The 66,087-nt window shown below is 37.7% G+C and overlaps 2 non-coding genes across 2 annotated transcripts; both read left to right on the forward strand.

The window, feature by feature from the left end:
* The first annotated feature begins 48,196 nt into the window (after positions 1–48,196).
* Positions 48,197–48,303, forward strand: LOC148570808 (small nucleolar RNA R71). The gene has a single exon (XR_015908870.1). It is a non-coding gene; the product is annotated as a small nucleolar RNA R71 (small nucleolar RNA).
* Positions 48,304–60,432: 12,129 nt separating this feature from the next.
* Positions 60,433–60,539, forward strand: LOC148570809 (small nucleolar RNA R71). The gene has a single exon (XR_015908441.1). It is a non-coding gene; the product is annotated as a small nucleolar RNA R71 (small nucleolar RNA).
* Positions 60,540–66,087: the final 5,548 nt, after the last annotated feature.

Below are 66,087 nucleotides of genomic sequence, written 5' to 3' on the forward strand. Positions count from 1 at the left end.
ACTCAAAGGACTCAAGAACATAAAAAAGAACACCAAACTTAAAATTTTAAAAAACCAAAAATAAATTTTCGAAAATTAAATAAGAACTAACAAGAAAATACCAAACGTAAAACTTGACACAAGATTTAATCAAAGAAAAATTATTTTTGAAAAAGTTTTAAAAGGAAGATACCGAATCACCAAGAACATAAGTACAACGCTCTAGCCAATTGAGCTATAAATTGAAAGTGTTTTAATAAATGTATTTAATATATAAAATATTTTTTAAAAAAATTTTTTTGGATACTAATAATTCGAAAATGCACAAGAAAAATAAAAAAAATCACAAAACAAAGAAAACTAAAGATCAAAACAAGAACAACTTGAAGATTAAGAAAGAACAATGAACACAAATTCGAAAATTTAAAAGAAATAAAAAAAACATGCAATTGACACCAAACTTAAAATATGAAACTAAACTCAAATAGAAAAACTCAATTATCAGTTTATAAAATTTTCGAAAAAAATTTAAAAAGAGAAAATAAGGATTTTTAAAAAAAAAATTTCAACCAAAAACAATAATAGAAGACTCTAAACTAAAAAAGAAAAATTTTTCCTAATCTAAGCAACAAAATAAACCGTCAGTTGTCCAAACTCGAACAATCCCCGGCAACGGCGCCAATAACATGGTGCACGAAATGTGAATCACACTTTTCACAACTCATACCACTAACTAGCAAGTGCACTGGGTCGTCCAAGTAATACCTTACGTGAGTAAGGGTCGAATCCCACGGAGATTGTTGGCTTGAAGCAATCTATGGTTATCTTGTAATTCTTAGTCAGTATATCAATTATAATTATCAGTTTGGATTGCGAAAAATAAAAGAGAATGAATTAAATACTTGTTATGCAGTAATGGAGAATAGGTTGGAGTTTTGGAGATGCTTTGTCTTCTGAATCTCTGCTTTCCTCCTGTCTTCTTCTTCACGCACACAAGGTTCCTCCTATGGCAAGCTGTGTGTTGGTGGATCACCGTTGTCAATGGCTACCATCCATCCTCTCAGTGAAAATGGTCCAGGTGCGCTGTCACCGCACGGCTAATCATCTGTCGGTTCTCACTCATGCTGGAATAGGATCCAGTGATCCTTTTGCGTCTGTCACTATGCCCAACCCTTGTGAGTTTGAAGCTCGTCACAGTCATTCAATCCCAGAATCCTACTTGGAATACCACAGACAAGGTTTAGACTTTCCGGATTCTCAAGAATGCTGCCAATGGATTCTAGCTTATACCACGAAGATTCTGATTAAGGAATCCAAGAGATACTCATTCAATCAAAGGTAGAACGGAGGTGGTTATCATGCATGCGTTCATAGGTTGAGAATGGTGATGAGTGTCACGGATCATCACATCCATCATATTGAAGTGCGAATGAACATCTTAGATAGAAACAAGCGTGTTTGAATAGAAAACAGAAATAATTGCATTAATTCATCGAGACACAGTAGAGCTCCGCACCCCCAACAATGGAGTTTACAGACTCATGCCGTCAAAGAGTACAAAGTTCATATCTAAAATGTCATGAGGTACAAAATAAATCTCTAAAAGTTGTTTAAATACTAAACTAGTAACCTAGGTTTACAGAAAATGAGTAAACTAAGATAGATAGTGCAGAAATCCACTTCTGGAGCCCACTTGGTGTGTGCTGGGGCTGAGACTTGAGCTTTACACGTGCCTAGGCTATTTCCAGAATTAAACGCCAGGTTGTAACCTGTTTCTGGCGTTTAACTCCAACTTGTAACATGTTTCTGGCGTTTAACGCCAGAATGCAACATGGAACTGGCGTTGAACGCCAGTTTATATCATTTATCCTTGAGCAAAGTATGGATTATTATATATTGATGGAAAGCTCTGGATGTCTACTTTCCAACGCAATTAGAGAGCACCATTTGAACTCTTGTAGCTCCAGAAAATCCATTTCGAGTGCAGGGAGGTCAGAATCCAACAGCATCTGCAGTCCTTTTTCAGCCTGAATAAGATTTTTGCTCAGCTCCCTCAATTTCAGCCAGAAAATACCTGAAATCACAGAAAAACACACAAACTCATAGTAAAGTCCAGAAATATGAATTTTGCCTAGAAAGTAATAAAAATATACTAAAAACTAACCAAAACATGCTAAAAACTACCTAAAAACAATGCCAAAAAGCGTATAAATTATCCGCTCATCAGCTATATTAAGGGGGATTGAAGCCATATGAAGGCATTAGAGTAGAAGGCCACATTTTAAATTTTTAGATAGTTAATTAGAAGTAGGAGTAGTGTAGAGTAGAGAATTCTCTCTTAGGGTTTTTACTTAGTGTTCCTTGTAGCATTTTATAGCAAGCTTTGATCTTTGATTTTGCTCATTTTTATTGTAAGTACTTTTAATCTTCTCTTTAATTTCACTACTTTTGCCTTTGTTTCCTTATGGTTCAAGTACTTGGTTTATATATACAATTTTGAGTTCTTGAAGTTTTGAATAATGAATTTCATGTCTTATGCTTCCTTTATGTTTAATTGAATGTTAATTGTTGAGATTGTTGATAGTTGGTTGTAGTTTTCCATTTTCCCTTATAATTTTCCATGTTTTACTTTTATGCACACAATGTGTTTGTGTAAATGTCAACTGTAGATTTTGAGTTAATTTTCACACCTTAGCTTGGGATTTGAGTTCCTAAGATACTAGAGTCATAATGTCCGACATTTAGTGGTAATTCTTGGGTAGTTAGTTGACTCTTGTTTCCATTGACGCTAGCTTTTTATCAGCTAGTTTGGTAAGTTAGCTAGGACATATGGATTAAGGTCAATTATGGTTGCTTGACTTACTCCTCGATGTTTGGGGTTAACTAGGCGAGATTGACTCATCATAATTACCATAGTTGTGGTTATGGCAATGATAGGATTCCTTAGATTCTCATTCCCAAGTCAAAGGCTCTTTATTGCATTTATAGCATTTTCACTAGTTTTTATCTCATCTTCTCTTTAATTGCATTAATTACAATTTTGATCATCTATTAGTTCTTTAATTGCTAAGTTTTTTTAATCTTTGGTTCTTTGATTGCAAAACCCCTTTTGTCTTCTTAACAACTAAAAACGTATCATTCAATTGCATTCCTAGAGAGAACGACCCAAGGTTGAAGTACTTGATAAACCACTTTTTTATGGTTTATCTTGTACTCAATTGAGTGGATTTTATCAATCTTTCATACACTTATCCATACAAAATGCATGGTTTTACAATTTCCTTCTTGATTTTGTGCTCTGATTGAAAACATGCTTTGTGCTCTTAAATTTTGCTATGTTTAAATCCTCTCTTATTACCATTCGATGCCTTGATATGTGTGTTAAATGTTTTCAGAGATTACAGGGTAGGAATGGCTCAGAGGATGGAAAAGAAGCATGCAAAAGTGGAAGGAATACAAGAAACTGAAGGAACTGCTAATGCTGTCCAGTCTGACCTCTTGGTACTAAATCGACCATAACTTGAGCTACAGAGGTCCAAATGACGCGGTTCTAGTTGCATTGGAAAGCTAACATTCGGGGCTTTACAATGATATATAATTTGCCATAGCTTCCTTGAAGCGAGGTGACGCGAACGCATGGATCACGCGGACGCGTGACCTGGCAAAAACCCAATCCACGCTAATGCGTGGATGACGCTTCCGCGTGACTTTGCAGTGACCTGTACGTACCAGAAATTGACCTCAGTGATTTTTGGGCTGTTTTTGATCCAGTTTTTAGCCCATAAAACACAGATTAGAGGCTATAAAGTGGGGAATCAATCCATTTATAAAAAAAAAACAATAGAAGATTAACTCATAATTCATAATTTTAGGTTTAGATGTAGCTTTTAGAGAGAGAGGCTCTCTCCTCTCTCTTAGGATATTAGGATTTAGGATTTCTATTATGATTAGGCTACTTCTCTTCAATCACAGGTTCAATGTTCCTTTAAGTTATTTTCTACTTTTAGTTATTCTTTTACTTTAATTGTTATTTATCTTTTTAATTTGGCTTATGAACTTAATGTTAGAGTTGATTTCTTTATTTAATATAATTTGAGGTATTTCAGATTTAAGACTTCTTTCTTTTATTTATATTACTGCTCCTTCCAATCTGAAGTCATTTTTATTCGAGTAGATCTTTTCCTTTTGGTTTTGGTTAAGTAATTGGTAACACTTGAGTTATCAGACTCAGCAGTTGATTCAAAATATGGATTGCTGATTGATTTGGATCGCTCTAAAGCTAGTCTTTCCACAGGAGTTGACTAGGACTTGATGATCAAGTTAATTAGTCCACTTGACTTTCCTTTATTTAGTAAGGGTTAACTAAGTGGGAGCAATAACAATTCTCATCACACCTGATAAGGATAACTAGGATAGGATTTCCAGTTCTCATACCTTGCCAAGAGATTTTCTAATTATTAATTTATTTTTCTTATCATTTAAAGTTACTTGTTCCTTATTTCAAAAACCAAAAAATATACAATTTCATAACCAATAATAAATCATACTTCCCTGTAATTCCTTGAGAAGACGACCCGAGGTTTAAATTCTTCGGTTATAAATTTTATTGGGTTTTGTTACTTGTGACAACCAAATTTTTGTACGAAAAGATTCTCTGTTGGTTTAGAAGCTATATTTACAACGCGAATATATTTTTATAAAAATTCTTTACTGATAGAATATCCGATCGTCAAAATGGCGCTGTTGGCGGGGATCGAACCCGGGTCGTCCGCGTGACAGGCAGAATTCTTAGTTCTATTTTATTTTATTTTTTTTAGTGTTCATTCATAGTGCCTGCATCAGCATTTGCATTCTACATTCTGCATACTGGATTAAAAAAAAAATTTGCACGCGACGCGCAAGCGTCGCTGACGCGTCCTCGTCATAGGTGCATTCGGAAGAAAAGAGAATTGAACAGAAAGTCACGCGAAAGCGTGGCTGGAGGCGTGCCTTAGGCACAAACATGCCCACGCGACCGTGTCATTCTGAAAAAGAGCCTCCCACGCATCCGCGTCACCCACGCGAACGCGTGGCCCTCCAAAATCGACGTAAAGAGGTGTATAGCAGAGAGTTATGATGGAGTAGGGCTGGAATGGTGCTGGAAGAACAAGCCCTACCACGCGAACGCGTGCTTCACGCGTCCGCGTCATTTTTCAAAATATGGCCATTCACGCGACCGCGTCACCTACGCGTTCGCGTCATCCAAATTTTTGGCAAAATGAGTATCAAACAGAGAGTTGTACGTACGCGAGGCTGCACTCGCGCCAATAGCACAATTCAGGCCACGTGATCGCGTGCTCCACGCGTCCGCGTCGCCTACGCCGCACAGCTTATCCTGATCAACGCCAGAATTTCTATCTTTTTTTCTCCAATCCTACTTATCTTTCTATTATCATTCTTTCTTTTTTCTTCTATCTTTTCTTATTCTTTCTTCTTTCTTTCTTACTTCTTCTTCTTCTTCTCTTTAACTTCTCATCCTTCTTCACTTTCATTCTATTTTACTTAATTTATTTGCATACTTTCATTCATTGCATTTTAATTTTGTGCATATATTTATTTTCTTTTCTAAATTTATTATTTTTCCATTGGTGTTAAAATTTCTTTTTCAACTGTTGTATCTTTTCTGGTATTATTTTGGTGCTTAGTGACTTATTTTACATTGTTGGATGATATTATTTATCTGTCACTGCCAATCTTTTATGTTACCTGTATCCCTTTTGCATTGACATGAATTTATATTGTCTTCCATTATCTACACTCTCTTCCCCTTTGTTGCAAAATTTGCACCACTGGTATGCCATGTGCTTCTATTGTTTTTTCATTTGCATGTTGTAGCTACCATGTAATTGAGACCCTCATTATTTAGCATTAACCCACCCATACTTTTTTAATTTTCTTCTCTTTATTCCTAGGTTACTTTTCTTCTTTCCCTCTTCTTTCAGGATGGCCACCGGAAAAGGAAAGGAAAAGAACTTCTATATGGGGCAACAGACAAGTCCATCTGCACAATCTCTTGAGAAAAGCATCAGTTGGAGCAGCCCGTCCACTTGCATATCTTAGCATGCACCGAGGACGGTGCAATCTTTAAGTGTGGGGAGGTCGATACCGACTTCCAGGTGTTAGTTACCTTCTTTTCAACACCAATGTCTTATTTTCTTTGTTTGTTCATTGTTGCATTTGCATGTTTTATTGCATATTTGTTTGATTTTGTGCATATTTTACCACTTGGTTAAAGTAATATTTTCTTTTTCAAGAAACTTTTTATAACATTTCACTAATTTGAATTAAAATTTTTGATAAACTTGTTTGAAGAAATTTTAATTTGGAACATAGTTTAGAGCTCGAACACACAAAATCTGTGAGATTTTGAGCCTATTTGAATTGGTTGCATTTTATCAACCAATATTTTATTTTTGGTGTGTGTTTTTCTCTCTAAAATTGTGATCTTTGTCTTGCTTAATTCTATATTTCCATGGTTTGATGTATGCATGCACTTATATGATTGAGGCATTTGTTTCACTGAGCTTACATACCCATATAGCCTTAACCTTTCATTATCCTTTGCAAAGCAACTTGAGCCTATTTACCCCTTTTATTCTTTACTTTAGCACATCATTAACTCTAAGCGGAAAATAATAATGTCCTTAATTTGAATCCTTGGTTAGCTTAGACTAGTGAGAGTGCTCATGAATTAAGTGTGGGGATAGTGGGTTTGGAAACGTTTGGTTTTGGAAATTAAGTATGTTATATATCTTTATGAAAATGTGAAAGAAATGTTTAGGACATGTTCATGCATTCAATAATTTAATCATATGCATTGAGAAAAAAATGAAAAAAAAAAGAAAAAAGAAAAGTAAAAGAGAAAAAGAAAAGAAAAAGAGCAAATAAGTAAAAGGGGACAAAATGCCCCAAAGTAAATGGTGAAAGTAATGCATATGTACTGTACTAGAATCAGGATGCATGAATATATGGAAAACATGGTTAATGAAAAGTTAGGTTTTGTATTTTGATTAAATGGATTGTCTTAAGTTAGGTGGGAAAAGTTTAAGTTAATTAAGGATTCAGATTTTAGTCCACTTGACCAAATACAATCCTACCTTGACCCTAACCCCATTACAACCCTTAAAAGACCTCTTGATATGTGTATTTGTGCATCAAATTTGTGATGATTGGTAGAAGAAGAGCAAGCCTTAGAAAGCAAGATTAGTAGAGAATTGAGAGAGTCGAACCTTAAACACTTGAGCGATTAGAGTGTATACACTTCCGGTGAGGGTTCGATGCTCGATTCTTTGTTCCCGGCTTTCATGAGCTATTTTCTTCTTGCAAGTCTATTTGTACTTCATTTTTATGATTTGAATTAGTGAAATCCAGTTTATATTTGTTCTTGAAAGATTTATTTACTTTTAACCAAGTAGGTAGAAACATTCTGCATGTAGTTGCATTCATATAGATAGATTGCATTTCATACTTATCTACCATTCCTCTTCCCCTTTATAGCTTCTCTTGAGCTTAGCATGAGGACACGCTAATGTTTAAGTGTGGTGAGGTTGATAAACCACTATTTTATGGTTTATCTTGTGCTCAATTGAGTGGATTTTATCAATCTTTCATACACTTATCCATATCAAATGCATGGTTTTACAATTTCCTTCTTGATTTTGTGCTATGATTGAAAACATGCTTCGTGCTCTTAAATTTTGCTATGTTTAAATCCTCTCTTATTACCATTCAATGTCTTGATATGTGTGTTAAGTTTTTTCAGAGATTACAGGGCAGGAATGGCTCAGAGGATGGAAAGAAAGCATGCAAAAGTGGAAGGAATACAAGAAACTGAAGGAACTGCTAAAGCTGTCCAACCTGACCTCTTGGTACTAAATCGACCATAACTTGAGCTACTTAGATTCAAATGACATGGTTCTAGTTGCGTTGGAAAGCTAACGTCCGGGACTTCGCAACGATATATAATTTGCCATAGCTGCCTTGAAGCCAAGTGACGTGAACGCGTGGATCACGTGGACGCGTGACATGGAAAAAACCCAATCCACGCTAACGCGTGGACGACGCTTCTGCGTGACTTTGCAGCGACCTGTACGTACTAGAAATCACTGGGGGCGATTTCTGGGCTATTTTTGACCCAGAAAACACAGATTAGAGGCTATAAAATGGGGCAATCAATCCATTCATCCAAAAAAAAAAAACAACAGAAGATTAACTCATAATTCATAATTTTGGGTTTAGATGTAGCTTTTAGAGAGAGAGAGAGGCTCTCTCCTCTCTCTTAGGATATTAGGATTTAGGATTTCTATTATGATTAGGCTACTTCTCTTCAATCACAGGTTCAATGTTCCTTTAATTTATTTTCTACTTTTAGTTATTCTATTACTTTAATTGTTATTTATCTTTTCAATTTGGTTTATGAACTTCATGTTAGAGTTGATTTCTTTATTTAATATAATTTGAGGTATTTCAGATTTAAGATTTCTTTCTTTTATTTATGTTACTGCTGCTTCGAATCTGAAGGCATTTTTATTCGAGTAGATTTTCTCCTTTTGGTTTTGGTTAAGTAATTGGTAACACTTGAGTTATCAGACTCAGCAGTTGATTGAAAATTGGGATTACTGATTGATTTGGATTGCTCTAAAGCTAGTCTTTTCACAGGAGTTGACTAGGACTTGAGGATCAAGTTAATTAGTCCACTTGACTTTCCTTTATTTAGTAAGGGTTAACTAAGTGGGAGCAATAACAATTCTCATCACACCTGATAAGGATAACTAGGATAGGATTTCCAGTTCTCATACCTTGCCAAGAAATTTTCTAATTATTAATTTATTTTTCTTGTCATTTAAAATTACTTGTTCCATATTTAAAAAACCAAAAAATATACAATTTCATAACCAATAATAAATCATACTTCCCTGCAATTTCTTGAGAAGACGACCCAAGGTTTAAATACTTCGGTTATAAATTTTATTGGGTTTTGTTACTTGTGACAAACAAATTTTTGTACGAAAGGATTCTCTGTTGGTTTAGAAGCTATATTTACAACGCGAATATATTTTTATAAAAATTCTTTACTGATAGAAAATCCGATCGTCAGTACTCTTGATCTCGGTTTATATTTGATTTGAATTAAACTTTGATGTTTGGGATTTAATTGCTGGTTTGGACTATACTCACAACTGAATCATTTTTTTTATCTAATTTCCGAACCGGTACGAATCTTAATCTATCAAGTTTTTGGCGCCGTTTCCGGGGATGCAATTGAGTACTATCTTTTGGTTGTTGTAAATATGTTGATAGTGTAAATATCTTACTTTTTGGTTGTTTGGTTGTTTTTGTTAATATTTAGGTTCTTGTTTTTCTTGTTCATTAATGCCTTTTATTTTTATTTCCTACTTTCTCTATGAGCTATCAACATTGTTGCTTGGAGCTTGGTTGTGAGTGTTTTATAGGGTATGATGAATTCCAATTAGGATTGCTTCATGGAGTGGGAGAATCAATTTAGGGAGGAACCAATTGCGTATGAGCAACACTCATGGCAAACACCTCCTTTACATTACAATGAGCCAAACTTTCCCCTTTGTGAATATCAACCCCAAAGATATGAGAGATACCCCATACACGATCTTCAACCACCAAACTTTCAACCACCACACCCTACACCTCCATGGAATCAAGTTACTTATACACCTTACCATCAACCATATGAACCACCACACCCGTATACACCACCTCAATACCCTTACCTACATGATACACCTTCCCACTATACAACCTTTCTCCCAACCTTTGAACCTTCTCTTCCATCAAATTGTGAAGTTTCCCAACCCTTTCCCCAAGAACTACAAGACCTTCAAGAATTCTTCCAAGAGCAAGAAGGGTTCCGAAGGAAGCAAGGGGAATTTATGGCTACCATAGCCGAAGCGATAAACTGCTTAGCCTCACTACGCTCGAGCAATCAAGACATTTCCCTTGAGGAATGTGGAGGAGCAACGAAGGAGTGTAGAGAGGAGGATAACATGGAGCCTCAAGGAGAAGAAGAGGAGCCAAGGCTTGAGTCACAAAAGGAGGAAGGTAGAACTAGTAAATCAGAAGAGGTAAATGGAGAGTTGGGGGAGTTTGATCAAGATGTGGATTGCATCATCAATGTTTTTTGTCCACCTTGGTTAACCCCCTGAATAATCTAGAAGACCCCTTCTCTCTTGATTTTGAAAAAGATAAGGGAGAGCTTGAAAAGGGTGGTGAGGAAGTGATGATCACCCAAGAAGTGGAAGCTTCCATGCAAGGGCTTGATATGATAACTCCATCCCAAGGACAAATTGTGTGGGTAACAATATCCTCAATGAGCTTCATAGGCCCGTATCAATTTGCTCTCTTGGAAACGGATTATCAACTAAAGGCTCTTCTTGGAGTGTTACAAGGTGAAAGATTGGGTGTTGGTTGTGAAAGGAATTCAAGGCATAAATGGTGCAAGGTCCAATTTGGAGAAGCCTAACATTCAAGTGGGTGTTTCAAAGGTGCTTGGAGAGGTTGTTCATCCAAGGGTACAAGTGAAAGTCAATAAGAGGATGATAGAGAAACCAAAGTGTGGGATCCGGGCGTACAACTCTACAACCAACAATTTTGGGTCCCAATTACTTGCTTGAGGTTGCTTGGGAGCTTAATGTACTTCGTTTGGGATCCCGGAGGATTTTTGAAGAGCAAGCATGGTTGGCAACTCAAGGATGGATGGAAGCACAAGCCTCCTTGATGTGAGCTTCAACCAAAGTCTAACTTAAGGACTTAAAACCAAAGTGCTAGGTGGGAGACACCCCACCATGGTAATATCCTTTCATCTCTTCTCTTTTTAGTTTTTGTTTATTGAATTTTGTCTCTTTAATTAGCTTAGTTTGATTGCACTCTAGGCTTAAATTAGTTGCCTTTTATGTTTGATCATTTGTTTTTGATGAATGATATGTTTTGGGATTGAAAACTTTTGATTGATATCATGGTTGGTGCCTTAGAGGCTTTAAAACTATTGCAGAAACAGAGTTGTGTGCGTGCGCACAGCATCGTGCGTACGCACACTTCCACTATTTTTTTCCACCTGTGTGCGCGCACACGCACACCCATTGTCGCACGCTCTGATTGCAGCGCTCGCACCCTCTATGCACGCGCACCCCACCACATTTTCATTCTGTGCACGTGCACGCTCGTCTGTGCGCACACACATATGGTCATTTTGCCCTGTTTAAAAAAAAAACTTTTGTGCGTGTGCACGTCCCTGTGTGCACGCACACGTCTTGACATCCTCTCTGCCAGCAGCGCTAGCACGCCCTGTGCATATGAACGCCTGCAGTTTTTGCTTGCATGCGTACGCACACTACCTTGTGCGTACGCATGAGTCGCAGTCTGGGCAATAATGAGAATGGGTGCCCTGTTGTGCCAGCTTCTTTCACTCTCTTTTCTCTTTTCTCCTTCTTTCTTCTTCTTTCTTCTTTCTTCTTTCATCCTTCTTTTTCTTCTTTCTTCCTTCTTCTTTCTTCTTTCTTTCTTCTCTTCTCTGGCGAAGCTCCGCCACCGTGAGCCTCGCAGTGGCTAACACAAATGCCACTGTTACCTATCTTTTTCTTGTCCATCCTTTAACTCTTCAATTTTTTTGTTTTAATCTTCTTTGTTATGTTTAGTTGATTGCTTAATTTTTGGTTTCTTTATTTAACTTTGGTTATTTAGTTTAAGTTAGCTTAATCCTTTGTTTATTTGTTGCATTGCAAGTGTTCAATTTTGATTTGTGGGTTCTCGATGCTTGAATTTTTGCTTGAATTGATGAATATGTGCACTGCACTCCATGTGTTTGACATAATGCCTAGATGAACTTTTTGTTTAGTGCATGTGTTGTCGCGACCATATGTGTTAGACTATATCCTTGTTTGGCATTCTAATCAAGAATTGTGCACTTTTGAATGATTATGAAGATATCTTGGATTGGATTTTCAATAATGTACTTATTTAATGCTTTGAGTTGCTATCACCAAATTGATATGAAAAGTGACATTTGACTTCTTTTTGGTAAAATTTTTAACAAGTACATATTGGATATAGTGAATTGAATTAGATTGCTTGTTCATCATGGTTTTAAGTCAATATAATCATACCACAAGGTATTTGCTCCTTGTTAATGCTTTGCATTTGTTTGAGTTGACTTGACTTGATTCTTATCAAGATTTGTCACTTTTTGTAGCAAACACCTTCCCATGTGATTATTGCCTTATTCTTAAGGATGAATAAATAATTTTCTTTTCATTATTGCATTGGTTATTGTTTGTTGTGCTATTTTATATCAATTTTGCTCTTTCACTTGCACAACTTCAATATCCAATAATTCCCACATTTAATTCACTCTTGTTGTGAGTTGCCTAAGTTTGCTTGTATTTAATTGATGCTCCCTCCTTTACCTTTTTGTGCTATTTGCCCTATGATCCCTGATTATACTTTATTCATTCTTTTTTAGGATGAGATATAATCGCAAGGAGCCGGTAGAGGAGGAGGACACTGAGGATGGAGATGCTGAGAATGCTTTGGACTTGGCAATTCCACAGAACCCAAGCCCCCGCATCCGCCAACCGAAGGTGGAGGAACTTAGAAATATTCTCTCCGAATCGTGTTTGTGCACGGAGGACCGTGCAACGCTTAAGTGTGGGGGAGGATTCGTCATTTTGGGGCGTAGACTTTCTTTTCCAAACACTTCGCACTTTATTTTTATTTCTTTTTATTATGTTTCTTATAGATATTTAGAGTATTTTTTATTGTTGCATTGCATTTTCTTCTAGTATATATATCTTAGCTTATGCATAGTTTATTTCTAGTTATTGCTTGTTGCATTTTTGCATCTTTTTCTTAGTATATATTTTATAGATAGAAGTTGTGATTGGATGATGTGAATAGTATAGCACCTAGTTCAATTTTGTTCTAATTGTTCATGTTAATTTTTGATATTGAAAATTAGGAATAGAACTAGGGAAATTTTTGAAATTGCATCCATCACATCATACATACATATAGGAAATAATTTTGGTGAAAAACAACAAAAATTTCCAAGAATTTTATTTTTAGGGAATTCTATTGAATTGATTTGGAATATTGTTTTTAAAACTTGCTTGAATGATTTTTATGAAACATAGAAGAGAGATAGAATAAAACAACCTTGTGAGTTGTTGAGCCTTAATGAGTGGTTACATATTTTAACCAATAATTTTGTTCATTGTGTGATATATCTCTTCTATGATTGTAGTTTTAGTTTTTCTTGATTCTTTATTTCCAATAGTTGATGTTTGATTGCATTTAGCATGATTGAGTCTATTTTTTAATTGAACTCACTCACCCATATGGACCTACCCTTGCATCTACCTTTGTTAACCCCTTTTGAGCTTTTTAATCCCCTTTGTTCTAATTGTTAGCACATCACAACCCTAAGTGAAAAACCATGAATTTACCTTGGATTGTATCCTTGATTAGCTTAGGTTGAGAAGTGTGTTTCATCTAAGTATGGGGGAAATTTTAGGAAGCATTGGTAGAGAAAAAGTATATTTTGTGTACTTATTGAAAAATTTGGAAAAATGGGTGCACATTCATGTATCAATTTACTTTAACCATATGCATTTGTCATGGAAAAAGAAATAAAAAAATAAAAAAAATGAAATGAAAGAAAAAGAAAATATAGTAATAAGATGGGACAAAGGTTGTCCCAAAGAAAAGAAAAAAAATGAATAACGAATGCATATGTGTTTTGAATAGAAACTAAGGCATGAATGTGTGTGAAAAGAAGTAATGGGTGGTTAGAATGTATTTTTGTGATTTGGTTGATATAGATTGAGTGAGATACTTGAGCTAATCAAAGATCCAATTCTTTAGTCCACTTAGCCGTATCTATCCCACCTTAACACTAACCCCATTCAAACCCTAATAAGTCCTCATGATAATTGCATTCATGCATCACTTGTTTGTTGATTGTTAGATGAAAAGCAAATCCTTGAAAGCATGATTAGGAAGAGATTTGAGTGATTAAACCCTAAACACCGAGTGATTAGAGTGTATACACACCTACTGAAGGTTCAATTACTCAATTCTATGTTTCCATACTTTTTTATCATGCATTCTTGCAAGTTGCTTCATTTTGATGTCTTGAATCAATTCTTTAGATCGTGGTTGCACTGGAAGATTTCTTTTCTTGGCCCTATTTGTCCATATACTTGCTTGGAAATTTGATTGTTTATTTTCACTAATTTCATAGGAAAGTATAGATAGATATATATAGTACATACATATTTGCATGCATTTAGATAGTTACATTTAATAAGTTGATTACACCTTGGGTACTTTCCTTGTTGGTCTAGCATGAGGACATGCTATTATTTAAGTGTGGGGGGAATTGATGAGTCCGTAATTTCCAATATATTTTAGTTTGATTTGAGTGGATTTCATCACATAAACTCACACTTAAGCACCAAAATAGCATACTTTTGTGTTATCTCCCTAACATGAACCTAAATGTGAAAACGTGCATTTTTGTGCCGAAATTGAGCAATTTAATTCTACTTTTATTCTATTTGATGTCATGACATGTTTGTTGAGTGATTTCATGTCAATTAGGCAAGAATGGATAGCCAAAAGTGGAAGAAAGCATGTACATGGGAGCACACATGAAGAAAACAAGGAAAAGCACACACAGACAAGTGTGCATGCGCATAAGCCAGTGTGCATACGCGCAAGAGGAAATTTATATGTGTGCATGCCCACAAGCACCTGTGCGTAGGCACGGGTCAGCTTTTAGCCGAGTGTGCGTACGCACAGGACCCTGCACGTGATTTCATTAATGAAACACATGCTGTGCGATTTCTGAACGCTCTTGGCCCATTTTGGAAGGCTGGAAGGCTGAAAGTGCTATTAAGGAGGATTGAAGCCATATGAAGGCATTAGAGTAGAAGGCCACATTTTACATTTTTAGATAGTTAATTAGGAGTAGGAGTAGTGTAGAGTAGAAAATTCTCTCTTAGGGTTTGTAATTACTTGTAGCATTTTATAGCAAGCTTTGATCTTTGATTTTGCTCATGTTTATTGTAAGTACTCTTAATCTTCTCTTTAATTTCACTACTTTTGCCTTTGTTTCCTTATGGTTCAAGTACTTTGTTTATATATACAATTTTGAGTTCTTGAAGTTTTGATTAATGAATTTCATGTCTTATGCTTCCTTTATGTTTAATTGAATGTTAATTGTTGAGATTTTTGATAGTTGGTTGTAGTTTTCCATTTTCCCTTATAATTTTCGATGTTTTACTTTTATGCACACAAGGTGTTTGTGAAAATGCCAACTGTAGATTTTGAGTAGATTTTCACATGTTAGCTTGGGATTTGAGTTCCTAGGATACTAGAGTCATAATGTCTGACATTTAGTGGTAATTCCTAGGTAGTTAGTTAACTCTTGTTTCCATTGACGCTAGCTTTTTATCAGCTAGTTTGGTAAGTTAGCTAGGACTTATGGATTAAGGTCAATTATGTTTTCTTGACTTACTCCTCGATGTTTGGGGTTAACTAGGCAAGATTGACTCATCATAATTACCATATTGCGGTTATGGCAATGATAGGATTCCTTACATTATCATTCCCAAGTCAAGGCTCTTTATTGCATTTATAGCATTTTCACTAGTTTTGATCTCATCTTCTCTTTAATTGCATTAATTACAATTTTGATCATCTCTTAGTTCTTTTATTGCTAAGTTCTTTTAATCTTTGGTTCTTTAATTGTAAAACCCCTTTTGTCTTCTTAATAACCAAAAGCATAACATTTCAATTGCATTCCTAGGAAAAATGACCCGAGGTTGAAGTACTCTTGATCTCAGTTTATATTTGATTTGAATTAAACTTTGATGTTTGGGATTTAATTGCTGGTTTGGACTATACTCACAACGGGATTATTTTTTTATCTAATTTTCGAACCGGTACGAATCTTAATCTATCAATACATAATATTCTGATACTATTTCAAGTCATGGATTTTCCAGAAGACGATAAATGCACATAGAATTAAAAGTTTTAATATTAAAGACTAGAGTTCTTAGCTTCTTTGAAGACTTTAAGATAATGTTCCTCGTATAACGACCTACATTTTTGAAAATCTAAATAGCAAAAAAAAAAAAAAAGAAAGTTATAATTTATTTTATTGATTTGAGCTCCTTACTTTTAGAAACTAATTTATTAAAAATAATTAAATTAATTTTATGAATATTTTGAATTTTAATTAATTAATATTTTTATAAAATTTTACTGTAATTGGATATTTTACATAATTGAGATTAAAATTTAAGTAATAGAAAAACGATGAAAATTATATAAAATTTAATCGGAGTAATTTGTATTTTTGGTTTAAATTTATATTTTATTAAAGATAATTAATTAGATTATTATAGATTTTAATTTGAAAATAGTTATTTGAATTTATTGGTATATTGATAAATAAAACAGTGTTTCCAAAATAATTTTACGGTATTATATTTCAATCTCTAATTAATATATTATCCCAAGGATTTTATAAAATTCGTATATTACTAGTACGTATTTTACTCTAATCTTAACCTTAAAGTCTGCCACACACATTGAGCCACTTATTTTCCTCACACATGCACACGTTACTCTTTCAATGAGACTCATTCCCTTCACAAAGACACACGTTTCTCCCACCTGTGATTGCCTCAGCAAAACACGCTTTACCTCTCTTTTCCACACACATAACTCACTTTCTGCCTTTCATTTAGACTAGACACACACCCAAAGCAGAGAAAAAAATCAAAAGAAAAAAAAATCAGAGTGCACAAACAGAAAGAGAACGAAGAGAAGAAGAAGAAGGAGAGAAGAGGGGAAGGGTGAGGCATTGCCTGTGGTGATACTACCACCGTCATCACTATAGAAGAGAGTGGAACGTGAGAGATTGAGAGAAAGTCATACACGAGGAAGGAAGAGCGGGAGACTGGGCACGATGGAAAAGGAAGCGATGCGGGGGGGAGGAGGGTGTTGTTGCCGCTGCTGTTGATGGCCATTTAAGCTGCCACCCCCGCTGCTGGGCTTCTCTGGCACTCCTACAGTCGTCGACCAGTCATACACCACTGGTGCGCAAATTTGTGGCTCGAGCAAATTTGTGGTTCGCACAACTGAACCGGCAAGTGCACCGGGTCATCCAAGTAATACCTCAGGTGGGTGAGGGTTGAATCCCAGGAGGATTGCCGGATTGAACAAGCTGTGTTTATCCTGCAGATCTTAGTTAAACAAATAAAAAAATAGTTGTTGTTTATTGTAGGCGCATAAACAAGCAATAACAATAAAGCGTAGAAATAGTGATGAAAGATCAGTTAAGGCTTGGAGATGCTTCTTCTTCTGGATTAACACGTCATACTCACTACTCCAATAATGAATGATTTCTTCAATGGTAAGGCTGTAAGTGATTAAGCCATTGGTCATTGTCATTAATCTCCTCAGGTCCCGACCAAACACCCGAATAGGCTAGATCAATTTGGGAGAGGGTGAAGTGCGCACAATTCAATCTCTTGATGATCCTACTCAAAACGCCACAAACAAGGTTGGATCTGGCGGATCAGAGAGTGACGACGCTCTATGATTCTAGCCCTTAGAGCCACATGAACCTCAATTACCCTTGACTAACGAGGTTTTATGTCACATACCCCAATTAGCCCAGATAACTTGTTGGAACCCGTGATGCAATCTCAAACTGTAGCTCAATATTATCCAGGTCAAGACTCGTAAGGAACTCATGTAGAATCGAGATTCATAAGGATGAAGAATGACAATGCATCATAGAATAGAATCAAACATTGATTGAAGTAGCAAAATAATTGCATTAATCTATAGGAATCAGCAGAGCTTCTAACCTTAACCTAGGAGGTTTAGTTGCTCATATTGTACAGAAAATGATGTGTAATGTTTGAATGTGGTGGAGAAGATCCTAAACAATGGTGATCTTCCCTTATATATACTAATACTAAACCTAAAGGGATATTAAAAACGATTAGAAATTACAAAATTAAAATAAACTAAGCTAAAGGTGCAAAAAGAGTGGGGCCCACTAGGGGGTAGATATGCTGCTTTCTTGCTCCCCTTGTGGCGTTGAACGCCAGGTTTAGGCGTTCAATGCTGGCCTTGGTCCTCTTGGGACGTTGGACGCCCACTAAGGGGTAGTTTGGGCATTCAACGCACATTTTGGGCTGTCTAATCCAAAGCAAAGTATAAACCATTATATATTGTGGGAAAGCTCTAGAAGTTAACTTTCCAACTCTATTGAGAATGCATCATTTGAACTTCTGTAGCTCCAAAAATGCTCGTTTAAATGCACAGAGCTCGGATTCTGACAATATTTGCTATGCTTTCCTTGCCTCTGAATCAGACTTTGCTAAAACTTGCCAAATTCACCCAAAATTCTCCTAAAATCATAAGCTCAAAGTAGTATCCAAAAAGTGAATTTTGCATTAAAACCTACTAAAACAAAATAAAACTTAATAAAATCTACTAAAAACAATAAGAAAATAACATCAAAAGCATATAAAATATCTACTCATTAAAATGTTGCTTGTCCTCAAACAACCAAAAACAAGTAGGACTAAAAAGAAGAGAAAGATATAATAAGTCTTAAAGGTTTTCAATGAAGCTCAGTTCCAATTATTGAATGGGGCTAATAGCTTTTTACTTCTAAACAGTTTTGGCATCTCATTTTCCTTTGGAGCTCAAAAACATTGACATCTCTTGGAACTAGAATCCGGATGATATTATTGATTCTCTTAGTTTATGTTTTCTTGATTCTTGAACACAACTTTTCTTTTGGTGCTTTGCACCTTTTTTAGCCTAGTCGTGACTCTAAGCATTTTGTTTTCCCGTATTACCACCAGATACATAAATGCCACAGGAACTTAACTGGGGGAACCCATTGGATTCAAATTTAGCTTTGCTTAAATTTCCAGTCAGTGGTGCCCAGAGTTCTTAAGCATACTCTTTTGCTTTGGATCACGACTTTAACTGCTCAGTTTCAAGCTTTTCACTTGAAACCTTCACACCAGTTAGGGATAGCAACTCAATTGAGCTTTTTAGGCTGATTTTTAACCCTCTTAACCAATGATGCTCAAAGCCTTGGATCCTTGCTTTTTTTTATTTTTCTTTTATGAGCATATTTTTTTTCTTTTTCTTTTTCTGCTGCTTTTTCTTACATCAAGAATCAGTGTTTTTGATTTTTCAAAGAGTCAATAATACTTCTCTAAATTTTTTGTTCTTTCAAGAGCCAACATTCTCACTGCAATATCAATTATGCACTGTTAACTCATGCATTCAGAAAATATTTGCAAGGACACCACATCAGATTACTTGGAATAACTCATGATATACTTAAAACTTATGCATCTCATTCTTTCTTTTTCAAAGAAGTTTTCTTTTAAGCATGGTGAGGATACAGAGGATATCTTATGACCAAAATAAAATAGAAAATAAAACTAAAAGAAAGACAAAAGACTTGATATGATCATAAACTTAGAAAAGAAAACAGACAAAAAATAAAAGCACATCGAAAATAGAAATAAAGCTGGGAGAGATGTAAAGGGACTCAACAACTTCAGTGGTAGCGACTGCTGCTTCCCTTGGAGAATCCAATGGAGCATTTGATCTCCTCTATATTATGCCCTTGCCTTAGCTGTTCTTCCACCAGCCTTCTCTGATCTTCTCTCATCTCAAGGAGAATTGTGATGTGCTCAGTATGCTCCAGCCTCAGCTGCTCCACGTTTGAGCTCAGCTCCTCTATTGAGGTGTTCAGTTGATCCCAATATTCACGGAGAGGAGAATACATCCCTTGAGGCATCTCAGAGATTTTTGATGGAGGTGGCTACACAGGCTCTTGTTGGGGTCCTTACGCCGGCTCTCTAACATTCTCCATCCTCATCTTTGTGATGGGCTTATCCTTCTCAATGAGGGCGTCACCTGGAATGTTAATCTCAGCTGAGTTGCACACGCAATAGATGAGATGTGGGAAGGCTAGCCTTGCCTTGGTGGAGGCTTTTGTGGCTATGTTGTATATTTCTTGAGGGATTATCTTGTGTACCTCCACTTTATTTCCGAGCATGATGCAATGCACCATTATTGCTCGGTAAATGGTAACTTCAAACCGGTTACTAGTAGGGATGATGGAGCATTGCACAAGCTCTAACCATCCTCTAGCCACCGGCTTGAGGTCAAGCCGACTCAGTTGGTGGGGCTTGCCGTGTGCGTCTTGCCTCCATTGGGCTCCCTCCAAATAGATGTCTGTGAGCACTTGCTCCAACCTCTTATCAAAGTTGACCCTTTTTACATAGGAGTGTGGGTTACCTTGTAATTGAGGCAATTGCAACGCCAACCTCACACTTTCTGGGCTGAAGTCCAAGAGTTGCTCTCGAACCATGGTGCGGAAGTTCTTAGGTTGTGGGTTCACACTAGTGTCATGTCCCTTCGTGACCCAAGCATTGGCGTAGAATTCTTGCACCATTAGTGTGCCAATAGCTGAGATAGGATGGGCTAAAATTTCCCAGTCCCTTCTCTAGATTTCTTCAAGGATTTCCGGATACTCATCCTCCTTGAGCCAAAATAGAACTTCAGGAATCACCATTTTGTGCCTCACCACAGCATAGAAGTGATCTTGGTGGGCTCTAGTAAGGAATCTCCATGATTTCCATGGTTTGAAAGAGGAAGTGGGAGCCTTTTCTTTTCTCTTCCTTGAGGCTTCACTGGTCTTTGGTGCCATACTTAGGAATGGTAGAAGTCAAAAAGCAAAGTTGTTACAACACCAAACATAAGAACTTTGCTCGTACTCGAGCAAATATTAACAAAAAGAAAAGAAGAGAGTAGAAGGAAGAAGAAATATAGAGGGGAAAGGGAGAGAATCCTTCAGCCAAGTGAGGGATGAGGAAGGGGAATAGTGTGTAAAGTGTATAAGGTAAGATGGAGAGAGTGTTTAGGTGTGAGGATAATGGGATGAATGAAGGGGTATTTATAGGGGTGGGAGGGTTAGGGTTCGGTTAAGGGAGGGAAGAATTTGGGGGAGCGGGTGGAGGGGAAATCGTTTGAATTTGAAGTAAGTGGGGTTGGTGGGAATTGAATGATGAAAATTATGATGGGGTTTTAGGAAGAGGAAAATGTGATGTGGATGTGATTGGTTGAGGGTGTATGGGGAAGAGGGAAAGTAGAGTGTGGATTTCAAGGTTTAGAAAGTAGGAGAGAGAAGAAGGTGGGGTAGGTGGAGATTCTGTGGGACCCACTATCGTGAGAGGCTAGGAATTTTGAATTCCCTGCCTCCTACCTGGCGTTCAACGCCAGGAACGGGCGTTGAACGCTCATAGGGGGTAAAAAGTAAGGCCTGGCTGCTCCCTGTAGGGCGTTGAATGCCCAGCATTGCTCTCTAGTTGGCGTTCAACGCCAGCTTTACTCCATTTGGGGCGTTGAACGCCCAGAATGGTCCCTTTCTGGTGTTCAACGCCAGGTCCTCACTGCCTAAGGGGCATTGAACGCCCATCTTCCTCCTTGTCTGGCGTTTAACGCCAGCAAGGGGATCTCCCCAGGGTGTTCTGTTTCCACTTCTAAGTTTCTTTGTCATTGTTTTAAGTGCTGCACATGATCACAAATGTCAAAAAGCAAAGGAAAAACTATAGTATCAAACTTAAAATAAATTAAAAGGAAATGAAAACTCTATGCTAATGGTTGGGTTGCCTCCTAACAAGCGCTTCTTTACTGTCATTAGCTTGACGAACAGCTCCTTTACGAAGGTAGATAGGGGCTCAGATCTTCACCCCTCACAGTGAACTTTCTTCCTGTGCTCTCATGAATGAGCTCCACACGCTCTAGAGATAGGATCCTACTCACTGTGTGTGGAATGACTAGATTCTTGGTGAAGACAACTTTCATGCCAGGTGAGAGGCCTTCAGTGGGGATCTTCTTTTCCTTCTAGCCTTTAGGTACCTTCTTCTTAGCACCTTCCTTTTCTGTGCTTGATGATGGTTGCCTAACACCAAACTTAGAGTTGGTGTCTGGAGGCTCTATAAAGCTCTGCACTGAGAGCGAATGTAACAACTCTAATTTTACACTAACGCGAGTTTTTCTTAATATAATATTTTAAAGCGATTAGCTTTATTTTGTCAAGTCGACTTTGAACCCCGAAGTAAAATAAATGGTAATACAATTTAATTATTCTATTATTTATTTATTTTACTTGCTTTAATTATAATGGAGATTAGATAATAATATTAATATTATTAACAAGTCTGACTTTTGCCGATAAAAGTAATTATCAGTATTTCTTGATGAGCTTAGAATTGCTAATGCTTCATCAAATATCTTTTGATTTCTAAGTTACTAATGCCATTTATATTAGTAACTCATATACATTTAACCTTATATACATTATTATTATTATTATTATTATTATTATTATTATTATTATTATTATTATTATTATTATTATTATTATTATTATTATTATTACAATTACGGTATTATCTATACTATTGTTATTACTATTATCATTACTATTATTATTATTATGCTATTATAATTCTTAGTTCCTTCAGTGGTTTCACTAAGGAAACAAAGAAAAACAAAAAGGCAAAGGCTTATACATACATACATACATACATACATACATACATACATACATACATACATACATACATACATACATATATATATATAACCGAAGATCAAATGGGCGTGACACATAAGCATCTATTTCTTATCAAACTTTAACATTTAGTTTCAATATTCATTGCATGCAAAGAGAAAGTGTGACCGAGAGAGAAAGAGAGAGAACTGTAACCCCCAACGAATTTCTGGCTTCGATTTCTTGCGATCCGTAACCCTAATAAAAAAGCTAATCCGGTAAAAGTATTCATATCATCCTCCTCTATGTGTTGGCATCACTTTGGATCAGTAGAAGTTGATGGTAACATAGCTCCCCTACCCATTGAGTTCGGCCAACTGGAGTTCTAGGAGACACAGATGATTTCGGACGTTTTTCCTTTTGGCAGCTCGGTCAAAAGGCTCCTCTAGAGCTTCGCATATTTTGATTTCATAGGAAGATAGGATTTTGCTAAATTCTCACTGGTTAAATTAATATTGGACAAGTGAATTGATGTCGTGATTACTTGTTGATTGAATTTGATTGAATTTATATTGAATTTTGTGGATATATTGTTAGATATGATTAAGCTTGTGATTTAGTTATGTTTGTGCTGCCTAAACTGTGATAATGAGATTGATTTGAGGCTGTCATTGTGTTAGTTTTGAATAAAATGGGTGACGTTTAATGGCCGAAGAATTAAATTAAAAGCTGTGAAAGAAAAATCGGTAATCGAAAAAGCTCAAAAAATAGATTTAAAATCAAGTATATATTTTGAAAGGTCACACGAAAATATTTTGGTTTTGAAAGAGTTTTTGTCACCAACTTAAATATTATTTTTGAATATGAAAGTGTAGTTTGATAAAAGATTGGGGTTATGTTTAGAAATACGAAATTAAATTAGTAATTTTTATAATGCTGGGTTAAAAGGAGTTGCGTACAGAGGTTATCAATACATACATTGGCCAAAGAGAGCCTCACCTGTAAGACCGAGGTTATTTACAGAGGTTATGTTTGCATACATAGGCTCAAGAGAGTCGCACCTGTAAGACAGAGGTTGCTTACAGAGGTTATGGCACTGGAAACCAAACTCAGGCAAAGGTTGCTGAGTTGCATCGGGAGCGGGTCGAAATCGACAGATGAGCTCATTACCTGCACTAGAGATAGACATGCATCATCATTGTTTGAGAATATCTTCTATGAATTCTATTTTCTGTGATTGTGTATGTGTTGTATTTGTTTTCTCTTTAATTTGTTTGATGCGTGATTCAGATGTTGCTACTGATTGGGTATAGTATTAAAACGAACTTAACTAACCACCCCGACCCTACTAAGAACTCCCCAATTCTTACCCCTACTCTTCCCCTTTCAGATGGAAACAGGAACTCTAGTTAAGAGTTTCCCTATACATACGAGGACCCAGCGAAGGATGTGAAGGTGATAAAGAACTAGTTTTTTGGCTGCAATGATCGTTCAGAGACAGTAAGAGTTGGTAGTGTGTTTTGGGTGGCGCCTACAGTGTAGCTTAGAGATTTTGGCTTAGTCTCTCACTTTTGGATAGATCCACCAAGAGATTAGGAGCTGTAATTATTGGTTAGGCTAGTTTCGGGTGCCAGCTTTGGGGCTTCCTATATGGACCAGGGCCCGGAGCGTTAATTATATATATAGTAGCAAGATATGAAGGATTGTAAGCTAACTTATGATATATATGGTAGCACGTTTATATGTATCCATGATCTATGATATATGTTATGTTTGTATATAATGTTGGCCTTGTGTATGCTTTATTTGATTCCTTACTATGGCTTCTGTATGTTTGATTAGCTGTCCTCACAAATATTTTTATAAAGTAAACATTTTTCAAAAAATTTGATAGTGCGCTAATTCAATTACAGGCTTAATAGTAAATAGTTATAGTTTTAGGTAAGTAATTTGGTGACACTCGGTTTCCAGTATGATCATGACGTACTGGAATTGGGTCGTTACAATTTGGTATCAAAGTAGTTCGTTCCTATTAAAGCTTGGGGAAATGGACTGGATCATGCTTTATTGCATTCCGAGAGTTGTGTCTCATGCATATAGGATATCCTTGTGATATGAATTGCATGACTGTCGCTGTGTCTCATGACTTTTTTGAGAAGAAAAAGTCTAACAAGATAAGATAAGATCAAAAATTTAAAACAAGAGGTTTGATTTTGAAAAAATTTAAAATTTAAAAAGAGAAAGTCAAAAAAGGATTTTTGAAATTCAAAAGTTAGAAAAAGTCAAAAGAAAGAGAAACAAGATAAGATAAGATTTTAAATTTTAAAAATTAAAAAATTCAAATTTTAAAAGAAAGCAAAACTAACAAGATACTAAAACTTAAAATTTTAAATTTAAAATAGGATAAGATAACAAAATTTTTTGAAAATCAAATTTTTGAAAAGATAAGATAAAGATTTTAAAGATAGAAAAGTCAAACAAGAAAACAAGCCTACTAATTAAGACACCAAACTTAAAATTTTAAAATCAATTTTTGAAAAATTTTTGAAAAAAAATGAAAAAGAAAAGAACAATACTAGATGGACACCAAACTTAAAGATTTTGAAATCAATTGACACACTTTTCGAAAATTTGAAAAAGAAGCACTAAAAGACACTAAATTTAAAAATTTTAAGGTCAAACAAAGAAAAATAGCAAGAATAGTTCGAACACGAAAAAAGAAAACAAGAATATTTTCAAAAATTGATAAAAAATGAAAACCAAAGGGACATAAAACTTAAAAATTGACACAAGACTCAAACAAAAGAAAAAGATGACAAAAGATAAAAATATTTTTGAAAGATTTTTGACAAGAAACAAAGAAAGTTTGAAAAATTTAATCAAGAAACACAAACAAAAGAAAAATAAGTAAAAATTACCTGATCTAGGGAGAAAGACAACCGTTGGTTTGTCAATCACAAACAATCCCCAGCAACGGCGCCAAAAATTTAGTGTGCGAATTTGTGACTCGTACAACTGAATCGGCAAGTGCACCGGGTCGTCCAAGTAATACCTCAGGTGGTGAGGGTCGAATCCCATGAAGATTGCCAGATTGAGCAAGCTGTGGTTATCCTGCAGATCAATCTGGGAGACGGTGAAGCGCGCGCAATTCAATCTCTTGATGATCCTACTCTAAACGCCATAGACAAGGTCAGATCTTCTGGATCAGAGACTGACACTCTATGATTCTAGCCCTTAGAGACAGGAACCTCAATTATCCCTGACTAATGAAGTTTTATGTCACATACCCCAATTAGCCCAGATAACTTGTTGGAACCCGTGATACATTCTCAAGCTGTAGCTCAATACTATCCAGGTCAGGACTCGTATGGAACTCATATAAAATCGAGATTCATAAGGATGAAGAATGACAATGCATCATAGAATAGAATCAAACATATATTGAAGTAGAAAAGTAATTGCATTAATCCCTAGGAATCAACAGAGCTCCTAACCTTAACCTTGGAGGTTTAGTTGCTCATACTGTAGAAAAAATAACGTGTGATATATTCTGAGAGGCTGAAGATCCTCAACATGGGTGATCTTCGACTATATATACTAACCTAATAAATAAAAATTACAAAAGTGAAATAAACTAAGTAGAAAGGTGCAAAAATCCACTTCTTGGCCTACTTAGGTGACTGTCTTGGGATGAGCTTGGCATCTAACTTGAAGAATGGGTATTGAACGCCCACTAGAGGGATATCTACACTGCCTTGAGCTCCTTGGTCATGTTGAACACCAAGTTTGGGCGTTCAACGCTGGCCTTGGTCCTCTTGGGGCGTTGAATGCCCACTAGGGGGTAGTTTGGGCGTTCAACACCCATTTTGGGATGTCCTATACAAAAAAACGTATAAATATTTATATATTTATGGAAAGCTCTAGAAGTTATCTTTTCAACGCCGTTGAGAAAGCATCATTTGGACCTCTGTAACTCCAGATATGCTCATTTGAATGCACGGAGGTCAGAATCTGACAGCATCTGCTATCCTTTCGTTGCCTCTGAATCAGACTTTGCCAAAACTTGCCAAATTTACCCAAAATTCACCTAAAAAAATCATTAAAAAAAGACAAAAGCTCAAAGTAACATCCAAAAAGTAATTTTTTTAATAAACCCTACTAAAATATAATAAAACTTAACAAAACATACTGAAAACACTAATAAAGTAACATAAAAAAGTGTATAAAATATCTGCTTATCAATGCATGACTCCCCTTCCTTTCTTCCTCCATCTCCGATAGTCCACAGCCGCTAGAGCTACCACCATTCTACTTCTCTCTATTGCTTTTTGATAAACCACTATTTTATGGTTTATCTTGTGCTCAATTAAGTAGTTTTTATCAAGTCTTTGCACGCTTATTCATACTAATTGCATATTTTACATTTTCCTTCCTGATTTTGTGCTATGATTGAAAACATGCTTCTTTGGTTTTAAATTACCAAATATTAATCCTCTCTTATTACCATTAGATGCCTTGATATGTGTGTTAAGTGTTTTCAGAGATTACAGGGCAGGAATGGCTTGGAGGATGGAAATGAAGCATGCAGAAGTGGTTTCTAATATAAGAAGTTGAAGGAACTGCAAAGCTGTCAACCTGACCCTCTTGCACTAAAATGGTCATAACTTGAGCTACAGAGGTCCAAACGATGCGCTTCCAGTTGCGTTGGAAAACTAACGTCCGGGGCTTCGATTTGATATATAATATGTCATAGTTGCTCTGACGCTAGGCGACGCGAACGCACGATCCACGCGGACATGTCGCAGTGACAAAAATCAGCGTGGCAGATTTCTTCTCCAGCGATTTCTGGGCTGTTTTCGACCCAGTTTGCGGCCCAGAAAACACAGATTAGAGGCTATAAAGTGGGGGAATCTATTCATTCATGGGGAATCATCAATTGATAATACACAATTTTAGGATTTAGATGTAGTGTTTAGAGAGAGAGGTTCTCTCCTCTCTCTTAGGTTTTAGGATTAGGATTCCTCTTAAAGGAATTAGGATTTCTTATTATTTCAACTTATTATTTCAACTTCCTCTCAGGTTCAATATTCTGTTTACTTTATATTTCTCTTTTAGTTTCAGATACTTTAGTGCTTTCATTTAATTACTTATGTTGCCAAATTGGCTTATGAACCATTCATGTTAGGATTTTCTTTAATTGATATAAATTGAGGTATTTCAGATTTATGATTCTTATTTAGCTTTTTATATTCTTGGCTTTAATTGATTAATTGGAGGCTCTTGAGTTATCAAACTTATCGTGATTGTTGATTAATTTCTCTAATTGAATCGAATTCCACTAACTCTAGTCTTTCCTTAGGAGTTGGCTAGGACTTGGGAATCTAACTAATTAGTCCACTTGACTTTTCCTTGCTTTCGTAAAGGTTAACTAAGTGGGATTAAACTCAATTCTCATAAAGATAACTAGGATAGGACTTTCAAATTTTCATACCTTACCCAGAGTTTTATTAGATATTAATTTATTAACTCCTGCAATTTATTTTCCTTGTTCAAACCTTTCAAAACCCAAAAACACTGTTTTCCATAACTAATAATAAGAACACCTCCCTGCAACTCCTTGAGAAGAGGACCCGAGGTTTGAATACTTTGGTTTATAAATTTTATTGGGTTTGTTACTTGTGACAACCAAAACGTTTGTAAGAAAGGATGATTGCTTGGTTTAGAAACTATACTTGCAACGGGAATTTATTCTGAATTCTAAACCGTCAATCTTCCGTTCTTCACTTTTTCAAAGGTTTTACCTTCTTCATTACTTTTACTTTTCTATTTAGTATGCTTTAGTTGATGCATTTAGTTGCGTTGTTTGTTGTTAGTAAGAGTTAGGTAGTTTGCATTTTCTTTTAGCTTCATGTAACTTGCTTATATTTTGTTATGCTTTATGTTCTTGAAGTGGGTGTTGGATTTGATATTCAATTTTTATGGATTAATTGAGTTGTTTTCATGCTCATTAACTTGTTTTGCCTTGTTGTTTGGTGCTCTGGTGTTTAATTTGACTTTGGTTGCACCACATACTTGGTTGTAATAACATGTATGCTACCATGACCATGCGCACCATGTGTTTGTTAAAAAGAATCAATGAGACTTTACTTAAAATTTGGTCATGTTTTTCAAGTCAATGGTTCATCTTATATGACACTTATTTTCTTTGTGCATTGATGTGGACTTACCTTGCCTTTAATGACCAAATCCTTATTGATGTGGCTTCTAAATTTTGTTCAATTATACAAGATTAGTGATTTAGTCCTCCTTAACTCAATATTTTTTGCTTTTTGTGCTTCATCATCTTTGGGTTAGGTTGAGATCGGATTTAGTCCTCTAGGCTTAATGTTTCTTCCTTTTCCTTATGGCCACAAAGAAAGGGAAAGAAAAGGATTTGAAGAAGACGCTTAGTAAAGCAGTGAATTGCAAGACGGTTTATTGCATTGATGAGGTGGAACAGAAGTCCCTCCAAACAATCCAGCAAGATTTTCAAACTACTACTATGAGCGGATGCACTCGAAGTTGCTGGAGAGAACCCACCACTACGAACGACAACTGTTTATTATGGAGAACTTATCGTAATTTGTGGTGGATCACATCAAGCGACGTGGATGGGAATTTTTGAATAGAGATGTGAGCAAGGCCAACTTGTGTTGTGTGGCAAGCAAGTTTCAGTAACAGAAGCCACTATTCAACAAGCGCTTGGACTTCCACCAAGTCCAACAGGGAGGGATGCCTTTCAACAAGTAGCATTTCACCGCATGATATTTGTTTTTGATTGGGATTCCATCATTGATGCCATTGCACAACCCGGAAGTAGTTGGATTTTTGGGGCATGCAAGTACAATCCCAAGTGCATCTCAGTGAATGCGCTAACTATGGAGGCTAGGTGTGGCAACAGATCATGTCTAATTATGTAATGTCGAGAACCTATTAGTCTACCGTCACTGCACACATGGCCATCCTTGTTTGGTGTATTTGGAACGAGAAATCTGTGAATCTTCCAAGACTTTTCAAACTAGCTATGGATCGGGTCCAAACAGTAGGCAACCTCCTATTTCCTATTTTAGTTACACAATTGGCATGTACAGCTGGGGTTATGTATGAGGCTGATGATGAGGAACTGCACTTGCCCAAGGGCAAAGAGTTTGTCCGCGTTGGAATTGGTTCAAGCCTCAGGCTGTAACCAAGGGCATGGGTAAGAAACCGCATTCATATCCCGCAGGCCCAACCAACACCACCATCAACAACTCAGCAGCCTATCCACCAGTTGATGATTGAGCTCATCTAGAAGGTCGATTGGCAAGCCTAGAAGATGAAGCAGAATGAGTGTTACAACAAGCGACGCTATGAATATTTGAAGATGCTCATTAGCTATAGCAACCCACCTATGGAGGAACCAAACACACTGAAGACCTCCTCAGATCACGGCAGAGAAGGCAATCAGGTGGAGAACACAGAGGCGGTCCAATCACACCAGCCTGAGGACATTGGAGGTAGAGATGCAGATACCTCCCTTGCTCATCACTGACAGCACGGAGGACCTTACAAATTTTTAACTGTGGGGAGGTCAGTAACTGAGTTTTTGTGCATGACATTTATTTTCCCAACGTACACCTAAACTTTGATTTCTTTTGTTAGTTATGATATTTTGCACTTTTTAGTTATTTATTAACCTTATTTTGATTCCTAGTCCTCTTTCTAGGATGGTTTGTATATTTTCTTTATTTTTCTTTTTGTCATTATTAGATGGTGTGTATATACTTTATCTCTTTATTTTTAGGCCACTTAGTTAGAGTAATAATTTTTCCAAGAAAATTATTTTAGGGCATTCTGCTAATTTGAGTTAAAAACTTTTTATTGAACTTGTTTGAAGAAAAATAATTTGAAACATAGTACGGACCTAGAACATTTGAACCTAGCAAGGAATGAGTCTTTGAAGTGTGGTTGCATTATTTCAACTACTATTTCATTCTTATGTATTTTATTCTCTCTTAGACTGTAATCTGTGACTTGTTCAATTCTATATGTCTATTATTCTGTGTCTATGTACATTTATATGATTGAGGTCGTTGTTTTATTTAGCTCACTTATCCAAATAATCTACCTTTTATCTATCTTTATTAACCAATTTTGAGCCTGTTTAATCTCCCTTTGTTCTTTATTTTAGCACATCACTAACTATAAGTAAAAAATAATAAATGTTCTTAATTTGTATTTTTTATTAGCTTAGGCTAGTGAGAGTGTGCATTATCTAAGTGTGGAAAAATTTGGGAACGTTGGTCGAAAGGGGGTATTTTGAATTTTTATTGAACATCTTGGGAATTGGGTATACATTTATGCATTAAATGAGAAACCATATGCATTAACCTTTTGTGTAAATACCGTGTTATCGAAAAAAAAAAGAGAAAGCAATAAAAAAGGGACAAATGTCAACTCCAAAGAAAAGTAATAAGAATAATGCATATGGGGTGTGAATTGAAAAGAATGTATGAGTGTGTGAAAAGGTGAATAATGGGTAGTTAGGAAGCATTCAAATCGAATGGATTCTCATAGGTTAGGTGAAAATTTTAAGTTAATCAAAGATTCAAATTCTAGTCCACTTGAGCAAATACAATCTTACCTTGACCCTAGCTCCATTACAACCCTTGAAAAGACCTCATGATATTTGTATGCATACATTGAATGATTGTTGATTGTTAGAAGAAGAACAAGTCTTAGAAAGAAGAATTAGCAGAGAATTGAGAGAATCAACCCTCAAACACTAGAGAGATTAGTGAGTAAACACTTCTAGTGAGGGTTCAATTGCTGAACTCTATGTTCCATGCTTTCATGAGCTTTCATCTTGCAAGTTTGTTCACATTTTATTTTGAAACCCAAATTAGTGGAATTATGTTGATCACTACATTGTCTTGGCCCTATGTGCTTATATATGTTCATGGAGATTGATTTATTTGTAACCAAGTGGATAGAAGCATTTAGCATTAGACATGTTAGTTGCATTCATGTAGATAGGTTGCATTCCTTAAGTCTTACTGGTGCACGAATCCCCACACCTTCGTACAGCTGTACCAGCAAGTGCACTGGGTCGTCCAAGTAATACCTGAGCGAGTCAGGGTTGATCCCACGAAGATTATGGCTTGAAGCAAGCTATGGTTATCTTGCAGGTCTTAGTCAGGCAAAACCAGAAGGTTGTTAATTTGAAGTTGTAAAAGGAATAATGTATAAATTAAAATCAGTAATAGGGATATAGTTGAGGATTGGAGTTGCTTTGTCTTTCTGAATTTACTCTGGTAGTACTATTTCCTTTGCTTGTGAATGATGTCTTTAATGGCAGGCTATAAGTGATTAACGCCTTTATTGAAAGGTCATCAATAATCCTTCGGATCTGAACCCCAGGGTTAGTGTGGCTCCATCTCTGCTTGAGGGTGAGCTTGTACAGTCCATTCTCCTTAATGATCTTACTCAAAATGCCACAGACAAGGTCGGATCTTCTGGATCAGAGAATGCTGCATCTTTGGGTTCTAGCCTCTACCACAGAGACCCTAATCTCCCCAGAAATTGGCTGAATTGGTGTCTCGAGAAGTCCCCAACGAAGTCGTGGATTAGCTGTCTGAGAGATGTATAAACATAGCTGGTGGTGCGTGCTTTCCACTGAAGTATTCACACGAACCCAAGTAGACGCGGGTGTTTATCAAGCACGTTCATCATAGTATGATGAACAGAGCTGATTGTCACTGATCATCCTATTCACCATGTTGAAGAGCGAATATACATCTTAGAATAAATCAAACACAGATCGAAGAAAAACAGTAATACTTTTATTAATTCATAGGACTAAGTAGGGCTCCTCCCATCAACCTAGGAGGTTTAGAAACTCATACTGAAAGGAAATAAAATGTAAAATGTGTAAAGTGTAGATGATGGACGTCTCCCCTTGAGAGATGTAAAAATAAGTCTTAAATACTAAACAGATGACTAATAAGGGTGAAACAGTCTATCTAGTGCTAAAATCCACTTCTGGGGCCCACTTGGTGAGTGTTTGGGCTGAGCTTAAATGAGATCCACGTACTATGAGGTCTATAGGGCATGAAATGCTGGCTAGGGGGTCCTCTCTGGGTGTTTGGACGCTGGCCTTTGCTCTTTGGGCGCTGGACGCCTAGAAAGGGGCAGGAGGCTGGCGTTGGATGCCAGTTTTGGGCCTTCTAATCCGAAGCAAAGTATAGACTATTATACATTGCTGGAAAGCTATGGAATTCAGCTTTTCAGAGCCATTAAAAATGCTCCATTCGGACTTTTGTAGCTCCAGAAAAAGTTCTTCCGAGTGCAAGTAGGTCAGATCCAGACAGCATCTGCAGTGTTTTCTCTGTCTCTAAATCAGACTTTTGCTCCAGCTCCTCAATTTCAGCCAGAAATTACTTGAAATTGTACAAAAAAACAAAAACTCATAGTAGAATCCAAAAATGTGAATTTAACACTAAAACCTATAAAATCTTAATAAAAACTAAACAAAATATACTAAAAACTATATGAAAATAATGCAAAAAAGCGTATAAAATATCCGCTCATCACAACACCAAACTTAAACTGTTGCTTGTTCCCAAGCAACTAAAAACACAGTAGGATAAAAAAGAAAATTAAGATACAATAAATTTCAGAGTTTCCAATGAAGCTCAGATTCAATTAGATGAGCGGGACTTAGTAGCTTTTTGCTTCTGAATAGTTTTGGTATCTCACTATCCATTGAAACTTAGAATGGTTGGCATCTTTAGGAACTTAGAATCCAGATGATATTATTCACTCTCCTAGTTAAGTTCTTTTTTATTCTTGAACACAGCTTTTTAGAGTCTTGGCCATGACCCTAAACATTTTGTTTTCCAGTATTACCACCGGATACATTCATGCCACAGACACTTTAACTGGGTCAACCTTTTCAGATTGTTACTCAGCTTTGCTAGAGTCCCCAGATAGAGGTGTCCAGAGTTCTTAAGCACACTCTTTTTGCTTTGGACCACGAATTTAACCGCTCAGTCTCAAGCTTTTCACTTGACACCTTTACGCCACAAGCACATGGTTAGGGACAGCTTGGTTGAGCCGCTTAGGCCATGATTTTATTCCTTTAGGCCCTCCTATCCATTGATGCTGAAAGCCTTGGATCCTTTTACCCTTGCCTTTTGGTTTAAAGGGATATTGGCTTTTTCAATCCGCCCTCATTTTCTTGCATTTTTGGGCAGTAATAGATTTTTCTGCTTTTTATTTATATATTTTTTTCGCTATTTTTTTTCGCATGCATAAATATATTTTTTTCGATTTCAACATGCTTTTTCTTTTTTTTTCTTTTTGTTGCTTTTTCTATCTTCAAGAATCAATTTTTTGAATTTTTCAGATTATCTGAAATACTTTTCGTTTTTCCTTATTCTTTCAAGAGCCAACATTCTAAAATTCCAAATTTAAATATGCATTGTTCATTCATAAATTAAGAAAACAAAAGCAATGCCACCACATCAACATAATTAAATTATTCTTATTTTAAACTTCAAATTCAATCATCCCTTAATTTTTTTCAAATAAAATTTTCTTTTAAGCAAGGTGAGAGATATAATGAACATTTTACAACTTCAAGACATCAATGCAAATGATCATGCAACTAGAACTAGGTAGTTGCATTAATAATTATCCCTTCATTCATCTCCTTTGGTTGGTTTAACAAAAGGACATGATATTGTTTAAGTGGGGAAGAATTGATGAATCCATATTTTACGATATATTTTGGTTTGATTTGAGTGGATTCCATCACATAAACCCACATTTATTCACCTAAATAGTATGCTTTTGAGATTTCTTCCTAAATTGTGCTTGAAAGTGAAAACATGCTCTTTTGTGCTTAATTTAGTCAATTTTATTCACTTTAATCCCATTTGCGGCCTTGATGTATTTGCTAAGTAATTTTCAAGTTTCCAAGGCAAGTATGGGTTGAAGAAGTGAGGAAAAGAGCATGCAAAAGGGAAGAATTCAAGAAATGAAGGATTTGGAAAGCTGCCAACCCTGACCACTTTATACTAAATTGATCATAACTTGAGCTACAGAGGTCCAAATGAGGCGATTTTAGCGGCATTGGAAAGCTAACGTCTGTGGCTTCAAAATGATATGCAATTTCCTATAGTGGACATAAGTCTAAGTGTGCGTACGCACAAGTCGGGATTCAGCATGTGTGCGGACGCACAAGTTTGTGCGTCCGCACAGGTCCCTGCACGTGACCTCATTAATTACAACTCGCTGGCAGCAATTTCTGGGCCCCCAAAACCCAATCCAACTTATTTTTTGAAGCTATTTAAGGCCAAATTGAAGAAGGATGAAGGTGGGACAATTAGAGTTAGCCTTTATCATATTTTAGTGTAGTTCTCTAGAGAGAGAAGCTCCCCCTTCTCGCTATTACTAGGGTTTCTTAGTTTAATTTCTTACAATTTCTATCTTTAATTCTTGTTTTAATGTAGTTTCATTTATGTTTCTATGCTTTCTTGTCTTTATCTTCTTCATCTCTTTTGTTATTTTCTCTTTTGTGTCAATTTTCATGTTATGAACCCTTTTGTTATTTTAATTCCAATGAATGCAATTTTATGTTTCCATGTCATTTATTGCTTTCTCCAGTTGTTATTGTTACTTTCTTGCTTTGATAGTTTTAGAATTTATTTTATTGCAATTTAATATTATTTTATTCTCTTGCACAGGTCCCTGCACGTGACCTTATTAATTGCAACTCGCTGGCAGCGATTTCTGGGCCCCCAAAACCCAATCCAACTCATTTTTTGAAGCTATTTAAGGCCAAATTGAAGAAGAATGAAGGGGGGGCAATTAGGTTTAGGTTTTCTATGTTTTTGCTTTAGTTTTCTAGAGAGAGAAGCTCCCCCTCTCTCTAGAATTAGGGTTTTATTAGTTTAATTTCCTTAAATTTCAGCATTTAATTCTTGTTTTAGTGTAGTTTTATTTTGGTTTCTATGCTCTCTTGCCTTCATCTTCTTCATCTCTTTTGTTATTTTCTCTTTTATGTCATTTTTCATGTTATGAACACTTTTGTTATTTTAATTCCAATTAATGCAAATTTATGTTTCCATGTCATTTATTGCTTTCTGTAGTTGTTATTGTTACTTTCTTGCTTTGGTAGTTGTAGAATATATTTTATTATAATTTAATATTATTTTATTCTCATGCACACCAAGTATTTGATAAAATGCTTGGCTTAGTTTCTACTTAGTTTTTCTTCACTCTTGGCTTGGAATTGTTGACTTTAGTGTCCCTTGAGTCATTGATGTCCATTCTTATTTTATATATTAGAGTAGTTAGTTAATTTGATTTCCCTTGACTCTATGTGACCCCTAGTGTTGACATAGGACTTAGGGATTGGAATTAACTATGCCTATTTGACTTATCTTCGATGTAAGGTTGACTAAGTAGGATTAACTCTTCATAATCATCATGTGTTTGTGGTCAATGGCTATGATAGGTAAACTTAACTCTCAATTACTTGCCAAGGTGTTTTCTTGCATTTGAAGTTTCCTTTACTTGCATTTTATTGCTTTGACTTTTATTGCTTTGATGTATAAATTATTGCATGTTTAGTTTTCACACTCTTGGTTGAGAAATTGGATGTTTGGGAGGAATTGAGTTGTAGATGTCCATTTCGCATTATGTGAGAATAGTTAATTGGTTTGGTTTCCATTGACGCTAATCTTTCACTAAGTTAATTAGTGAGTTCACTAAGACTTATAGATTGAGATCAATTACACTCTTTTGGCTAATTCTCAAGGAGGATTGATTAATTTGGGTTGATTCTACACAATTGCCATGTTTGTGGTCCATAACTCCATAACTAGGATAGGAATCCTAAACTCCCCAATTCTTGCCAAGAGTTGCCATTTACATTTCTTGCATGCTAAGTTACATTCTTGCTATTTACATTTCTTGCTCTTTTGCTTTCATTCCTAATTCTCCATGCTCTCTCTCATAGCCAATAATTGTACATTTCATTGCAACTCCTAGGGAAGACGACTCGGGAGCTAAATACTCTCAGTTTATATATTTTGTATTGGATTTACTATTTGATGTTGAGAATTCATTGTTGGTTTAGACTATGCTACCAACGAATTGATTCTTGTTTTTGATCGATTCCAAACCACATAAGAATTCTCTTATCAATTAGTTAGGACTTCCCAACCTCTTCTTCGGATCTCTCTTCGAATTTCTGGATACTCATTCTTCTTGAGTCTGAAAGGGACCTCAGGGATCATGATGAACGTATTTTTGCTAGTAAAAAATTCACAATAAATTCTTGTTGCAAGTATAGTTTCTATACCAACAAGAATCCTTTCATACAAAACTTTTGTTTGTCACTAAAGCAAACCCAATAAAAATAATAACCAAAGTATTTAAACCTCGGGTCGTCTCTCAAGGAATTGCAGGGAGGTGTAGTTATTATTGGTTATGAAAAAGTATATTTTTGGGGTTTTTGTGAAGGTTGAACAAGAAAAGTAAATTGCAAGAATAAAACTAATAGCTAATAAAACTCTTGGCAAGGTATGAGAATTAGAGGTCCTATCCTAGTTATCCTTATCAATTGTGATGAGAATTGTTTGTTGCTCCTACTATTAGTTAACCTCTAACTATGAAGGAAAGTCAAGTGGACAAATCAATTTGATTCATCAAGTCCTAGTCAACTCCTATGGAAAGACTAGAGTTAGTGGAATTCAAATCAACCAGCAACTTTCAATTATCAAACAACAAAGGAGTTTGATAACTCAAGTGTCTCCAATTACTCAACCAAAGCCAAGAATATAAAAATCTAACTTAAAATCCTCCCAAGTATTTTATCAAACACTTGGAAGGCATAACATAAAACTATAGAAAAGCAACAAGAGAATGTGAATAATAAAATCGACAATTGCAAAATCAATGATGACAATTAATAGAAGAAGTAATAAATTTGAGATACCTCAAATTGCATTAAATAGAAATTAAATCTAACATGAGAATTCATAAACTAGAATACCAACATAAAGTAATCAACAAAGGGAATAAATAAACTAGAGTGCTAGAACAAATAAAAGTAGAAGAGAAACTAAATTAAAGGAACATTGAATCCGGGATTGAGAAGAAATAAACCTAAAACTAAGAGAAATCCTAAAACCTAGAGAGAGGAGAGAGCCTCTCTCTCTCTAAAAAACTACATCTAAAACCTAAAATTGTGAATAATGATAAGTGGTGTGTATGAATTGAATGATTGATTCCCTCACTCTGTAGCTTCTATTCTCTGTTTTCTGGGCCAAAAACTGGGTCAAAAATAGCCCAAAAATCACCCCCAGCAATTTCTGATACATCCAGCACGTGGCTCTGTCACGTGTACGCATTGTCCATGCATACGCGTGGATTGAACTTTCGCCAGGTAACGCGTACGCGTGATCCACGCATGCGCATTGCTTAACAGCATAACAACTATGGCAAATTATATATTATTTCGAAGCCCCGAATGTTAGTTTTCCAACGTAACTAAAACTACCTCATTTGGACCTCTATAGCTCAAGTTATGGTCGATTTAGTACGAAGAGGTCAGGCTGGACAGCTTAGCAATTCCTTCAGTTTCTTGTATTCCTTCCACTTTTGCATGCTTCCTTTCCATCCTCTAAGTGATTCCTACTCTATAAACCCTGATATCACTTAACACACATATCAAGGCATCGAATGGTAATAAGAGAGGATTAAAATTAGTAATTTAAGGCCAAAGAAGCATGTTTTAAATCATAGCATAGAATTAGGAAGGAATTGTAAAATCATGCAAATCATATGAATAAGTGTGAGTTTAGTGGATAAAATCTACTCAATTAAGTACAAAATGTACCACGAAATAGCAGTGCATCAAATCTCCCCACACTTAAACATTAGCATGTCCTCAAGCTAAGCTCAAGGAGACAAAAAGAATGAATGGGGGAAAGTAAGACTCATGATATGCAACCTAGATATGAATGCAACTATATGCTAAGATGCTTCTGTCCACTTGGTTAAAAGTAAACAAGTTCTCCAAGACAAATATAAATCAGATTCCACTAATTCAAATCATACAATAAAAGATAAGTAAACTTGTAAGAAGGTAGCTCATGAAAGCAGGGAACATAGAATCAAGTATTGAACCCTCACAGGAAGTGTATATACACTCTAATCTCTCAGGTGTCTAGGGTGAATCACTCTACTCTTCTCCAATCATGCTTTCTAAACTTTGTTCTTCATCTAACCAATCAATAAATATTTAGTATACCAATGCAAACATCATGAGGTCTTTTCAAGGTTGTAATGGGGCTAAGGTAAGGGTGAGGGTATATGTATGGCCAAGTGAGCCAAAATATGAATGTTTGATTAACCTAAACTCTTACCTAACACACACACACACTATGTAATTCTAAAATCATGCCTAGCTACCCAAAATTCCCACTTTTGCATCACATACTCATGTACCAAATTTCCTTTAATTTTATCACATATGTATTGATCTTTTATTAAACTTAACATTGGGTTAATTTTGTCCCCTTATTCACTTATTTACTTAAGTATTTGAATATTTTTGGTTTTTCTCTTTTTTTTTTGAAAGCAAACATAACATATCAATGCACATGAGTTTTTAATTTTTCTGGTCTCATATGAGTATGCACCCAAATTCCCAACATTTAGATAAAGTAGAAACATAACACAGTCCCTATTAACCTAGGTTTCCCACAGTTTCCCCACACTTAGTTGACACACAATCTTTATCTTAAGCTAACCAAAGATTCAATGGGATAATTAATTGTTTTTCTACTTAAGGCTAGTGATGTGATAAAATACAGAACAAATGGGGATTAAAAAGGCTTAAAGTGGCAAACAAAGGTAATTAAAATGGTAGGCTATTTGGAGTAAGTGAGCTAATAATAATTGATGGCCTCAATCATATGTATGCAAGTAAATACACCAAACAATGGACATAAAGAATGGAACAAACTATAGATTGCAATCATAGAGAAGGAAACACACAAGAATAAAAATCATGGTTAAATAATGTAACCATGCAATTAAGCTCAAGTCTCACAGGTTGTGTGTTCTTAGCTATAAACTATATTATAAATTACAATCTTCAAACAAGTTTAACAGAAAAATTTTAATTTAAATTAGTGAAATATTATAAAAAGGTCTTGAAAAAGAACTTATCACTGTAACCAAGTAGTGGTAAAATATGCACAAAAATCAAACAAACATGCAATTAATCATTCAAATGCAACAACAAATTTAACAAGGAAAATTAAACATTGGTGTTGAGAAGAAAATAACTAACCCATGGAGATCGGTATCGACCTCCCCACACTTAAAGATTGCACCGTTCTCGGTGCATGCTAAGATGTGCAAGTGGATGGGTGGCTCCAACTGACGCGTTTTCTGCCTCATCAACTTTGATGATCCTTTTCACCCGCTTTGTTAGCAGCTTGATGCTTGTAGATGGAGGCACCTTAGCTGGAGTTCTCTTGGTTCCTCTCCTTGCTGGTGTCTTGTCAGTGGCCTTCTCTTGTCCTTTCTTGGTACCCATGTCTAAAGAAGAAGGAAAAGGAAGAACATTAAATATAGATAACTAGAGAACTGGAAGGAAGGAATTCCAAGTGATAATGAATGCCAAAGAGAAGATAATAGCTTAAATACATGGTAGCTACAACATGTAGGTAAGATATCAATTAAGATCAGGTAGGCAATTCAGAATAATAAGATGCAGGAGAGTAAAAATATACAAGTAACAGACATGAGAGCATAACTCAAGCACCAAGTATTAAATGTGCCAAATTAAAGAGTATGTGTGATGATGACAATTGTGAATGATAATCCCAAATACATGTGGCATCCAAGTGTTGTGAAAAAGAGGCATGAAAGTAGAAGAGTAAAACAAAATATGATTCAAAATGCCATAAGAGCTTTTTCACAAACATTTTGGTGTGCAAGTTAAAATAGGAGTGAAAATAATGAATCCAAATGTATATGAGAGCCAAATTTAAATGTCAATTGTCAAATCACTCTTTATAATTTTCACAAGCTTAATGGTAATAAGATATTATCCAAATAAAGCTCCAACACCAACATAAAAATGCATGAAAAAGAAACCATAAACAACAAAGGTAACATGAAATTGGAAAGAAAGAAAAATAGTTAAATGCAATAATGAAAAGAAGGAGGAAATAGTAGATGGGGTGAAGAAAAGAAACCTGAGGTAGAAAGTAGTAGATAGTAAGAAGAAATAAGGAAGAAAGAGGGAAGAAGAAAGAAAAAAGAATTAGGAATGAAAAAGAATTAGGATTAGGGGATGGGAGAGTTGAAATCAGGCGGCGTAGTGGTTCAATTGTGCAACGCATGCGACACGTACGTGTACTGCCCGCGTACGCGTGGTTTGCGCAAATTCCAAGCGACGCATAAGCGTCGGGCACGCGCACGCGTGGATCACCACATATTGAATATGACGCGCACGCGTCAGGGACGCGTACGCGTGGATAAATTTATGCCTTTAGCATAATTCCAGCGTGGGGGCGGCACAACTCTCTCTTCAGCACGGTATTGATGCCGATTTCCCTATCCACGCGTGCGCGTGCTTGACGCGTACGTGTGGATTTCCCTTGTGACAGATGACGCACACGCGTCGTAGACGCATGCGCGTGGGTCGAAGTATGCGTAGACCACACCAGCCGCACGATTCCAACACAACTTTTTGTTCGTTGGATGGGGGAGCGAAATTGCTATCGACGCCCACGCGTGGCCTGCGCGCATGCGATGTTTGCCCATTTTTTTTATGCAGAATGTAGAATGCAGATGATTATGCAGAAATTACAAATGAACACTGTGAAGAACAAAATAAAATAAAACTAAGAATGAAAAGGAACGATCGTACCATGGTGGGTTGTCTCCCACCTAGCACTTTTTGTTAAAGTCTTTAAGTTGGACATTTGGTGAGCTCCTTGTCAGGGCGGCTTATGCTTGAACTCATCCAGGAATCTCCACCAACGTTTGCAATTCCAATAGCCTCCGGGATCCTAAACTAGACGCATTAAGCCTTCAAGTAAGTTGAAGCAAGTGACAATGCCCCAAGAGTTTTGATTGCTAGACTGAATTCCGGGGTCCCAAACCTTGCTTTCACTCCCGTCTTTGTGTTGATCATCATTGTTCCAACCGGGTGGCAAGCAATCTGAATTCTCAATAAAGTACCCAAATGACTTGCTAGAGCCATTCAATCAGGCTCTACACCAATCCTTGCACTTCAACTTGGAGCGTGCAACCATATTGAACCTTGCAGGACAACCCCTACCACTAACCATCTCCCTCTTACTTTTAAAGCCACAAAGAGCTCTAAGTTGACCATCCATTTCCAGTAAACCATATTCAAGTGGGAAAGTAAAGGTTAAGGATAAGAATTTTACCCACTTGAATGTTGTATTGGATGGTAATAGCTTCGCGAGAGGTGTTTCTAGTGATCCTGCAGGCTCCACTCCCTTGCTCTCTTCTTGGAATTCTTCCACCTCTTTGCAAGCTTCTTCAAATTCAACCTCTTCCTCTTGGTAACTTTCTTCCAATTCAATCTCTTCTTTATTGCTTACCAAGGACATGGGAGGTTGTGCTTCCTCTTCTTTAATCTCTATCTCTTGATCAACTTCTTCAAAGTCTTCAACCATGATATGCCTTGGAGGTTGTACACCCTCCTCAACATCAATTTCAAATGTTTTAGAAGGAGGCTCTATGATTTGAGTTGCCCATGGAGGTTCTGCATCTCCTAAGTCTTCAACCACTTCTTCCTCTTCAACTATTATGGCTTCCTCCACTTGTTCCAATACAAAGTCACATTCCTCATTGTCCATCGGAGTTTCTAGTGTCTCCTTCATGCTACTCTCTTCTTTAGATTCTCCACATGTAGCCATGGGAGTACTTTGAGTGTTCAAATGTTGGGATGCTAATCGGTTTACTACCTCGGTCATGGTAGCCGTGAGTTCTAGTACCTTCCTTTACATCTCTCTTTGTCCTTGAAGGAGAAATCCAATAGTGTCATCCATTAGAGATTGGGGTGGAAATGAGGGTTCATTGTTCGGGGGGAAAGGTTCATGGTAGGATAGTGGTTCATCATGATAAGGATATGGAGATGGTGTATGTTGAGGTGGTGGTTTATGTTGGGATTGAGGTGGTTCTAAGTGTGGCTCATAAGGTTCTTGTTATGGTGGGTATGGGTTAGGGTCGTATGAAGGTGAATGGTGAAAAGGGGCTTGTGAGTAGGGTTGAGAGCTATGTTGAGGAGGGGGTTCATAGGCATATGTTGGTGGTTGTTGATAATCAAAAGGGTGCTCACCGTAGCCATTATCTTGGTATGCCTCTTGGAATGGCTCTTGGTAATAGTATGCTGGGGGAGGTTGTTGCCAAGAGGGTTGATCAAATCCTCGTGGCTCCTCCCATCTTTGATTGTTCCATCCTTGATGCATGTTCTCATTGTAATCTCCTCTTCCTGCAACATAGTTGTAACCAAACTCATTGCCAAAGGGGTGAGAGTTCATAGTAGCTAAAGAAAATAAAAACAAAAACTAGTAAAAATAAGCAACTAATTCCTAAACAAACAAAAACTAGCAAACAAGAAAAAGTAAATATTTACAATAACCAATAATAAGGCACACGTTTGCAATTCCCCAGCAACGACGCCATTTTGATGAATGGATTTTTGCTAGTAAAGAATTCACAATAAATTCTCGTTGCAAGTATAGTTTCTAAACCAATAAGAATCCTTTCATACAAAAGTTTTGTTTGTCACTAAAGCAAACCCAATTAAAATAATAACCAAAGTATTTAAACCTCGGGTCGTCTCTCAAGGAATTACAGGGAGGTGTAGTTATTATTGGTTATGAAAAAGTATATTTTTAGGGTTTTTGTGAAGGTTGAACAAGAAAAGTAAATTGCAAGAATAAAACTAATAGCTAATAAAACTCTTGGCAAGGTATGAGAATTAGAAGTCCTATCCTAGTTATCCTTATCAATTGTGAAGAGAATTATTCGTTGCTTCCACTTTGTTAACCTCTAACTATGAAGGAAAGTCAAGTGGACAAATTAATTTGATTCCTCAAGTCCCAGTCAACTCCTATGGAAAGACTAGAGTTAGTGGAATTCAAATCAACTAGCAACTTTCAATTATCAATCAACAAAGGCGTTTGATAACTAAAATGTCTCCAATTACTCAACCAAAGCTAAGAATATAAAAATCCAACTTAAAATCCTCCCAAGCATTTTATCAAACACTTGGAAGGCATAACATAAAAACATAGAAAAGCAACAAGAGAATGTAAATAATAAAACTGACAATTGCAAAATCAATGATGATAATTAATGGAAGAAGCAATAAATCTGAAATACCTCAAATTGCATTAAATAGAAATTGAATCTAACATGAGAATTCATAAATTAGAATAGCAACATAAAGTAATCAACAAAGGGAATAAATAAACTAGACTGCTAGAAAAAATAAAAGTAGAAGAGAAACTAAATTAAAGGAATATTGAACCTGGAATTGAGAAGAAATAAACCTAAAACTAAGAGAAATCCTAAAACCTAAAGAGAGGAGAGGAAAACTACATCTAAAACCTAAAATTGTGAATAATGAGAAGTTGTGTGTATGAATTGAATGATTGAATCCCCCACTCTGCAGCTTCTATTCTCTGTTTTCTGGGCCAAAACCTGGGTCAAAAACAGCCCAGAAATCGCCCCCAGCGATTTCTGATACATCGAGCACGTGGCTCTGTCACATGTACGCGTCGTCCATGCGTACGCGTGGATTGAACTTTCGCCAGGTCACGCGTACGGGTGATCCACGCGTGCGCGTTGCCGAACAGCATGGCAACTATAGGAAATTATATATCATTTTGAAGCCCCGGATGTTACCTTTCCAACGCAACTAGAACCGCCTCATTTGGACCTTTGTAGCTCAAGTTATGGTCGATTTAGTATGAAGAGGTCAGGCTGGACAGCTTAGCAATTCCTTCAGTTTCTTGTATTCCTTCCACTTTTGCATGCTTCATTTCCATCCTCTAAGTCATTCCTGTCCTATAAACCCTGAAATCACTTAACACACATATCAAGGCATCGAATGATAATAAGAGAGGATTAAAATTAGTAATTTAAGGCCAAAAAAGTATGTTTTCAATCATAGCATAGAATTAGGAAGGAATTGTAAAATCATGCAAATCATATGAATAAGTATGAGTTTAGTGGATAAAATCCAATCAATTAAGTACAAAATGTACCATGAAATAGCAGTGTATCAGATTACTTTCTTCTCTGCCACTACTACATAGAAGTGGTCTTGGTGGGCTTTGGTGATGAATCTCTCCATATCCCAAGATTCAGAGGAGATGGCTACTGCCTTTCCTTTCCTCTTTCTAGAGGTTTCTCCAATCTTGGGTGCCATGAATGGTAATGAAAAGAAAAAAAGCTATGCTTTTTCCAACACCAAACTTAAAACTTTGCTCATCCTCGAGCAAAAATAAAGTAAAGAGAAGAATGGAGTAGAAGAAGAAGAAAATAGAGGAAGATAGAGGGAGAGAGAGGGCTGGACCGTGGGGTGTGTTGTGGTGTATGAGAGGGGTGTGTATGACGGGGTATGAAAGGAGGTATTTATAGGAAAGGGGGTAGGTAGATTCAGTCATGAGTGGGGTTTTGGGTGGAAAATTTGATTTTGAATTGGGTGGGGTTGGTGGGAGTTATGATGGATGTAGGGAAGTGGTATAGATGTGATTGGGCTAGGATTTACAAGGAAGTGTGTATGGAAAAGTGTGAAAGTAAGTAGAGGTAGGTGAATATGCTGTGGGACCCACTGGTCCTGAGAGGCTAAGGAATCTAGATTCCCTGCTTCTCTGCACTGGCATTTGAATGCCTAGGGCTGCTCCCTGACTAGCGTTCAATGCCAGCAATGCTGCCCATGAGGGGTGTTGAATGCCCAGTAGGGACATCCTGGTTGGCGTTCAACTTTAACACTCCATCCAGAGTGTTATGTTTTCACTGCTTAACAATTCTGTCTCTGTGCTGAATGCTGCATATGATTATGAACCTAAAATATAAATCAAAGAGAAAATAAAAGAAAAGAAAATTAATTAATTAAGGTTGGGTTTCCTCCCAACAAAGGCTTCTTTAACGTCATTAGCTTGACGGTTAGCTCCTTACGGAGGTGAATATGGGCTCAGATTTTCGTCCCTGACAGTGAGCTTTCTTCCTGTCTTCTCATGAATGAGCTCTACATACTCTAAAGATAGGATGCAACTCAATGTATGTGGTAGGATTGGTTTCTTAGTGAAGGCAACTCTCATGCCAGGTGAGAGGCCTTCTATTGGAACTTTCTTGTCCCTCCAGCCTTTAGGTACTTTTTTCTTAGTACTTTTGTGCTTAGAGCTTATTTATGACTGCACAGAAAGGGAAGGTTGGAACACTAGGTGTTGCACAGTTATCTCTCTTTTATTTTAAGGAGAAATGGGATGAGGCATCTTGAACAAGATGTGATCTTCCCCTAGTGGTAGAGTCAGTTCTCCCTTAGCCATATCAATGATAACATTGGCAGTGGCTAGGAAAGGTCTTCCAAGGATGACAGAGTCATCCTCCTCCTCTCCTATGTCTAAGACTATGAAGTTTGCAAGGATGTAGTGGTTTTTAAATTTTACCAAGACATCCTCTACCAGGCCATCTGGCCTCTTCATGGTCTTGTCTGCCATCTCTAACGAGATGTTTGTAGCTCGTACCTCAAGCATTCTCAGCTTCTCCATTACAAAGAGTGGCATAAGGTTTATACTTCACCCTAGGTCACACAGAGCCTTTTCAAAGGTCATGGTGCCTATGGTGCAAGGGATCAGAAAGCGTCCAGGATCTGGAAGTTTCTGAGGTAGCTTCTGCTGAACCAAAGCATGGGAGTTCTTTGAAAAGCAGTGGAGGTTCTTCCTCCAGAGGCTATGTACCAAATAACTTGGCATTCAGCTTCATAAGAGCTCCTAGGTACCGAAAAACTTGCTCTTCCCTAGTATCTTCATCCTCATCAGAGGATGAGTATTCATCAGAATTTATACAATGCAGAAGTGCATTCAAAGGAACCTCTATGGTTTTTATATGAGCATGGGCTTCCTTTGGTTCTGGGGTAGAGGGTTCTTGAGTGGGATTTAAGCACTCAGAAGGTGCGCTTTCACTGGCGTTTAACGCCAGCTCTGTTAGCTTCTTGGGCGTTAAACGCCCATGCTGTGCACACTTATTGGCATTAAACGCCAATCCCTCCAGTGTTTTGGGCGTTGAACGCCCAGCAGGGATGTCCTTGATGGCGTTCAATGCCAGCTTCCCTGGGTGTTTGGCGTTAAATGCCCAGTGAGGAGTTCCTTACCGGCGTTCAGTGCCAAAGTTCCTGGGTGTTCGGGTGTTAAATGCCTAGTGAGGGGTTCCTCACTGTAGTTCAGTGCTAGAATGGCTGGGTGTTTGTGCGTTGAATTCCCAGTGAGGGGTTCCTCACTGGCGTTCAGCACTAGAAAGCCTGTATGTTTGGGCGTTAAACGCCCAGCCAATGCTCCTTGGCTGGCATTCAACGCCAGCTTTGCTGCCAAATTGGGTGTTGAACGCCCAGTGATATGTCCTTCACTGGCATTCAACGCCACCTCATTCTCTCCAGATTCGGCCTCTACCCCCATGGTTATAACCTTGCACTCTTTTCTTGGATTCACCTCAGTGTTGCTGGGAAGAATGTCAGGAAGAGTCTCAGGGATCCTCTTACTCAGTTGACCAACCTGTACCTCCAAATTTCTAATGGAGGACCTTGTTTTATTTATGAAACTATGGGTGGTCTTAGAGAGGCTGGAAACCAGAATGACTAAGTCAGAGAGACTCTGCTTAGAGGTTTCCATATTCCCTTGAGAAGATGGGAATGGTGGCCTGTTGTTGATCCTATTCTAGTTCCTTACACCTTGATTGTTATTGAAACCTTGCTGAGGTTTCTGTTGATCCTTCCATGAGAGGTTAGGATGGTTCCTCCATGAAGGATTGTAGGTGTTTCCATAGGGTTCTCCCATGTAATTCACCTCCTCCATGGTGGGTTGATCAAGATCATAAGCTTCTATTTCAGAAGAAGCTTTCTGAGTACTGCTAGCTGCAGTTTGCATTCCAGTCAGATGCTGGGAGATCATATTGACCTGTTAGGTCAAGATATTGTTCTGAGCCAATATGGCATTCAGAGTATCAACCTTAAAAACTCTTTTCTTTTGAGAGGTCCCATGGTTCACAGGATTTCTTTCAGAAGTGTATATGAATTGGTTGTTAGCAACCATCTCAATGAGTTCTCTTGCTACTGCAGACATTTTCTTCAAGTGGAGAGATCCACCTGCAGAGATATCCAATGAAATCTTGGATATCTCAGATAGATCATCATAGAACACACCTATGATAGACCATTCTGAGATCATATCAGGAGGACATCTCCTGATCAGTTGCTTGTATCTTTCCCAAGCTTCATAGAGGGATTCACCTTCTCTTTGTCTGAAGGTTTAAACTTCCACTCTAGTTTTGCTCATTCTTTGAGGGAGAAAGAATTTAGCTAGAAAAGCATTAACCAGCTTTTCCCAAGAGTCAAGACTCTCTCTAGGTTGAGAATCCAACCACAACTTAGCTTTGTCTCTTATAGCAAAGGGAAAGAGTATAAGCTTGTAGACTTCAGGATTTACTCCATTAGTCTTTACAGTATCACAGATCTGTAAGAACTCACCTAAAAACTTATGTGGATCTTCCATTGGAAGTCTATGGAACTTGCAGTTCTGTTGCAGAAGAGAGACTAACTGAGGCTTAAGCTCAAAACTGTTAGCTCCAATGGTAGGTACAGAGATGCTTCTGCTATATAAGTCAGAGGTAGGCATGGTGTAGTCACCAAGGACCTTTCTTGGCTCCTCTTGAGGTTTGGCCATGTCCTTTATTTCTTGTTTAAAACATTCTGAGAGCTTTCTTCTAGAGTGCTGTGCTTTAGTTTGTTGTAAGCTTCTCCTAAAAGTCCTTTCAGGCTCAGGATTAGGTCTAAAGAGAGGTTCTTTATTCCTGTTCCTGGTCATAAACAATTTGGTATTTTCACACTAAATTTGATATGTCACAATTTTATAAGCTAAGTACTCTAGCATAACCATTACATGTTTCATGTAGTCACATAGATCACATTCTCTATTTTCTGTTGCACCATGCATCAAGTGCATATGCATTAGCAACATCTTTTAGTCTATGCATACCACTATAAGTTGCTTGCATATGTCATTTTGCTTTATTAGTTTAAGGTGCTTTAAGTCTCTTATATTAGATGCATGCATAGCCTATGTACTTAGTTGCTTATCATGTACGCATGCACACTTTGTTTTGGTACTAATTCAATGAACGTGCATGCAATTCACTCATTATACTTGAACCATGTGTGTATGAAGAACCAAATTTCGAAAAGCACTTAAACTATGAAGTATATTTTAACTTTTTTTCCATGTATGGTTCATTTTTACACATGCACTTATCTTTATCACATGCATTAATCAATTGGCCAATCAATGCACGTGCATTTACCGTTTGCACCTGCATTTAACATGTCCTTCTTAGCATTTTTGTATTCATACATCATTTACACCAAGACCGAACTATCACCTCTCAAGCAACCAATTATACATCCTTCACCTCCTTACACAAATTGTCCATATACTCCATGATGAGCGAATATTTTATATGCTTTTTGGCATAATTTTTATATAGTTTTTACTATGTTTTATTTAAGTTTTATTATGTTTTCATAGGTTTTAGTGCTAAATTCACATTTTTAGATTCTACTTTGAGTTTGTGTGTTTTATGGTGATTTCAGGTATTTTTTGGCTGAAATTGAGGAGCTTGAGCAAAAGTCTGATTCAAAGACAGAGAAAGCACTGCAGATGCTATCAGGATCTGACCTTCCTGCACTCAAAGTAGAATTTCTAGAGCTACAAAAGTTCAAATGGCACGCTCCCAATGAATATGGAAAGCTAACATCCAGGGCTTTCCAGAAATATATAATATTCTATATTTTGTTTTAGAACTGAAGGCTCAAAACTGGCGTTCAACACTAGTTACTAGCCCCATTCCTGGCGTCCAGTGCCCACAGGGGAGCAACTGGCGTCCAACGCCCAAAAGGGTGTCCGTAGCTAGATTTCAACGCCCCTAATGGGTTCTAGCTCGTGGAGACACTCAAAGCTCAGCCCAAAGACTCACCAAGTGGGCCCTAGAAGTGGATTTTCGCACTACAAGACTAGTTTATCTTATTTCTGTAATTCTTAGTTAGCATATTACTATTTATACAACAAAGATCACCCTTGTTAGAGATCTTTGCCCATTCAAAGCTTTCATTACTATTTTTTGTATAGTATGAGTCACTAACCTCCTAAGGTTAAAGTTAGGAGCTCTGCTGAGTTTCATAGAATAATAATATTACTGTTCTATCTCAATATGTCTGATTCTATTCTCTTATGCAACCTCATTCTTCATCTTATGAATTAAGGGTGACCCGTGACAATCACCCTCGTTCTACCTGGGTTCTGTGCGAGTCCTGACTCGGATAGCCTTGAACCATAGCTAGAGATTGCATTGCAGATTCCAATAGAGTACCTGGGCAACATTGGATACGTGAAATGAAATCCTATTGACCGTGGGTAAATGAGGTCTCTATGGCATTAAGGCTAGAGTCAGAGAAGCAGCACTTTCTGATCCGGAAGATCTGCCTTGTCTGTGGCACCTTGAGTAGGATCGTCAAGGGGAGTGGATTGCTTAGAGCTTCATCTTCTGCTACAGTGAGAAACCTAGATGTGGCTTGATGAGAGGACATGAGTCACTTCAACATGGTGGATTGCTACAGTAGAGGAGGTTAACTTGATAAGAGGACATGATGTAACGACCCAATTTTTGGTACGTCATGATCATACTAGAAACTGAGCGCTACCAACATGTCTTTCTAATTATTATCTATTATTTATTATATGAGCCTGATTCGTAGTTATTTTGCGAGGTACTTTTTTTTTGAAAATGTTTGGGTTAATAAACAGAATCATTTATAATCAATTCACAAATGATAACAAATAAAACAGTTATAAACAACCACACATAAGTACATCACAAGCAGTTGACAACATTTGGTGATTTAGCCTTTATTAGAGTATAGACTTTTAGTTAGAGCACCCCTAGATATAGCTAGGTAATAACTATATACATATATATACATACAACATCCTAGGCCCTGACCTGTTCAAGAAGTCCCAAAGCTGGCGCCCAGGCTAGCGTAGACTCTATACTCACCTAGTCCCCTCTAAACTACTAAAGAGAGGGAAAGTATGTTCTAAGTCTTGAAAACTCAAGTCAAGTGGAATATCATCAAAGGTGGAAGATCATCTACAACTCCTCTGCACGATCATACGTTGTCATATGACGTCTCACTGGTACTTCATCATGTAGCTACATAACAGGAGTCTCGTACACAGGATTTAGGTTAAAGTTCGTATACGAACAAGGTGCAAACGTTGGCTGGTCTCACAGTATATACATATAAACGAAAAATGAACCTCGCTTTAGACTCAGAAGACTACCCAAGGTAGAACCCTTTTACATAACGATCATCAGTGGACTACGGAAGGATTCTCTTGCTTCCATCTGGAGGGGGAAGGGAGAGAAAAGGGGTAAGAATTGGGGAGTTCTTAGTAGGGTTGGGGTTATTAGTTAAGTTCATTAATTCTGTGTTGTTTCGCAGACGAATAGCAGAATATAGTGAAGTAGTAAACAGAAGACACAGATAAATAGAGAAAATAGAGAAAACAGAAAGCAAAACACGAACAAAAGAATACAAGAAAATAAAACACAACCAAGTTTGATGCATGTTTGTCCTATGTAGCCCATGAGCTCACGTGTCGGTTTACACCCTGCAGCCCGATATTACTGATACGCGGAAAACTTATCTCGCAACAAATTTCCTTCGACAAGTGTACCGAATTCATCGTCAAGTAAAAACTCACAATAGAGTGAGGTCGAATCCAACAGAGATTGATTGATCAAGCAACTTTAATTAAAGGAATGTTCTAGTTGAGCGAACCAGAATTTGAGTTGGGAATTGCTGAAAATTAAATGGCGGGAAAGTAAATAGTGGAAACAGTAAATGCTGGAAATAAAGAGCTGAATGTAAATGGCAGAAAGTAAATTACAGAATCTTAAATGGGGATGGGGCAATTGCTCAAAAAAGTAAATGGCAGAAATTAAAGAGAATGGGTAAGATCAGAAATGGGGAGTTCATTGGGCTCAGGAGATGTTGCGTTCTCCGGATCAAGTTTATTTTCATCTCTTCCTCAATCAATGCATTCATTGATCTCCTTGGCAATCTTAAGTGATCGAATTACAATTCCTTGTAATTCAATCTCTCAAATCTTGATCAATAGCCAATTCCTTGGTCAATTGCTCATGAGAAGAGATGAAGTATGGTCACTGATTATACCACATGCGTTTCCCAAATCAAGTGTTGGAAGGATTATAGTCACATATCCATCCACACCCAATTTGGTCCAGCATGAGAAAGCATTTCTAGCATGATCCCTTCATTCCTCTTTCAAGTTTCAGAAGAGATCCAAGTATGAATAGCTTCTTTTCCAAGATAAATACCCAATTGGATGAAGATCGAAAGCTTTCTAGTAAAATCAAGAGAAAAGATAGAAGAAGGAGAATGAAAACTAAAATTGATCCATCAAATTACAACAGAGCTCCCTAACCCAATGAAAGGGGTTTAGTTGTTCATAGCTCTGGAAAATGAAAACAAAGATGGAGAATACATGCTGAAAGTAAACTAGAAGTGCAGAGAAAGTAAAATACAGAGAGTAATTCTAGGCCAAAGGCTCCCTAAAGTTTTCAGCTTCCTAAACTAATTCAAAGCTACTCCTATATATACTACTCTTCTGATCTTCTAGTTGGCTCTTCAAGTCTTGGGTATGGGCTTTTGGATCCTGAGTTTAAAGCAGTTATCTTCATCATTGTGCTTAGCTTTGCTTGCAGAGAGAAAGTGTGAAGTAGGCAGGGACTTTTAGCTCAGGACGTTAGTGGTGTTAGCGTTAAGTGAAAGTGTGGGTTCGAGAACGTTAGTGACAATCACCTTTTTCACTAACGTTGCTCACCCAAGTATGAGCCACGTTAACCTCAACGTTAGTGGCACAAACGTTACCACTAATGTTGCCTCTTGGTCCTTCGCACACGTTATTGGGACTTACCTTTCCCAATAACATTGATAAGCCTCCCCTTTCCCTACGTTAGAGTCCACGTTAACTTAGTTAACGTGGCTCTTAACGTAAGCTTGCCAATCCTTCGAGAACGTTAGTGACACTTACCTTTGTCACTAATGTTCCAATGTGCCCCTATTTCTCACATTAGAGTCCACGTTAACTAGGTTAACGTGGCTTCTAACGTAGTCATGCTAGCCATCTCCAACGTTAGTGACAAAGGTGAGTGTCACTAACGTTGGCTCATCATCTCTTTATCCACGTTAGCTTCCATGTTAACTAAGTTAACGTGGGAGTTAATGTTACTCATGGTGGCTCTTGGTGGTTCACCCCAACGTTAGTGACAAAGGTAAGTGTCACTAACGTTGGCGACCAATTGCTCTCTCCACGTTAGCTTCCACGTTAACTAATTTAACGTGGGAGTTAACGTGGCTTATGGAAGCTTGGCCAACGTTAGCGACAAAGGTAAATGTCACTAACGTTGGCTTCCCTTTTGCTTCTTAACGTTAGAAGCCACATTAACTAAGTTAACATGGCAACTAACGTGGCCAATTATGAGCTTGGTCCAACGTTAGTGACAAAGGAGAGTGTCACTAACGTTGGCCTTAATGTCTTGTTCCACGTTAGAATTCACGTTAACTAAGTTAACGTGACTCTTAACGAGGGCTATGATGGCTTCGAGGGTGTTATTGGCGATTACTTTTCTCATTAACTTTGCAAGTTAGCACCCATTCCACGTTAGAGGTCACGTTAGTTAGATTAACGTGGCTGCTAACGTGGTTCTTCCTTGCTTCTTTTGTCCTGAAATCAAGCAATAAAGTGCATCAAAGTTCTAATCCAAGTCATGGGAAATGCAACATCCAATTTGTCATTAAATTCATGCAAAGTGCACAATGTATGCTTGAATCAAGATGTAAGTGAATATCTACCCGAAAAGAGCTTATTTTCTAAGAAAATGCATGAAACTACCCTAAAAACAGTGAAGAAAAGGTCAGTGAAACTGGCCAAAATGCCCTGGCATCACAACACCAAACTTAAAGCTTGCTTGTTCCTAAGCAAGTATTGGAACAAGAGAATGATGAATGGAATGCCAAGAGAAATGAGTCATTCTTGTGAATGTCATGTTTCTGGTTTTATGGTGGTTTCATGCATAGCAACTTAGGTTCATTCCTTCACTGGCTTTCAGACCTTTATCATGTCCTAGAATACTCACTGTGATTGCATCCCATGCATGAGACTTTTATTCATTGATCCTTTTGTTGTCATTTCAGGGTTTATTTGTGTTCTTAGGCTAAGTGCTCTGTAGAGGGGCAACTCTTTAAAATAAGCTTTCAGCCAACACTCTCGAACCAGTTGGTTCAAGGTGTTAGGTGTTGAAGCACCCCTAAGGACTTACTTCCTCAAGTCTCTCCCCCATACATATACACCACAGGCACATGGTTTGTTTATTTTCTTTCCTTGAGGTCTTGGTGTCCAGCACCTCTTTGGGCTACTAAATGTTCTGTAGCAAAGATTGCTCTTGATAGTGGACTTTCAGCTGATAATCTCGGGTGTTAACCCAAGTTACCAGGTGATAAAGCACCCCTGAGAGCTAAGTAATCCAAGCAGATCTTTGGTACAGGAACACCACAGACACATCCCTCAAGACTCAAACCCTTGGTGCCTAGCCTCTTTTCTTGCTATTTTTCTTTTATTCTTCAACTTTGATTGTTCTTACCCTTTTTCTTATTAGGATCTTATTATTTAGCTAGTCTCATGGGTATGTTCAAAGCATAGTATTCATGACAGATAGTTGTCTTTCCACCTTGTGGTTGAACCAACTTAGCTAACTTATGACCACACCACAAACTCAGGAACTTACTCTATAGTATGAACTCCACTCTGGTCTTTTATAAAACACTCATTCTCTTTTCATTTGATTAAAAAGGACAAGCATACGAATAAGCAAGGTGAAGATGCAGCAGGTATCGTGGACAGCACACATATGACTAAAGCAATAAAAACAAACATTAAACTCTAATGATTTAAACTAATGAGTAACTATTAATCAAGGGCACCTTGGGACTTCCAATTTTTTAGCATTTCAAGTATATAGAATTAAGTAACAATACGACCTTCGGGTGATGGTTTCTAGCTGTCCCCTTGTTGTCATCATCCATAGTTTTTGCTCCTTCACTTCCTTGGATGATGGTGCACCATTTCCTCAGAAGGCTCCTGCAAGGTTATTGGAAGTTGCTTGTTCCCAAAGCACTTGAGAAATAGTTAGCTTGCATGTATGCTTGTGAATTTCTGAACTTAATTTAGTGTGTGAACACCAAATTTAGTTTCTTGCCTAGTACAACAGATTGCATACTTGCAGAAAGCCTCATACGTTGTTATTAACTAAGCAACTATTAACTAAAGACTAAACTACTGCTAAGTGGTTCTCCTGATTAGTTGGAGCTAGCATTTTGCCATTGGAGTGTAGTGTGATTCTAACCAATACCTTCGGTGGAACACCAAACTTAGAATTACACTTTCACTCTTGGATTGTTTTGGTGTGAAACACCAAACTTAGCTCCTCGCAATACATGGAAAACAACTTGTGACCATTATTGAAATAAAGATGAAAAGGAAACTACCTGAGGTTAGGTTGCCTCCCAATAGAGCGCTCTTTTATCGTCGCTAGCTTGACGATTCCTCAATTAATTGAGATGATACTTTACTCTGGGGTTTTCCCCCATGTTGCCCATATAATGTTTGAGTCTTTGTCCGTTCACAGTGAACGTCCTCTCTGAACCTTCGTCCATGATTTCTATGTGCCCGTATAGGGAGACCTTTGTGACAAGAAAGGGTCCTGACCACCTTGACTTGAGTTTGCCAGGGAACAGTCTCAATTTGGAGTTGTAAAGGAGTACTTGTTGCCCCTTTTCAAAACTCCTTGGTGCCAGATGCAGGTTATGTCTTCTCTTCGCTTTTTCTTTATAAATCTTAGCATTTTCATAGGCTTGAGATCTAAATTCCTCTATCTCTTACAGTTGCAGGATCCTCTTTGCACCAGCAGCAATGCTGTCAAAATTTAGTATCTTGAGAGCCCAGAGAGCTTTGTGTTCCAGCTCCAGTGGTAAATGACAAGCTTTCCCATACACCAGTTGATATGGGGACATTCCGAGTGGAGTTTTGAATGCTATTCTGTATGCCCAAAGAGCATCATCCAGCTTCTTTGACCAATCCTTTCTTGATGCACCCACAGTCTTTTCCAGAATCCTCTTTAGCTCTCTATTGGATATCTCCATTTGCCCACTTGTTTGGGGATGGTAAGGCGTGACCACCTTGTGTTTTACCCCATATCGTAGGAGAAGAGCTTCTAGTGGTCTGTTACAAAAATGGCTCCCTCCGTCACTGATGAGTTATCGTGGGACTCCAAACCGGCTAAAGATATTCTTTCTGAGGAAGTTCATGACCACCTTGTTATCATTTGTTGGGGTTGCAATAGCCTCTACCCACTTGGAAACATAATCCACTGCTACCAAGATGTACTTGTTTGAATATGAGGTTGGGAATGGTCCCATGAAATCGATTCCCCACACATCAAACAGTTCCAATTCCAAGATGAAATTTTGTGGCATCTCATTTCTTTTGGGCAAGTTTCCAGATCTTTGGCATTCGTTACAGTTCTTTACTAGTTCTTTGGCATCCTTGAAAAGGGTGGGCCAAAAGAATCCGCTTTGTAACACCTTTGCTACAGTTCTGTCCCCTCCAAAGTGTCCTCCATAGCATGAGCCGTGGCAATTCCATAGGACCTCTCGTCCTTCTTCTTCCGAAACACATCTTCTAAGGATTCCATCTGAACACTTCTTGAAGAGATATGGCTCATCCCAGACAAAGTATTTTGCATCATTCATGAGCTTCCTTTTTTGATGTTTATTGATCTCTAGAGGTAAGGTCCTAGTTGCCTTGAAGTTGGCAATGTCTGCGAACCATGGTGCTTTGTGAACTGTCATCAGCTGTTCATCAGGGAAGAGCTCGTTCACACTTGTATCATGTGTTCTACTTTCCTCATGTGGGATTTTGGATAGGTGATCTGCTACCTTGTTCTCTACTCCTTTCTTGTCTCTGATTTCAATATTGAATTCCTGCAACAATAAGATCCATCTTATTAGTCTTGGTTTTGATTCTTGCTTAGCAAATAAGTATTTAAGTGCTGTGTGATCTGTGAAAACAATCACTTTAGCACCAATGAGATATGATCTGAACTTGTCAAATGCAAAAACTATGGCTAGCAACTCCTTTTCAGCAGTGGTATAATTTCTTTGAGCATCGTTGAGGACTTTGCTAGCATAGTATATCACATGGACTAAGTTATCTTTCCTCTGCCCTAACACTGCCCCAACTGCAAAATCAGATGCATCACATATCAATTCAAAGGGTAAGTTCCGATCAGGTGGGAAAATGATAGGGACAGATGACAATCTTTCTTTCAAATGCTCGAATGCTAACATGCATATTTCATCGAAGATAAATGGTATATCTGATATAAGGAGATTGCTCAAGGGCTTAGCTATTTTTGAAAAATCTTTAATAAACTTTCTGTAAAAGCCAGCATGCCCTAAAAAACTTCTAATTGCCTTGACATCACTGGGTGGAGGTAGTTTTTCAATAAGTTCCACTTTAGCCCTGTCCACTTCAATGCCTTGGTTAGAAACCTTATGGCCAAGGACTATTCTTCCTGTCACCATAAAGTGACATTTCTCCCAATTCAAGACCAGATTGGTCTCTTGGCACCTTTTCAATACTAAGGCAAGGTGACTCAGGCAGCTAGTAAAGAAATCTCCGAATACCGAGAAATCATCCATAAAAACTTCAATGAATTTCTCTATCATATCTGAGAAGATAGAAAGCATGCAGCGTTGGAAAGTCGCAGGTGCATTGCATAGCCCAAATGGCATGCGCCTGTAGGCAAACACTCCATATGGACAAGTAAATGAAGTTTTCTCTTGGTCTCTGGGATAAACCACTATTTGGTTATATCCTGAATAACCATCAAGAAAATAGTAATATGCGTGTCCTGCGAGTCTTTCCAACATCTGATCCATAAATGGGAGGGGGAAAGGGTCCTTTCGTGTAGCCTCATTGTGTTTCCGAAAGTCTATGCACATCCACCATCCTGTGACGGTCCTCGTAGGAATTAGTTCGTTCTTCTCATTGGGAACTACAGTGATTCCTCCCTTTTTGGGCACTACATGCACGGGGCTGACCCAGGGGCTGTCTGAGATCGGGTAGATTACACCTCCCTGTCATAACTTCATAACTTCTTTCTGTACCACTTCCTTCATGATTGGGTTCAGCCTTCTTTGGGATTGAATGGATGGTTTGGCATCATCTTCCAGTAGTATCTTATACATGCATATGGCTGAACTTATTCCTTTCAGGTCAGCAAGAGTCCATCCAATGGCATCCTTGTGCTTTCGCAATACTTTGAGTAGTTCATCCTCTTGATCTTGGCTGAGGCACGAGCTTATGATCACTGGGTAACTTTCGTTTTCTCCTAAGTATGCATATTTGAGAGTGGGTGGCAGTGCTTTGAGTTCAAGTTTAGGTGCCTCTATCTTTTCATCCTCTTCCTTTGATGCACCTTGTATGCCAATCTCTGTTGTTGCAACCTCTTCACTTGATGTAGACTCCTCCTCTATTAACCTTTCGGGCTCTTCTTCTTCAAAATTCTCCTGTATTTCCTCTTCAAGTGAGTCCAACCTCATACATTCCCCCAATTGTTCTTGTGGGTAACTCATGGCCTTGAACACATTGAATGTCATCTTTTCATTGTGTAATCTCAGGGTGAGATCACCCTTTTGGACATCAATGACAGCTCCAGCAGTGGCCAAGAACGGCCTTCCCAGGATAATGGAGGTCTTGGCTTCCTCCTGCATGTCCAGCACTACAAAATCTGTCCGGAATATGAAGTCTCCCACTTTCACCAGCAAATCCTCTACTATGCCATGAGGGAACTTGAACGATCGGTCTGCCAACTGTAAGGCCATTTTTGTTTGTTTAGCCTCCTCGATCTTCATCTTCCTCATCATAGCTACTGACATCAAATTGATGCTGGCTTCTAAGTCACAAAGAGCCTTCTCCACTGTAATTTTCCCTATGATACAAGGGATCTGAAAACTCCCGAGATCCTTCAATTTTTGGGGCAGTTTGTGCTGAATGATAGCACTACATTCTTCGGTTAGTATCACAGTTTCGTTGTTCTTCCAGCTTCTCTTCTTGGTCATGAGCTCCTTTAAGAACTTGGCGTAGAGTGGCATTTGTTCTATTGCTTCAGCAAAAGGTATGTTGATTTGCAGTTTCTTGAAGATTTCCAAAAATCTCAAAAACTGGTTATCATCCCCCTTTTTCTTCAATTGCTGAGGGTATGGGACTCTTGGGATGTCTGGCTTCAGAACTCCTTCCCCTTTTTGTGAACTCAAAATGGGAACTCGAGCTCCATCATGCTCTTCTTCCTTTTCATTTGAGTCATTTTCTTGTGGTTTCTGGGGGGTTTCCTTCAGTTCTTTCCCACTCCGAAGGGTGATAGCCTGACACTCCTCCCTTTGGGTTGAGTTAGTATTGCTGCGAAGGTTGTGGCTGGGAATTTGCTTGAAAAGGTAGCCAATTTGTGTCTCAAGTTTCTTGATGGCAGCATCCTGATTCTGCATATTGGACATCACTTCTTCTCGGAACGCTTTACTATCTTGAATCTCTTTGCCTATGCCTTCAAGTAGATTCTCAATCCTTGAGAGTCTGTCATCAAATGATGGTGGATTGGGATTAGAGGTGGAGGGAAGAGAAATGTTATTTTGGTTTTGATATGGATGTGGAGAGGTGTTGTTATGTTGGTGTTGATATGTTCTCTGTGTGAATTGTTGGTGAGCTGCATTGTTGTTGGGGTTGTGACGTCTTTGATCTTGGCCTTGATCTTGTTGATTCCCCCACCCAAAGTTTGGGTGATTCCTCCAACCAGGGTTGTAGGTCTTGGAGTATGGATCATGGTTTTGCCTAGATGAATTCCCAATGTAGTTGGCTTGCTCCTGACTATCCTCTGCTTCTTCATTCACTCCTTCTTGGGTTGCTGATGAAGTGGTGATTGCTGCTACTTGGTTCCTCTCCATCTTCTTAGTGAGGTCAGCCAGCTGCTTGGTAATGAGCTTATTTTGGGCCAGCAGAGCATCTACATTGTTTAGCTCCATCATTCCTCTAGTGTTCCCTCTTTCATAAGCATAGAAATAGTCATTTTCTGCTACCGTTTCAATGACATCTATGGCCTCCTCAATAGTCTTCTTCTTGTTTAAAGATCCTCTAGATGAATGGTTTACTGCTTTCTTTGATTCGTAAGAAAGGCCTTCATAGAAAATGTGTAGCTGCACCCATTCATTGAACATATCTGGTGGACACCTCCTTGTCAGATCCTTGAACCTCTCCCATGCTTCATATAGAGTCTCACTATCTTGTTGCCTGAAAGTTTGGACCTCAGCTCTCAGCCTGTTGATTCTTTGGGGAGGATAGAATCTGGCTAAAAATTTGTTCACCACATCTTTCCAAGTTGTCAAACTCTCCTTCGGAAAAGACTCCAGCCACTTGGCTGCCTTATCCTTGAGTGAAAATGGAAATAAGAGCAGTCTATAGGCGTCAGGATGAACACCATTAGACTTCACCGTGTCACATATCCTCAGGAAGATGGTTAGATGTTGATTGGGGTCTTCTTGGACTCCTCCTCCGAATGAACAGTTGTTCTGAACAAGGGTGATGAGCTGCGGTTTTAGTTCAAAATTATTGGCATGGATGGTCGGCTTTTGAATGCTACTTCCACAGTTTCCTGGGTTTGGATTGATGTAAGAGCCTAAAACTCTTCTTTCCTCCCTAGCATGATTTGCTCGACCTTCTCTGCCATGGTTGTGAGCCTCTTCTTCATGATGGTTTTCCATATTTTCTTCCATGTTTGGTTCAAAGTATTCCTCCTCTTCCTCGGCACCCACTACTCGTTCTTCTCTTGCTTCCCTCCTTAATCTAAGGAAAGTCCTCTCAGGTTCTGAATCAAAGGAAGTTGAAGCCCCGCTTCTTCTCCCTGTCATACAACCAACAAAGCACAAGCAAGGAAAATAGATGCAGGAAGTATTTCTGTTAGAATTACTGTTAGTGTGAGTGATGCAACATATCAAACAGTTAGTGGGTCAGTGAACTGAATTGTAAATAACTAAAAAAAATGAAAAAGTAGGGGAAGGGGAAGAAATTAACTAAAACTAAAAGTAAATTACTCAAACAGAAAATTAAATCAAACAAACTAAAAATGCTCAATCTAGTTATCCTCCAATTTAATCATTGTTGATTCAAAATCAATCCTCGGCAACGGCGCCATAAACTTGATACACGGAAAACTTGTCTCGCAACAAATTTCCTTCGGAAAGTGTACCGAATTCGTCGTCAAGTAAAAACTCACAATAGAGTGAGGTCGAATCCCACAGAGATTGATTGATCAAGCAACTTTAATTAAAGGAATATTCTAGTTGAGCGAACTAGAATTTGAGTTGGGAATTGCAGAAAATTAAATGGCGGAAAAGTAAATAGTGGAAACAGCAAATGCTGGAAATAAAGAGCTGAATGTAAATGGCGGAAAGTAAATTGCAGAATCTTAAATGGGGATGGGACAATTGCTCATAAAAGTAAATGGCAGAAATTAAAGAGAATGGGTAAGATCAGAAATGGGGAGTTCATTGGGCTCAGGAGATGTTGCGTTCTCCGGATCAAGTTCATTTTCATCTCTTCCTCAATCAATGCATTCATTGATCTCCTTGGCAATCTTAAGTGATCGAATTACAATTACTTGTAATTCAATCTCTCAAATCTTGATCAATAGCCAATTCCTAGGTCAATTGCTCATGAGAAGAGATGAAGTATGGTCACTGATTATACCACATGCATTTCCCAATTCAAGTGTTGAAAGGATTATAGTCACATATCCATCCACACCCAATTTGGTCCAGCATGAGAAAGCATTTCTAGCATGATCCCTTCATTCCTCTTTCAAGGTTTAGAAGAGATCCAAGTATGAATAGCTTCTTTTCCAAGATAACTACCCAATTGGATCAAGATCGAAAGCTTTCTAGTAAAATCAAGAGAAAAGATAGAAGAAGGAGAATGAAAACTAAAATTGATCCATCAAATTACAACAGAGCTCCCTAACCCAATGAAAGGGGTTTAGTTGTTCATAGCTCTGGAAAATGAAAATAAAGATGGAGAATACATGCTGAAAGTAAACTAGAAGTGCAGAGAAAGTAAAATACAGAGAGTAATTCTAGGCCAAAGGCTCCCTAAAGTTTTCACCTTCCTAAACTAATTCAAAGCTACTCCTATATATACTACTCTTCTGATCTTCTAGTTGGCTCTTCAAGTCTTGGGTATGGCCTTTTGGATCCTGAGTTTGAAGCAGTTATCTTCATCATTGGGCTTAGCTTTGCTTGCAGAGAGAAAGTGTAAAGTAGGCAGGGACTTTTAGCTCAGGACGTTAGTGGTGTTAACGTTAAGTAAAAGTGTGGGTTTGAGAACGTTAGTGACAATCACCTTTTTCACTAACGTTGCTCACCCAAGTATGAGCCACATTAACCTCAACATTAGTGGCACAAACGTTACCACTAACGTTGCCTCTTGGTCCTTCGCATACGTTATTGGGACTTACCTTTCCCAATAACGTTGATAAGCCTCCCCCTTCCCTACGTTAGAGTCCACGTTAACTTAGTTAATGTGGCTCTTAACGTAAGCTTGCCAATCCTTCGAGAACGTTAGTGACACTTACCTTTGTCACTAACGTTCCAATGTGCCCCTATTTCTCACGTTAGAGTCCACGTTAACTAGGTTAACGTGGCTTCTAACGTAGTCATGCTAGCCATGTCCAACGTTAGTGACAAAGGTGAGTGTCACTAACGTTGGCTCATCATCTCTTTATCCACGTTAGCTTCCACGTTAACTAAGTTAACGTGGGAGTTAACGTTACTCATGGGGGCTCTTGGTGGTTCACCCCAACCTTAGTGACAAAGGTAAGTGTCACTAACGTTGGCGACCAATTGCTCTCTCCACGTTAGCTTCCACGTTAACTTACTTCCACGTTAACTAAGTTAACGTGGGAGTTAACGTGGCTTATGGAAGCTTGGCCAACGTTAGTGACAAAGGTGAATGTTACTAACGTTGGCTTCCCTTTTGCTTCTTAACGTTAGAAGCCACGTTAACTAAGTTAACGTGGTAACTAACGTGGCCAATTATGAGCTTGGTCCAACGTTAGTGACAAAGGGGAGTGTCACTAACGTTGGCCTTAATGTCTTCTTCCACGTTAGAGTTCACGTTAACTAAGTTAACGTGACTCTTAACGTGGGCTATGATGGCTTCGAGGGCGTTATTGGCGATTACTTTTTGGTGCACGAATTGTGAATCACACTTTTCACAACGCGTACCACTAACCAGCAAGTGCACTGGGTCGTCCAAGTAATACCTCACGTGAGTAAGGGTCGAATCCCACGGAGATTGTTGGTTTGAAGCAATCTATGGTTATCTTGTAAATCTTAGTCAGGAAGTCAATTATGTTTATCAGTTGAATTGCGAATAACCAAGAGAGCATAAATTAAAGGTTACTTGTTGTGTAGTAATGGAGAATATGTTGGAGTTTTGGAGGTGCTTTGTCTTCTGAATATCTGCTTTCCTCTGTCTTCTTGTTCACGCACGCACATCCTCCTATGGCAAGCTGTGTGTTGGTGGATCACCGTTGTCAATGGTTACCTTCCATCCTTCCAGTGAAAACTACGCTCACGCGCTCTGTCACAGCACGGCTAATCACCGGTTGGTTCTCGATCCGGTTGGAATAGGATTTACTATCCTTTTGCGTCTGTCACTAACGCCCAGCCTTCAGGAGTTTGAAGCTCGTCACAGTCATTCAATCGTTGAATCCTACTCGGAATACCACAGACAAGGTTTAGATTTTCCGGATTCTCATGAATGCCGCCATCAGTTCTAGCTTATACCATGGAGATTCTGATTAAGGAATCTAAGAGATACTCATTCAATCGGATATAGAACGGAGGTGGTTGTCAGGCACACGTTCGTGATTTGAGGAAGGTGATGGGTGTCACAGATCATCACCTCCATCACAGTTAAGCGCGAATGAACATCTTAGATAGGAACAAGCGTGTTTGAATGGAAAACAGAAATACTTGCATTAATTCATTGAGACACAGCAGAGCTCCTCACCCCCAACAATGGGGTTTAGAGACTCATGCCGTCAGAGAATACAAAGTTTAGATCTGAAATGTCATGAGATACAAAATAAGTCTCTAAAAGTTGTTTAAATACTAAACTAGTAGCCTAGGGTTACAAAATATGAGTAGACTATGATGGATGATGCAGAGATCTACTTCTGGGGCCCACTTGGTGTGTGCTGGGCTGAGACTTAAGCAATTCACGTGTAGAGGCCATTTGTGGAGTTGAACGCCAGTTTTTATGCCAGTTTGGGCGTTCAACTCCAGCTTTTGATCCTTTTCTGGTGCTGGACGCCAAAATTGGGCAGAGAACTGGCGTTGAACGCCAGTTTACGTCGTCTATCCTTGTGAAAAGTATGGACTATTATATATTGCTGGAAAGCCCTGGATGTCTACTTTCCAATGCAATTAGAAGCATGCCATTTCGAGTTTTGTAGCTCCAGAAAATCCACTTTGAGTGCAGGGAGGTTAGAATCCAACAGCATCAGCAGTCCTTTTTCAGCCTGAATCAGATTTTTGCTCAGCTCCTTCAATTTCAGCCAGAAAAATACCTGAAATTACAGAAAAACACACAACTCATAGTAAAGTCCAGAAATATGAATTTTTCCTAAAAACTAATAAAAATAGACTAAAAACTAACTAAAACATACTCAAAACTATATGAAATTATCCCCAAAAAGCGTATAAAATATCCGCTCATCACAACACCAAACTTAAACTGTTGCTTGTCCTCAAGCAACTAGACAAATAAAATAGAAGACTAATAGGTTGAGAAGCAATAATATCTCAGAGTTTTTTGCATGAAGCTCAGATTCTAATTAGATGAGCGGGGCTAGTAGCTTTTTGCTTCCGAACAGTTTTGGCATCTCACTTTATCCATTGAAGCTCAGAGTGATTGGCATCTATAGGAACTCAGAATTCAGATAGTGCTATTGATTCTCCTAGTTCAGTGTGATGATTCTTGAACACAGCTTCTTTATGAGTCTTGGCTGTGGCCCTAAGCACTTTGTTTTCCAGTATTACCACCGGATACATAAATGCCACAGACACATAACTGGGTGAACCTTTTCAGATTGTGACTCAGCATTGCTAAAGTCCCCAATTAGAGGTGTCCAGAGTTCTTAAGCACACTCTTCTTTTTGCTTTGGACCTTGACTTTAACCGCTCAGTCTCAAGTTTTCACTTGACACCTTCACGCCACAAGCACATGGTTAGGGACAGCTTGGTTTAGCCGCTTAGACCAGGATTTTATTCCTTTAGGCCCTCCTATCCACTGATGCTCAAAGCCTTGGGATCCTTTTTATTTGCCCTTGCCTTTTGGTTTTAAGGGTTATTGGTTGTTTGCTCTTGCCTCTTGGTTTTAAGAGCTTTTGGCTTTTTTTGCTTGCTTTTTCTTTTTCTTTCTATTTTTTTTTCTGCAAGCTTTGTTCTTTGCTGCTTTTTCTTGCTTCAAGAATCATTTTTTTATGATTTTTCAAATTATCAATAACATGTCTCATGTTCATCATTCTTTCAAGAGCCAACATATTTAACAGTCTTAAACAACAAATTCAAAAGACATATGCACTGTTCAAGCATTCATTCAGAAGACAGAAAGCGTTGCCACCACATGTTACTAATTAGAATTTTTCTTATTAAAAACTCGAAATTTTATTGCCTCTTATTCAAAAGATCTACTATTTTATTCATGTTTGCTGATGATGAGAAAAATAGACTATAACTTAATTGGGGATAAAATCAAACTAGACACTAATTACTGCTAATGATCATGTAATGAAGACACAAACATAGA

This window comes from Arachis ipaensis, chromosome B3 (genome assembly GCF_059453495.1).
Source record: "Arachis ipaensis isolate K30076 ecotype BB chromosome B3, ASM5945349v1, whole genome shotgun sequence".
NCBI lineage: Eukaryota > Viridiplantae > Streptophyta > Magnoliopsida > Fabales > Fabaceae > Arachis > Arachis ipaensis.